Below are 72,089 nucleotides of genomic sequence, written 5' to 3' on the forward strand. Positions count from 1 at the left end.
AAGAATTCATTCTGCTGTGTAAGCTTTCTGCCTGACCCCCACCTCCCCAGGTGCTTAAATTTCTTTGATCATGAAAATAAATGCCAAGCAGGTATTAAGCTTACAGAATTAGAATTGAAGCCTGCAGGTGAGAGAGAGAGAGAGACAGACAGACTAGGTCAGCTGAATATTCCCAGCGGAATGCACCTCAGTTCACAGCTCAAGCTCAAGTTCCTGGAGGACCAGGAACCTCTGTCCTATACTTAGCTCAGAGCCTCCAGAGCTAGTATGACTCAACCAGCAAGCATACCATTTGAACCAGCACTTCACCAGGCTGACAGCGCGTCTGGGAGTCCTGTGTGGTCAGTGACGACAATTCTTGCTGGGCACTCTCAGGATGACCCAGGATTGATACTGATCTGAAACCTAAGTGCCAATAAGACTCCTATTTCCAAGACTCAAGAGTTCCAGCCTTGAAATGATAGGATCCAGGGGTTTCTGTTCCGAGCACAGTGCACCTTTCATCTCCAATATCTATACAGGTTTGTCCAAAACACAATTAAGAAAGAAAAAGAAAAACAAAAAACCCACAACGGTGTTCGTGACCTCTGCTCCCTCCATCCCCACCCCAATGTCCAGGAGATGGGAATTCAGACAAAAACTTAGACAAAAAAGCAACATCCCTAAAATTGTGCTTTACTGGGTTTGTTTGTGGGGTGTTTTTTCCCCCGGTTTTATTTTTCTTTGGGGGGGGGGGATGGGGGAGGAGAGGGGAGGACCTGGGCGCAGAGGAGGAATCCAGGCTCTCAAGCCTCTCCTCCACCCTTCTTTTGCGGGGTGGTCTTCAGCGCACTGAAGGGAACACTTGTTGGGGAGTACCCTTTCTGCTTGGTGCCTCCCACCGCCAGCCAGGCAGCCACAGGCAGAGGGGGAGGCTCTGATCTGGGCTTGGCTGCGAGTCAGGAAGGCAAAGATCGCGGAGCCGGAGCGCTCAGGGCCAGGTGACACAATCGTGGGTGCCCGGCGCTGCTTGACAGCTTCATCCCCGCCCACTGGCAGGAGAGCGCGGCCGGGCAGCACACGCGCGCGCGCAGGGTCCTTAAAAGCCGCGGCCGCGCGGAGACGCCGAGCTCGCCCACCGCGCTCAGGAGGCGACATGCACGTGAACGGCAAAGTGGCGCTGGTGACCGGAGCGGCCCAGGGCATCGGCCGAGCCTTCGCCGAGGCGCTGCTGCTCAAGGGCGCCAAGGTAAGCGAGGCAGGGCGCACGGCGCGAACCTCGCCGGCCCACCCGAGACCCGCCCCCCAGCCGGGGCCCCCGGGGGCTGGGGGCAGCGACCGAGGCTGAGCCCCCGGTGCCCGCCGTGCAGTCTCCAGAGCTGCCCAGGCTGGCGCGCTCGAGCGGGCCTCGAACGCTCCGGGAGGGACCCCGAACTGTATAAACTGCCCCATCTCAGGTCCAAAAGAGGAGCGTCCTGGGGTCTCTTTATTGTTGGTCTATTTCAAGAGCCGCGCAGGATCTCGATTCCTCTCCTCTTGTCTGTAGGTAGCGCTTGTCGATTGGAATCATGAAGCAGGTTTAAAGTGTAAAGCTGCCTTGGATGAGCAGTTTGAACCTCAGAAGACTCTCTTCATCCAGTGCGATGTGGCCGATCAGGAACAGCTAAGAGGTAAGGGCGGGGAATCCATCCATCCACGCGGAGCGCGCCTTGAGTAAGCAGCAACATGAAGGCAACCCCCGGCCAGAGATCCAGCCTGGGGCGGGCGGCCGACTATCTCCTGAAGAGCAGCTACCTCTGAGCTGCAAGTGATAGCTGGGACTGTTACGTTTCCTCTGACGTCCCAGTAGCCCTAAAAGCTAAGGGGGAAGAAAAGCCAAGCATGCTTGAGAAATCCTTTTATTTTAGTGATTTGGCCGCACATAATGTAATCAAGATTCCTTGGTGTATTCCAAGACGGTGCTGCTACAGTAATTATTAAATGATTGAACTTGCAGATGGAACTGGGAAAGACAAAGTAGGCTAGGCGAGTATGGCAAACAACTTCTCCCAGAAAGCTGGAAGACACAGAGTCCAATGACAATCAAATGTGGCAGTGTTTCTCTTTGGAACATACTAGAATGAAAGGTCAAGGGTTGTCATCACAGACGTGCTGGATGCTTTTAACCACATGCTCTCTCTGGTGTTTTCCCTATGAAATGATACTTTAAAAACAATAATAGCTGTACTGTAGTCTTAGAATTGCAGAAGAAAAGCTTCTACCAGACTTTCCTCAATGCTTTCCTGTTTCCGTCTACTCACTTAAAATAGACCAATCTAGTTGTGAAATATCAGGGACCGAATTGGTGTAGACAATTAACAGATTTGGTCATATAGAAACCCAATAGATCTATATGAAAAACATACATATTTTTCTGGGGAAAAATGGGAAAATAAAATATTTGTATTTCACAAAGTTTTTTTGAAAGACTAAGTCAATTATTAGGCACGCCTTTAGTCAAGGGACCAAAAATATCTTCATAAAAGTCACTCTGGTACTTCTGTTCTTAACGTGGATGTGTGTTTTTTCGAAAACGTTGGGCTGTTCTGTGAGAGAGTGAAAATGGAGCTCTATGTTAGAAGGAAAGCAACTGCTGTTCAGGGAAATTGTTTGAAAGGAAATTATATAATTAAAATCTGAAAATGTTATAAAGACCTATAACATGGATTACAAGCATGAGTAGAAGAGACCTGTAAACATAGTGCTAGCTGCTGGAGGATAAAGTTTTGCTGATTGCACAGGATAGTTTTCATCAGGGATAAAGCCATGTCACATCCCAACAGCCGTGCTGATGGAATAGGGAACAGATTCCCTATAGATCATCTGAAAGCTATTTCTGTCTGGATTTATGTAGTTTCACATGTGACATTTAACCTTAATTGTTTTGCTTCCCAGTATTTAAAATTAGTACCTTGACTGTAAACACATTCCTTAAGGATAAGTGGTTGTGAAGGAGGAAACCAGGCACAGGATGAGTGACCAGCAGAAGCCATGTTGGTCGTGAGAAATCCACATGCTGTCTGGACATCAGCGTCTATTTGCAGTTTAGGAAAACATGGCATTGGCTCTTCCAGTGTCAGGATTTAATGCTGCCTACAACTTTTAAAACTGCTTAGACATGTGGCCAGAGAGACTTCATTGAAATCATAAAAATACAGAGGTGAAAAAGTTCTTGGAGATGACTTACAGATGAAAAATGCAACCTGAAGAGTTTAGGCAAATTACAAAGAGTACCACAGCATATAAATGTCAGCAAGAGTTATCAATAGATTGTAAGTTGCTTGAGCCCAAAATTCAGTGGTGTGTTATAAAGAAGAATACACCGCTGTATAATTTCGTGTGTTATACATCGGTAAGGGCAGAGTATAAGGAATACAGTGGACACCAAAAGAGGAAAGAAAAGTAAAGACGCAATTAGACGTCCATATTTGACAACCTAATTTCCTGTAAGGTGGATGTGGATTTCTGAAGAGTAGAATATATTTAAGATGAAATGCAAAAATTAACAATAATAATATTCCTTAGATCTTTTCTACGGGAGGACCTTTTCTGGAATCAATTTGAGACCTTAAGAATCATTTTAAAGATTCTTTGAAAAAGTGAACAGTTTTTATATATTTTGTTGTTTTCCATTCCAGTACAGTAAAAGGTACTGTAAGGGGTACATATTAGAAAGTCTTGGCAACATTTTTGGCAGTTAACTTGCATAGTAATTTATCCATTTCACAAATTAGTCCATGCCGTCTTCAATATGTCTGGTGGTTGTTAATAATTCTTTACTTTTATTTCAATCAATATAAAGTTTGTGCAGCTCTATTTTTTTCAAGGAACTCATATGTTGGACCCAAGACCCAAGAACGCATTTCTATCGTTTGGAAGAATAACCACAATTGTTATCTATAGTTTCAAGTGATAGAACTAGAACCAGTGGTAAAAGGCCCAGGGAAACAATAGAACTATGTAAAAGGCTACTTTGAGAAATAATGTTTCTCAATACCAAGGGGTAAAGCCTAATTTTAACTGGTCAAGGAGGGTTTGCAAGGACTGGAAATGTGGTTGGACAATGTAATGAGGGACCTTCAAACCTCAGAATCTATGCAGACTTGACCTTAGTTGAACATGGCTGTTATACAAACTTGCAATACAAAGCTGTCAAAATAGAAAAAGAAAAGGCAAACATCGAAGTTACAATAATCAAATAAAATCATCTGAATGAAACATAGACTTACTAGGATATCCAAATGCACTGAAATGATCATAACGGATCTGGATACATAACTGTTTTAATATGACACTTTATGAAGAAAATATGGCTTATTTTTAAAGGGATGCTTGTCATAGTCTAAGCCACAGAGCTTCAGTAACTTCCTAGGGACAGAGATGCTGGCTGCCCAGACTGACTTCTAAGAGCTCTTAGCATAGTATGCTCAGTTCTCTAAAGTTTACACCACTGAGTTACTGCTTACAGAACTTTAACGTGCATACAAATCATCTGCGGATCTTATTAAGGTTAAGATTCCGATTCCGTAGGTCTGTGGTGGCCACAGATTCTGCATTTCTAGCAGGTTCCCAGGTAATACTGATTGACGCTGCTGACTCACAAACCACACTTGAGAAGCAAGGCAGGAAGTCACAGTCTAAGGGTATAACTTTCACGAGAAGCGTGGATGAATTAAAACCTCATTTCAGGGCATAGACTGTGATAAATGTGTCTGTGCAAAATAAGAACGTATCTATGATGTCTTTTTTCTTTTTGTTTTATTAGATACTTTTAGGAAAGTTGTAGACCACTTTGGAAAACTGGACATTTTGGTGAATAATGCTGGAGTGAATAATGAGAAAAACTGGGAAAAAACTCTGCAAATTAATTTGGTAAGCTGTCTTAGCCATGTTCATGGTCTACAATTACTTAATAAAATGTTTTAAAAGGAAAAAAGGGTTTTTTTCATGGAAACAATACAGTGACCTACAATGTAGAAAAAGGCAAGTTATAAAAAGCTGGGGAAAAAAGCATTTCCTTTTACAAATAGGAAGACATTTGAGGTTTTCAATTATGAAAATAAATCTGTCTTAAAATATTAAAAGGAAATATGAGAAAAAAACATCTTTTACTGTATAACTTAGGAGTTGGCAAACTGTGGCCCTCAGGCCAAATGAGCCTGCCACCTGTTTTTGTGACCTGCAAGCTAAAAATGGGCTTTACATGTTTTAACAGTTGAAAAAATAAGAAAAAGAAGAAAAAAAAGAAATATATGAATATACAAAATTCAAATTTCAGTGTCTATAAAGTTTCACTGGAACACAGCCAAGGTCGTTTATTTACATGTTGTCTCTGGTTACTTTCATGCTACCGTGGTAGAATCGAATAATTGTGAAGAGGCCCTATGATGTGCAATGCCTGAAATGTTTACCATCTGATTCTTTATAGAAAAAAAAATTCCAACCCCTGGCTTAACTTATGTACTTAAAAAATAAATCTTAATTCCAGGACTATAACAGAAAACAAGGCTAAAGTGACTGTTGGACTCTGTAATTATTAAGATTTTTATCTTGAATGCCGGTGTGTGTGTGCATGCGTGTGTGTGTGCATGCGTGTGTGTAATTCCCATAATGTTCGATGATTATTTAGCTCTTCCTTGAATTGTAAACATGTAGAATAAGGAAATAAAATTTGTTTTATTCGTTGTATCATAAGCTTGCTGATTATCTTATTTTATAAACAGACTTGACATAAGATATTGGGGTTTAGTAACAAACTTTAGCTAAAGCCAAATGTCAGAGCTGGGCGGGGCATGGGGTCACCCAGTTTTTGGTAAGGTCTTTCTTACTAGTCTTGCAAAGCAGGCACATGTAAAGTACAGAGGGGCAGCTGTGTGTGTATAAATGCACAGGGAGTGCTCCCTACTTCACCACATCCAACTCCTTAAAAACAGGAACCATGTGATGTTTTTCTTTGTTCTTCTCTCAGTAATCAACACAATATCTTGAAGATAGTGCTTAGTCAATAAATGTTTGACTTGAAATGACATTCTCATGAGTAATGACTTAACTGTAATAACCTGATAGGAGTAATGAGAATTACCCTCACAAGAAAGCTGAATCTGTGAGTACCACTTTGATAAGGCACAAGCTTGACAGATGCCTAAAATCCTTTGACCCAGAACAAAAGGTACTATTTTAAAGTACAAACACTCTCCTTCCAGTTCTTTCTAAAATTTGTCTGAAGTGTTCCTGGATATCATTATAGTTCAAAATAACTTTAAAACCTATTTGTCAAGTGTCCCTCAAAATCTTCTGGGGTGTGTGTGTGTGTGTGTGTGTGTGTATGTGTGTGTATGTTTAGAGACATGACAACTGCTGTTCCTGAGTTGAGATAATTCTATGATTTTCTTCTACTTTAGGCTAATAATGTAGTGAAATAAAATGAAACATTTTCATACTGTGAACCATGCTTACATCTCTTGGCTAAATCTTACTTTATCATGGTATATCCATATCTAAGACACCATTGAATTTGCTCAGTTAATACCTAATTTAATTTACTATTTGTGTCTCTCTGTTATAAATGATAAGAGCTTATAATTTTCTTTTCTTAAAATATTTCTATTCGGTTTGGCTGTCAGCTATTCCTTTGCTTACTTCTATCTCCTTGATCTGTCTGTTTCTGAATAGCATGTAGTCATATCTCAAATGACAAATGTCAACTTGCCTACCTCTTTCAGTCATTCTGTCAGTGTGAATTCTGCATAAGTGGCTGGTGATTATAATTTACTGATCTTTGATTTTTTAAAGTGGTAGCCCCATTTGCAACCTGTGATTTTTGATTTGTTTTATATTTCCAGAAATAATATTGGTACCCTATGTTTTCTTTTGATTCACATTTACCTAGGCATATCTTTTTCTATTTCTTTATTTTGAAAATGAAAGTAACCTTTTATGTGAATTTTGTCTCTTGCTAACAGTATAATGTGAGATCTTAGTTTTCAAATCACATCTAGAAACAAATGCTTTTTAAATTTGTGAATTTAAGCCACTCATATTTATTTTTACTCTTCTATTAGGACTTATTCCTTCCACTTTAGTTCATACTTTATGTTCACTAAATTTTCTTTCTGTTTATGTTCTTTTTCCATTCTTGTCTTAAATTCCATTGGATCACTTTATTTTCTTCAGCTGGTAAGAAAACCATACATTTTATACACAATCTTTGGTGGTTATCCCTGACTTATTATGAACGATACTTCATTAAATCCTTTGGTTGTCAGATATAAAATATTTTTTTTGGAATATGCAATCAATTGGAAACTGCAGGAATTTTTAAAAACATGTTTTTATAAACTTATGCCCCTCTCCAAAACCACATAACGTGACAAGACTTTTTTTGAATCAAGCTATGCTAATGAAAAAGCACAAATAACACAGCAGCTCTCTCCCTAGAACATCACTACTATTTGTAGTTTCATCAGTAAAACTACAGATATTTTATAGATAGTGGTCCCTAGGCTATAAAGTTCCTATATTCAGTGCATTCATAATGGGCACCTACTGTGCCTTTCTTCTGAGAAATCAGCTGTCAGAAAACATGTTTAATGATTAGAGTTAATATAATGAAACATGAAAATAGTGAAGAGATTGTCTCAGAGGTAATAGGATTCGAAGTATCTATCTTCATCCAGCAGAGAGGGCATGTTTGCTTTAATATAATAAATATACAGGTGAATAAACACCTGCTCCAATGGAAAGTTCCTGCATTACTTGCAAATAGAAAATTCTGCAAGACAGGAATTTTATTTGCCCTGTTTGGTTACAACTCACTCTCCTGGAGCTGGCCTTTATTTTCCTTTGAACTCTGCTGACAAAGGCCACTCCTTAGCTTAACTCCAGGGACTGATGACATTTATTTAATATTACATAAAAAGAACAAGCTATAACCTTTGTTACCCATATATAACTTAAAAACAAGTTACTTCCCCTCCTACTTACAACACCCATTGCAAAAGTAGATAAAAGTCTGACCAATCATTATCCTTATAACTTGATTATCTCAGTATAATGCAAATATTTGTGTGTGGTTTGTATAATAATTTTTTTCAACTCTGCTCTGGATGTAATTTACCTCCTTGTACAATTCCCTGTGTGGTCTTTTGCATCTTTTTCCATGTTCTTGTCCATGTCAGAGAGTAACGGCTTAAAGGACCTTACCATGTATCTTTTCCTCTTCTGAAATTTTATACAACATAATTTATACCATCCTTATAAGGCATGTCAGTTTTTAAATTTTATTAGAACTATTTCTATACATGTATAACTTATGCTAGTCTACTGTAAGTTCTTTGAAGGCAGAAAATTGTTTTGCATACATAGATGTTCAATTAAAGTGTATTAGAAAAATAAACTGCTATTCTATGATATTTTGCATACGTGGATATTCATTTTTGTGTTTCAGTACAATGTTTGGATGGTTTCCTAACACATCAGTGTTGCAAACAGTGTACAACGAACAGTATATATGTCCTTCCACTTTTACTCCTTAGCAAATTTGCCCTTTCTTTATTCTTCTGCCACCAGCTTTCACCGCTCTTCCCACACGAGAGATACAGTAAACCTCTTCCCAGTCTTTTGTTTCCACTAGGCTCCTCTGTGCTTCCTCACTCTGAAACCAGACACAGCTGCCTTATTTATAGCTGCTCAGGCTCACAGGGAATGTTCAGGAAAGAATGGGTCTTTGTATAACTCTCAAAGTTTGGTCTGGCCATTGGGCTGAGGTAGACTTAACTCTGAATATTGATAAGGCCATTTGGTAATGTATTTATTTTACTTTTTGAAGCTTTAATAAACCTAAATAATTCATTCCCACTCAGATGGGACTTACAACCTAATTTGGACATATGACTAACTTATATTGACTCCTTTAGTATATTCAAATAAAAATTAAACAAAATAGATGGCTATTGTTGGGGATTTTAAAAAAGATTTGTTTCAGACCTGAATTTAAAATTCATGAACTTTTATTTCATGTCTCTGATCTTGAATTTCCCAGTTTGTGAAAGGATGAAGGTAATCCTCTTACCTCTAAGGTTGGTTAAGTGTCAATAAACCATAATTTGTATGAAGCATCCAGCACAGTGCTACTACATAGCAATCACTCAGTAAATTGCAGTTCTTGTCCAGAGACTAAAAACCTACAGTTTCTTCATTCGCACTATCTCATTTCTAAACGAGGTGGTCCCTCTGCTCTATACTGTCTCTAATGAAGAGTTGAGGAAATGGATAGAAACCGTGTTGTCAAGTGTACTCCTGTTTTCTCGGCTCCCAAGGGTGTTGATTACACCTTAAATTAGTAACTACTTTCTGTTATTGCTACTCTGCCATATCTAAAGATCCCATTGAAATGTTATAGTTAGGGAAATCTTGCTAAATTTTATAAGTACCTTCTGCAAGGGGGAAGACAATCATATCTACCCCCTAAATAAGCAGAAATTTTAAAAGATTGAACATGGAAGAATAAAAGATGAGAAAAGTTTTCAGGAAAAAAATGATCATCTATATTAGTATCCCTTGAGAACTGGCTGGAGAAAAAACAAGAAACCTGAAAGGCAGAGTTTCATGATTTAGATGACAGAATCTTAAAAAATTGCTTTAATTACAGTGTAGCACTAGAACCATAAATAAACTAAAAGCAACTGCAGACTGGAGGGAAATTAAATAAAGGAAATGACAGATTAGGAAAATTCTGTAGTGAATACATACACACACACACACACACACACACACACACATACACACAAATGTTATAGAAGCATATATACATATATGTGTGTATAATAGGAAGCCATTATGCCTAATAAGAGGAGTTAAACAAGTTCATTTATCCATTTATCTGTATTACTAGAGAATTATTTCCAGGATAGGGGAATTTATGAGAGTGGTTTTAAGTTATAGAATGCTTTAACTTGTTTAAAAAAAAAGTATGTTAACATTTGGAATACTATACAATTTCAGTATTACATATAAAAATTGTCTCTTCATAACTAAAAATGTTGAGTAAGCATGTGTTAATTATATCACTTTGTCAATAATTGAATTTTCATTTATCCTCACTAAGTAAAAGTAGACATTGGATTTTCCTCTTTTTTTGTTTGAGAGTCAAATACAAAATTTTAACTACCTTTACAAAATGGATGAAAATAATACTATAGATTCCAGCTTTTTTTGTATTTGTAGTGAGAACATATCTGTAACTATTGTTTTCTTTTTTTCCCTGGATGCTTGATATTACAATGGCCCAATCTATACAATGTATAAACATTGCCAAAAGGCCACACATATATTTAGGAAACATTTTTATTCTATGTTTTTCTAACAATTCCATTGATTTATGATCTGGGATATGGAAGAGGTTGTCAAGGTAAAGGAAAAGAGGTGAAAATTTCTTATATGTACAGCTAGAACCTTAGGCTTTGTCTTGCAGGTTTATCCTAAGAAACCTTTCATTTGAAAAGTTACTCAGTTCTTAACCTGATAATGGATGGCAAGATGATCCTTTGCCTCCTTCTCCATCAAAAAGCAGGAAATAAATCTGGCTTTAAAAAAAAAATTAAAAACATTCCCAAATTTTCTATCTGGCTGCATCTTGTAGATGTTGAAAACACAAAAGCAGGTGTCAGCAAAGCTGTAAATACCTAAGAATAATAGCGTAGCGCCAGTACACATAAACAGAAATTCTGTTCAGACATGCTGGAGACTTGGGCAGAAACACACAGAATCTAACTGACTTGAGTAATTTCAGCCATCTACATTCTTTTCCTTCTTATATAAACCATTAATGTTTTGTTTTTCCTTTGTAAAGGGAATCATGTGCAGGTTTCACTCATTCTCCCTAAGCCTACTTAATATCAAACTGATGCATGGCTTAAGTGAATAGAATCTTCAGCTTACTTTTTTGTGTGCTAGAACTACTGTTAGGTAGAGAGGCAACTCTGGATCCTTGTCAAAAAAACTCCAAAAGGACTTTTTAAAATAAAAAGAAGGTAACCACCAATATATACCCTCAGGTTCAGACTCGTTACCTCATTATCTGTTGTATCATTTTCTTTGCAGTGCTGTAAAGCATGAGAGACGTAGGAATGAAGATATGGAAAGCAAATTTTCACCTTTCAAAAGTCTGAGTTGGAAGGGAGAGGAGTTCTTAAACCTAAAAGGGAATGTAAGGTTTCAAATATGTTCCATGTCACAAGTTGATTTTGACAGTGGTTAATTCTTTTTTTTTTCTTTTGTGGTACGCGGGCCTCTCACTGTTGTGGCCTCTCCCATCGCGGAGCACAGGCTCCGGACGCGCAGGCTCAGCAGCCATGGCTCACGGGCCCAGCCGCTCCATGGCATGTGGGATCTTCCCGGACCGGGGCACGAACCCGCGTCCCCTGCATCGGCAGGTGGACTCTCAACCACTGTGCCAGCAGGGAAGCCCGACAGTGGTTAATTTTTAAATGTTAGGATAAAACCGAAAAGGTGCCTATACATGGATGTGAGTAGCAAAGCAGAGTAAGCTTTCAAAAGGACAGCTGCAGGCGTGATGAACAAAATTAAGTGATTTCATTACTGAAGACCGTATGTCCAAGGAACAGAAATCCCTTGCTCAGACTGGGTACAACAGCTATGTGATCTCATACGACACAGAGTTCAGGATGGCTTGACGCCACAGCTCCCAGATCTCATTCCCATCTGCCAGCCATCATGGTGGTTTCCTCTTAAAGGTGCTATCAATATAACCTCATTCCAGCCATCGCCCCCGTAGGAAGCAATGAGAAATAACGCAATCATTTCTTCCTGGTTTTCTTAAGAGTGATGACAATTTTCTCCGCAGAGTCCTCTTCCATCACCCTCCCCAACCCAGACCCCACCTCCAGAGGACTGCTTCTCAGGTCTCACCAGAAATGGTCACATTTGGCTCCTAAACCAGTCACGGGCAAGGGGAATGGGATTTCTGTGATTGAAATAGATTAATCACTGTCTGCACTAAAACAGGGGAGATCACCTTCCTCTGTATTACATGCAGAAGAAGGAGATACAAATGCAAAATAGAAGAAGGAAATGAAAACTGTGTAGGAAATCAAGGGTATCCACTATTACATATTCCAAGATCCAAGAGAATGAAACAGAGCAGATGGATGTGGAATAGTTGGGCAAGAGAACCATGTGCTAAGAAGGGTGAATACATTTTGTATCCAGTATTTAGAAAAGAAAAAGAATATATAGAATTCTTGAAGATGCTGAGGATTAGTGAAAGTAACAAGACACTTGGAATATAACCTTTATCATAAAATCTCAGATCAGGCAACTAAGTGAAGTTTTGCAGAGATGTGATGAGCTCTACAAGTTTAGGCAAATAAAAGAGAATCCAGTCAATGCATTTAAAAAACACAGCCACTTCAAAACCTTTCACTGATAACATGTGCAGGAGTCTCCCTCGGTGTCTGGGATAGCAATAAAAACTTTGGTGTGTGACCATATGATAAAGTATGATAAAGTATAATAGCTCTTTATCAGAGCTATACCCTTTAACAGAGTATAATAGCTCTGTTGCTTTTCCCATTTCTGCCCCTGGACTAGGTTTCTGTCATCAGTGGAACCTACCTGGGTTTGGATTACATGAGCAAGCAAAATGGAGGTGAAGGTGGCGTCATTATTAATATGTCCTCTTTAGCAGGTAAGGACAATTATCGTGTTAATAATGATTTCTTACTGGTAATTGGGACCACAAAAGTAACTCTTTAAAGTGTATTTATTATCAACTCAGGTTTGAAATTGAAACTTGGTTTACTTTTTTTTTTTTTTTTACTGGTTCTATGGAATTTTCTGTTGTATAATATCAGAAGTTCAAAGTCTAAGTTTATTCCTATTATCTTAAATTGTGACTTTATATTTCTGCAGTACTATTTTTAAAAAAGTATAGATAGTTTCCCAGAGTTGCTATTTGTCAAAGGTTATTGTGAGATTCCTAAGCAGTAGAACATGTAAAAGCACTTTTTTTTTTTTTTTTTTTTTTGCGGTATGCGGGCCTCTCACTGTTGTGGCCTCCCCCGTTGCGGAGCACAGGCTCCGGACGCGCAGGCTCCGGACGCGCAGGCTCAGCGGCCATGGCTCACGGGCCCAGCCGCTCCGCGGCATATGGGATCCTCCCAGACCGGGGCACGAACCCATATCCCCTGCATCGGCAGGCGGACTCTCAACCACTTGCGCCACCAGGGAGGCCCTAAAAGCACTTTTGATAGACTAAAAAGGACTAAAACAAAGTTAAGGTATCTCTACTCCTGTGTGATTTTAGTAAGCGTGTCTAATTTTAAAATATGGCATATATAGTTAGTTGGGATATACTGTAGGGGAAGCCAGACTTGATCTCTACTTTCTCAGCCTCTCTGGCCCAGACTGAGAATGAAATTGACATAAGATAGATCAACAAGAACAAAGCATGCAGGTTTTCACACATCCTTGAGAGCCCCCAGAGGAAAACGAAGACCCAAAGAAATGGCAAGGCCTTGGTGTTTAAAACTAGGTTGAACAAAGCAAGGAGATTGTGGGAAAGTAACTAAAATCTATGGGGAGACTAAAGAAAGATAAAGTTATTTTAACAACGTCTGTACAGATGTCTCTTGGCCTTGACTCCAATCTCCAGCGATAACGTTTCTTTTCTCCTGGTACGGGGACAGCATCTTTTACGTGTCCTGCTTTCAGGAAGAAAAGAGAGATTAAAGTGCTCCCTTGCACCTGCTGTTTTACAAGTGCCTTTCGCTCAAATTCACCCTTATGCCCATGTGACAGCCTCGCCCCACCCCCATCCTGTCCTCCACCTCCCAGCTGCAGTAGCACTGGGGGAGTCAGGTTTGCAGATACCTGTGACCACACTAGTGTCTGAGGCTCAGCGTTTTTCTCATTCCTCCAGGAATCATTGCCAGATGGTCTTTAAACCACTGTGAACTTAGCACGGGTGGAAACTTAGACATCTCCCTCTTCAGAAGTTCTCAAAAATAAACCCGCATCTCATTTTCTGAGTTGCTTCAAGACAAAAATGCCATCCCTAGAGTTATTATAGCCCTAGGTCTATAAATTGTTCAGGGTAATCTGGTTATTTTTCCTAACATGTCATCTACTTATAAATTATAACATTTCAAGTCCAAGAGTACATTAAAAGGTGAAAGCATGGGCAATACTCAAAAGAGATATTCAGCCCCAGAGAGGGCTGAAGTTTAGATTCTCAGAGGCTGGAACCCAAAAGGCAAATTGTCACGGCTAAATCTACACTATTTTGAAATGAAATCGTAAGAAAAAATATATAAATGATTGGAGAATTAAGAAGAAATATTTAATAGTTTAATACAAATATAAATGTACAAAAGAACCTAAGGTGGTGATTAAGACATAATTCCATGAATTCTCTCTTAAAGTTAAGGGGGCTGGTGACACTTGGAGAACACCATACCAGGAGACTCTTGACCTTGTATCACTGGAGGCACTGATTTCAATCTCAGGAAAGAGAGAAGGCCTCAGAGTTGAATCAATATAGGACTCTCTGGGAGAGCCTCTGTACTGGAAGAGGCTTACTTGCCCCAAAGAGCATGAATAGAGAAATGCAGGGTGGTACTGCCTTTTATCCAATAAAGATATTTAAATATATATAACAATTAACTTTCACTGAGCGCTCATGATGCTCTTTTAAACACTGCTTATGTGTTCTCTCATTTAACACTCTCAACAGCACAGTGAAGTAGATTCTATAATCTTCATCTTGCAGATAAGGGAACCTAGCCTGGGGAGTTTAGGTTTCTTGAACAAGCCTCCATGCAGGGAAGCGGGGGAGCTGCAGTTCTCATGCTAGCAGCCTGATACGAGATCCCCTACTCTTAACCACTTGATTTTCTCTCTCTTCTCTCTATGAGTCTGTCAGTCTCTCTCTCTTTCTGTGTCTATCTTAGCCTAATTATAAAGAAAGAGAAACCTATAACTTGATTAAGCCAGTGCGATTTGTTAGTATCTTCAGGCCTCCTGGGCACTACTTTAATCTCAGGACTATTTATTAAACCTTCAGCGAAAGCTTAAGCTTTTGCCCCATTTGACACACAGAGAGTAAAGCCCTGGAACCATCTGGGGAGCTTACCAACATCACAAGTCCAAACATGCCACAGAGAAGAGTAATTCAGGGATCACAATTAGATGTCCACTTGGCTTTCTTGGCTAAGAGCTTGCTTTGTCACAGCACCCATCCTGGGTGTGAATGTTCTTCTTACCTATCTCAGAGCCAGTATTGGGAACCCTGTGTGGATCCTTCTCTAATCGTGCAGATAAAACAATGAATGGATATAAATTCAACGAGGAGACCACTTTGGCTTTGAATTACCTTTCTGACACTCTTACAGTCTAGTGAATAGCAGAGCAGTCTAAAGTGGAGTAGCACTGACATATACACACTACCAAATGCAAAATGGATGGCTAGTGGGAAGCAGCCGCATAGCACAGGGAGATCAGCTCGGTGCTGAGTGACCACCTAGAGGGGTGGGATAGGGAGGGTGGGAGGGAGACTCAGGAGGAAGGGGATAGGGGGATATAGATATACGAATAGCTGATTCACTTTGTTATACAGCAGAAACTAACACAACATTGTAAAGCAATTATACTCCAATAAAGTTATTTTTAAAAAAACAAACAAAAAAAGCAAAGTGGTTCTCCCTCTGATATTCCTCCCCACAGGCAGGGTAACTCTGTTGATCATGGTTCAATAGTTCATCTCTGTCCATTATACTTGATTGGGTACCTTCATAATGCTCGTCCTCCATACTTGTGGCATCTACACCATTTCCTTGTTGCCTCTGGCCAATCCAGACAGCCCCTGCTACCCCTCCTCTGACCCTGGGCTTTGTCACTGAGGTGTCCTCATCTCAGAAAGAGTATTAAAATGTATTGTCTTGAATTTTATCCACTCACCAAGAGCTCCTGTTCTTCCCCTAATGAGATCAGTTCGATAAAAAATACAGGATTTTGTAATAGTAGCAGAAGATAAACGTAGACGCCTCACATCCTCATACTTTCCTCAGAAATAATATCAACAATTTTGTTCCCTTGAAGTTGGAGCATGTCGGCAGACGCCAGATGACCAAAAAAGTCTTTGAGGGGTTACTCGAGTCAAAGTAATTCTTTTTTTTTTTTTGACTCCTCAGCTTATATGAGGTATAACTGACAAATCTGTAGGAAGAGTAGTTCTAATGCTTGCTTCCTCTGTGTTTTCCAAATATTCCTTCCTCACTTTTCCCTCTTTTCCCCCTACTGCTCACTCTGTTGAAGGAATGGTGGGTAATAGTCAACCCAACCAGAGTCCATCCCATGATCTCTTGCACAGATCCAGTGGAATCATTTAGTGTCATAGTAAAACCTCAAGTTGACACACTGGTTTCGGCAGAGAAGTTAATGAGTAATGACCGCTGACGCAGACCGAGTATCAGATGCAATTAATAAGTTTAACAAACAGAGGAGCAGTTACAGTGGAGAGTCATTCCTCAGTGTATTGAGGGAAGGGTGTGCTTGTCCCTGGAAGCCCTGGAAGTTGTCTCAAGCTGTGTTAACCACATAGATTCTTCGGTACGAGTTTTTGTCTATAAACATAATATATAAAACTGCACTTGGGCCTCCCTGGTGGCGCAAGTGGTTGAGAGTCCGCCTGCCGATGCAGGGGATATGGGTTCGTGCCCCGGTCTGGGAGGATCCCATATGCCGCGGAGCGGCTGGGCCCGTGAGCCATGGCCGCTGAGCCTGCGCGTCCGGAGCCTGCGCGTCCGGAGCCTGTGCTCCGCAACGGGGGAGGCCACAACAGTGAGAGGCCCGCATACCGCAAAAAAAAAAAAAAAAAAAAAAAAACTGCACTCATTTTACCACATCCATCCTTAACTGTCAAACATGAAAAAGTTGAACAAGAGAGAAGAGTGAAGTCTGGTTTAAAGCAGATACACAACTCTGCTCCCATGAGGCATCCCATAGGAGTCGATCATTCTGCTTCCATACTTAGTGGGAAAGGAAGAGTAGTCATCACGGGAAGAGGAGTCTGCCCACCAACCCTGCTCCCACCTGCTCAGCTACTGAGGTCTTGGTGTTTGCTATGCCTCAAAAATAAGTCACTCGGTAGCATTTGGGGAGTGACACCCCGAAGGTTGTGTCTGCTCTGAATTGAAAACATTAGAGTCTCAAGAAAATACTTGAAAATCTCAGAACTTGTTTAGCATGTCTTAAACCCAGCCCAGTGACATACTCACTTGAGCTCTAAGTTGTATCAACAACTATGTAATTAGTTTGTGTTACAGTAGAAGAGCTAAAGTTACCACTTTAAATAACACATTCAAGTTAATCAAACATGTTAAACATGAACAGAAGGGAAACAGGGCTATGAAAGTAACTGGCAAAGTTTCTACCCCAAGAGCTATACGTCAGTGTTTCATCAGCATGTCAGCACCAGTTAGCGTGGCATAGGTGAAGCAGAAGCACGATGAGAGGTACAAGGCTTTACAACTCACGTGGCCTGAAGAGCAGTTGGACTGGAATGTCACAGCAGACCAGAAATTTCAGGTAATCAGGTGGTACAACCCTCTGCAAATATGTTTGCTTTAAAGAGGGAGTAACATATTTAGCAAGTGTCAAGTTCCAGGCACTGTGATAAACTATCGACTCTGTGATATCACATTTAACTTTTACAAATCCCTACAACAGAAGTCTGTTTAATTATCTGCAATTTATAGTGGAACAACTCATCTCAAACAAGCTGCATAACATGGGAAAGGTGGTGAGGATTAGCAGTAGTCATAAAAGCAATTTTATGTTGCTCTGTTTTAGTGTATATCGTACAGTGGCTGAGTCTGCATTATTTGGATCTTAACTGGTCAGATGCCAACGGCTATGAGCACGTGGGCCACCTCCCTCGATTAGTACCAGCGAAAGTCTTCGTGGTGTCCGTTTTGCTGTCTTATGGCTTAAAATTATTAAGAAGACACACACTAAAAGGGATCAGTAGGAAAGGCTAAATATTTATAAATTGGCCTTTTGAGGAATGGATAAAAGATTTAGGGTTTCGTAGCCATAAAGACAATTAAGAAAATGAATAGTCTTCTAGAATTCAACATGAGAGACATTACCTACGGGCTTTGTTTAGAGGCAGATTCTGACTCAGTAAGTCTGGGGTGGATCCCGCAATTCTGATGCTGGTCCTTGACCCACAGTTTGAGGAACCAGCCTCTAGTTTGCACAGGGACATTCTCTGAGTGGCCAAGAAAGCTCATCTTGGTTTCCTCTGATCACAGCGTAGGGGACAACTGAACTTTTAGGAAGGGGGATTGGGATGGGACCTTAGGGACAACTTTCTGAGAATTAACAATCCCTGGAAAGTGCTGCTGGGGTTACCTTTCTGGAAAGATTTCTATCACAGAAGATGTAGTCGTTCTGTGGAAGTTTATGCCACTTTTTATGTCAGGTCATACTTTAAGACATAATTTGTTAATGGCAAGCATGCGACTGGGGAAAAAAAAAGCAGCATCAGATAAGGTGTTCTGTTGTGTGGAAAAGCATCTAATAAGGAAGTCCACCAGTTACTTTGGTCCACTTTCTGCACAAACATAGATAAACGGATTCTCACCAGTTCTCTTTTTTTTCCTTATTAGAGAAGTGCTTGGTTAACCACAGAAAGATGGGTAGACCATTTCTTTTTTGATTATAAAGAAAATGTGAGAAATTTCGATCCCTGCTTTTTAGCACAGCTGCTGAACTCAAGTTTATCATACAAAGATCAGTATCCTTAGATTCTCAATTTCCTTTCCTAAGTTGAATTTCTTTAGCACTTCTGTATAGTCTATCTTACATAGTTTCTATCCATTTAAAAGAAAATATGTTTAAGGATTCAGTACAACTGCCGTCTGAGCAGATTTCAGTTTTTTGCACAAAAACTTTTTGAGTGATTTACCTTCTGTGAAATGTAGATATTAAAGTTATCTTTTGTAAATACAGGTAGAAAGAATATTAAAGATAGAGGAACTAATGTGGAAAGGGAAATGATATTTTACTTTTCCAAATGACTTCTTTATTTGTTCTATAATTATGTGTCATTTTCAAGTATTTAACAATTTTTTCATAATTATCCCATCAGTCGGTGCCATTTGGTGTTATTATCCTGAGTGGCTGTAGAAAATATTTCTCTGTTTCATGGGTAGAATTTCTCCCTCTGTTGATATTACTTTTCTTAATCTACAGTTAGGACAGACATAAACCTGCAACTAATTACACGTGCTGTATTTTGGAGAGAGAGCCATTTCACAATTCTTCAAGTAAACTTGCGCAGTGCTGGGCCCAGAATAATAAGTATTGAAAATCTATTCTTAACTTTTTAAATATAAGGCATCCATGTTTAAGCACAATTAAGGACTCCTCACAACATCAAACAAAATGACATTTTTTTAGAGACTGTTCTCTCATGGTCTCAGTCCTTTGTTGTGTTATTCTTAAATCCTTTAACATGAAGACAAAATAATTTTGCTGTGCATATGGGAATTAATTTGCAAGATTTTAAAAAATCCAAATTCATTCCAGCAACTGGGCCTGTAGTCACTATCCTGGCAGAGCTCCCTGTGAAGTCAGATGGGGTGATCTGGATGGTCAGATATCAAAGTTCTACTGTAGCCCTGTACCAGGGGCTCTCAATAGCGCAGATTTAAAATACTACGTCAATATCCTTTGTGTTTAAAGTAACTAAATACATAGTTCTTAAATGGATGCACTTCTGTAATACTTTTGAATTAGGATCAGCAGGAGTCCACGGTTTGCCAAGGTTCAGAAACCAAACCCAGTTAGGATGCTGTACCAGATTTGTGGCATTTTAGTGCAAAAGATACATTTTCGTAAAAAGGTACGATGTGGATAAACAGGTAAATAAAACAATAAATAAGACTTGAGATGTTTCATCATTAGGAAAAATGATTACATTTATATAAAGATAACAGCAAATAGTAATGCTTATTATGTGTCAGGCACAGTTTTAAGTATTTTATGTAAATTAGCTCATTCAGGACTCACAATAGCTACTATTACTACTCTATTTCACAGAGGAAAATCACCATGGTCCACAGCAGTAACCCCTCCAAAGGTAACAGAGCTCATTGTGGTGGATTCAGGATTTGAGATCAGCCAGTCTGGCACCCAGAATCCAAACTACTGTGCTATAATCTGTCTCGACCAATTCAATTAAAAGGACATTTTTAAATGGTTAAGTAGTATAAGAAATAACATTCTGGTCAAATGGTGATCCTCCCCTTGGTTTTATACATTTCAACTAACTATTTAAAACATGTTTTCTTTATATTTGGCACTTACTTGGTACTAAACACATATTTCTAAAATGAATTCACTCCTAAAACCTTTTGAATTAGCACACACTGTATTTTAAGGGAAGAAAACTAAATTTCCCATCTCAAGACAGAGTAAAAGATCTTGGCTGGACATCTGGAATTTAAATTTGAAAATTATGTGGTGTGTGTGTGTGTGTGTGTGTGTGTGTGTGTGTGTGTGAGAGAGAGAGAGAGAGAGAGAGAGAGAGAGAGAGAGAATGAGAATGAAAGAGACATGGAGAGAATGAATTTCATCCACAGGAGTGGATAAGGTCACCTAAGGAAAGAGTGCGCATAGAAAAGCAGAGGGGACCAGGACCAGCTCTCGGGTCCCCCGGCCTATTTGTGGATCTGGTCGAGGAGGAGGAGATGCTAGTGAGGGTGAGGTGGAAGGACACCAGTGTAAGGAGGGAGGTGTTTCAAGGAGAGCATAATTAACTGTTTTGGTTGCTACTGAGCAAAGTATCAAGCAAGATGAAGACCTAGCCTTAGCAGATGCCCTGTCATTGGCAACCGCCACAAGATCTGTTGGACTGGACTGGTCAGAGGAAAGCCTGGTTAGGGTGAGCTGTGGAGCAGTGGAGAGGTAGCTGGAGAAGGAGGTGAAGCCAAGAGGGCTATTATTTTTAGATGGGTGATTTTGAGACGTTAATATCTCAAAGAAAAGCCATTCTCTTTTGATTCTGCACATGATAAAAGCAACCACTCTAGGCTTCTTAAAATTGTCCCATCTTTAACTTCTGTGACACGATGCTTAGCTTGTTCTCTTCCTACCTCCACTGGTTCATGCTTCTCAGTCTCTTGCTCCATCATCCTCCTCTACCATGGAGGGCTGCCATGTATAGCTGTGCAGGTTGTAAACTGCAGGAACTCTGTGGGGCACAACCTCCACAAACTACCACGTGAGTGGTGTCCCCAGAGTCATATCAGACACACCCTGAACAATTCTCTGAGCTGACCCTTATTACTAACCTCAGAACAGGTTTTTATTTGAGGCACGTGGAAACATTATATGTTGGTGCTGCAGGTCTAAGGTTGGTAACAGAGGTATGGCTAAACAATACGATACTGAAGTTGACCACAACAGCAGTAATGTTATACTTGGAAGGGAGAAATGGATCATGAAACCCAATAGAAAATGTTGGATTTCTGAAACATTTCCACCCCAACTAAAATCACTGTCAAAAAGAAAAGCCTTAAAAAAAGGCTTAAAAAAAAAAACCTTTTCTCTCTCCCTTTAGCCTCCCTTTTCAAAGCAGCAAACTGAGGGAGAGAGAGCAAACTTCTACACTGAAAGTCAGTTGGCAAGTTGGGGACAAAACCCCATACATCTTTACCTTTCTGAAACATAAGGAGCCACAGTTAAAATCTACATGTACTGGGGAGATAAAGAAAAACTCTCTACTTAACTAAATTAACTACAACTTGACTAAATAAAATAATTGAAAAACAGAATTCTCTCTTTTTATAAGACCCCCAAACTGAATATATCTATCAAAAGAGCAATGCATATGCAATTGATGGGTATATCCTTACTGTGTAATACCATTCAGAAAAAAAAGGAAGAAAGAGAAAAAAAAAAGGAAGAAAGAGAAATGAGCTATTGATACACATTACAACATGGATGAGTCCCATAAGAATTATCCTGAGTGAAAGAAGTCAGACAGAAAAGTTTACACTGTATGATTACATTTATATAAACTTCTAGAAAAGGCAAACGAATCTATAGTGACACAAAAGAGATCAGTGGTTGCTTAGGGGGAGGGGAAAGTCAGAAGGACAGGATGACGGGGCACGAGGAAACTTTTAGGGGATGGCTGTGTTCATATCTTGATTGTGGTCATGGTTTTGTGGGTGTAGACCTATGTCAAAACCTATCAAACCACACACTTTAAATATATGCAGTTTATTGTATGCCAGTTATACCAAAAAGCTGGAAAAATATCTTAAAAGGATGCTTGATTTCTGAATGTCTGAAATGGATTTATGCAGCCTTTGATCTAATGCCAGAGAGTGAAAGCAATGCAAGAGGAAACATTCTGCAGGACTGCAGTGAAAATGTCACTGGAACGCCACGAGAGTCACAAAGCCAAGTGCCACTTGAAAAATGCAAACAAATTCTGATTGCATCTGCAATTCTCCCTTTAAAGGAAAGTATGTGTCTTGCAGCTGGCTTCTTAGACAGAACCAACACAACAGTATTTCCTCTCTTCTGCTGCTGTGACACTTTGAACCCGTTTGGGTTCAGAAGTTCGGTGCCTCCACATACATAACAGAAATTCATTCTCATTCATCTTTGACATCCTTGTGTTTTTTGTGGCTGTCCACAGCTCATCTCTGACTCAGGTTCACTCTGCCTTTCCTGCTGTCCGTGAATGCCACCTACAACCACTACCTTGGTCTCATACACATTGAAGGAGCAGGTAGAACAGTGACTAAGTTACAAGAACAAGAAGCAGCAACGCCTGGCTGCACCTGTTTATTCTCTTTATCTCGATTTCCTAATACACCTGTTCACCCTGTGGAGGCATCATGAATGCTTGTGGACGGACACTGACAAACTTAACTAACTTACACATGTTACTGAACCGAAAAAACAAAACAAAACAAAAAGAGAACCACGTTACATATTTTGAGATCATTGTGAGGACGCACTCTGTGTCATCTTCCATTCCCAGGGATTTAAACTGCTCTTGAGCAAATGTACTTCATATATTGAGACCTGGCAGGCACCCAGGGAGTGGTTAAGGTCCACCTTTATGACTGTACTTTGGTACAACACGCTCACCATTGGTGGGGTTCTGGGACTAGTTAGCTGGGTGGAGATAATGACCACGTCTCAGCAGAATCATCTAGTAGTATCATGACATTTGACATTAATAACATTAAAGTAATCAGGGATCGCTCTTCCTTGGAGAAATCACAAATTTTAAAAATGGCAGAACGTGTTAACTCAAGAAATGAGTTAAAAGCCAAGATGTACAAATGGCTCTAGTTAAAAGTTTCACTGTTGATTGAGATAGAGAATTGATCACTATGAGAAATAAGCTTGATAGTGATGATAACTACAGAAAAATCAGTTTTTCTTGTTTTGTTTCTTCTGATAGCGGGGAGGGGGTAACCTCGGGCTGGGAGATAGGGGAGAAAAGATGCCATACCTGCTGCAGTACCACTTTTTCTCCACACCATGGATTTAATCGTATTTTTGAGCAGTTACTATTGTGTGTAAATGGAAAATTAAGCCAATTCTAAAGCTGCTTGAATTCTGTTGCTGAGTACATAATTATGAAAGGAAATAAGATAGGATCAAACATTTTTATTTCTGGTTTTCTTTTCCTAAGTCATGGGATGAGAAGATCTAGGCATCTGCTACAGATCAGAATCAAAAGAAGTTAACTTTTAATTTTCTTAAACACTTAGCAGCATTGTTCAGTGCAATTCGTGACAGGGAAATGCTTACCGACTTATAACGAAGACAAATAATACTCTCCAGATCCCGCATAAGCAGGTTAAACTCCTTCAGCCATTTGGAAGCCTTAAAAAATAAAGAATATACACTTTAAAAATCCAGACATAAAAACTGAAAATTAGATAGTAACTTACAGGATTTCAAGATGATTCTTTTGGTGTTTTAGATAACATTGACTTCTCTTGACTTCATCAGGGAAGCAGAAAAACTTATGTATCCCTCTTGGCTACATCCCCAGGCAGTAGCTTACTGACCATAAATTTTGGACAGTATAGTAGAGGTTATAGGAGGAATAAACTATGCCTGGACTAGTGAGTTTTGCAAAGTTGTCCAGTGATTACCTTAGTGTATTTTCTAGGTTAATCTGAAAATGGAACAGGCACAAATTATTCATTTTCATAACAAGTATTGGGGTTTGTCTGCTTATTTTTTTAATAAAAGTGGTTTTGTTTTTTATTTGTCTCAGGGCTGATGCCTGTTGCACAACAGCCTGTTTATTGTGCTTCCAAACATGGCATAATTGGATTTACACGCTCGGCAGCGGTGAGGATACAATGACCACAGTGTCTCTTTTTCTCTTTTCTGTACATATGTGATGCATGAGTTCTATGAAGTAGAGGGGAACAGAGTCAGAATTCAATACATCTGGATTAAAGATAGAAAACTAAGTTCTACTTCACTATTTATTATTAAAAATAGTCTTCAGATCATGTAAAGGACCAAATATAGAATAGAGAATTTTATTTTATTTTAACATGAAATTAGCCATTTTATTTATTTATTTATTTATTTATTTATTGGCCTCTCTGCACGGCATTTGGGTTCCTAGTTCCCGACCAGGGATCAAACCCGTGCCCACTGCACTGGAAGCACAGAGTCTTAACTGCTGGACTGCCAGGGAAGTCCCTAGAATAGATAATTTTAAAATGAAGGTTACTGAAAAATATCCTTAAGGGTAAAAAATGGGAAGATATTCCTTAATTTTTTGAAATTGACTCCAAATTTAAAAATCATTAACTTAAGACTTCCTTAAACGGAATATGCAGTATGCTCTAGGTGTTACTTGTCCCTGAAGATATGGTAAAAATGAGTGAGAGCGTGGAGAATGGAAGGAGGAGTGCAGCCAGAGTTTACCTGAGAGGGTTGTCAAGGATGCTGTCTCCATGGAGACCTAGGGTGAAAGTGTACAGAGCTTAGAAAACTATTTTAGAACTAATTGACCACATACATTGATAGCATGAAGTGCCTTTTTATAATAACTGAAAAAAAAAGGGGGCAGCTTGAATGGAGCCTGATGAGCAAGGGGAAAGGAGCATGTGGTTGACTTGAGATGTAAGCAGAAGTGAGACGAAAGGCAGCTTATGAGTCAGGGTCATGAGCTTGGATTTTATTCTAAATGCAGCCGTCAGTGGGTTTTTTCTGCACAGGAGTGACAAGATTATATTTCCATTTGAAGAAGACCTGCTCTTTATCTGCTCTTTAGAGAATGTATGGGAATTCCCTGGCAGTCCGGTGGTTAGGACTCTCACTATCAAGGGCCTGGGTTCAATCCCTGGTTGGGGAACTAAGATCCTGCAAGCTGCGTGGCATGGCCAAAAAACCCAAAATAAGACATAAAAAGAGAGATTCAGAAAGAATGTATGAGAGAGGACAAGTGCAGAAAAGGAAAGAGCAGTTGGGAGACCTCTACAGTGGTTAGTCTAGGGGAAATGGAGAGAGGGGCCAGACGAACAGGAAATCATTGATAACAAGAAACGCTAGGGATAGAGAAAGCAGATGGTGAACAGTAAATGTTCAGTCAAAAAGGAAGACTGGCAGCTCTCACACTCTTAATTGAAATTGCTTGGAAATTTTAATTTAATTTGCAGAGACTTAATCTTTAATTCAACTTTTAATGAACACATAACACTACTACAAAGCAAAGTAAATCAAAGTAAAGACCAGAACTGTTGCATTCACAGTTGTAAGACTGGACACCTGTACAGCTGATGCTCATTATTTGTTAGTTATGTTCTATAAATTCACTTGCAAACACTGAATTAGAGGGTACTAAACTGTTGCTCATAGGGGAAATTCAGGGTTAAGTCCCTTTGAATCTCTGGCTACATTTTGAATAAAAAATCAACACATAGCCTAGTTTTATGAATATTTCTGTTTAAAGACACCTTATTTTTTTATGACACCTTATTTAATATGCATTGTATTAGCATGGCCAACATCATTTACACCTCATGCCTGAAGGAAGCTCTTCTAACATGTGTATTTTATCCATAGGCACATTGCAGCCTTCTTGCACTTAGAAATACTACGTCAGCACTATGCCTTGAAGACATTTCAGATAGCAAAATCACCAACACAAGCACAAAGATGAAAAAAACATGGGCAAGTACCACGAAAAGGACACTTGTTCATGGTGTAAGAGCTGAAACAAGAAAGTAGAGCATCATTTTATTTGGCCTTAGTCCACATCGGGCAACTCAAATTTCTTATTACTCTGTGCTTGTCCACAGAAAACCTTGAAAGCACCACAAGTATTGATAAGGAGGGTTATGAATAAATTTTAGCAAGAAAGCAAATGGAATCCACAAATAATTGACTTACATTTTGTTTTATAAATAGTTCAAATAAAAGCCAAAGAAGGTTAGTCTAAAAATAATTAAAATTGTCTTCCAGATAGTGCAAATTACTGAGTGTCTTTAGAATCAATCAAAGTCCTAAAATTTTCCACTAACAGTATTTTTTAAGTAAGTATTCTCTTTAATACAACCCCAATTTCAAAGAAAACTTGGGATATCAATTCTAAGCCTCAGCTTATTACCTTGAGCTGCCTGCAGTGTTCAGTAGATAAGAGCGCTTTAGATAATCAAGTATTTTCAGGAGTTGCCCAGTAATATTGATTTTTTAAAAAAGATAATTAGGTGAGGCTTGCAAGAATTAGTTCAGCACTTTAGTTATGTATTCTTTTAGTTTCTACCACCAGTCAGCCTTACCATTGTCATCATTATATAGCTAGAAGGATAGCTGTCTAGTACTTTTCACATCAGTTTTTTAACTACCTTTAATTATCAGTTTATCCTATGTTATACATTTACAAAACTCCTGAAATCTGCAACCTTCTACTTCCAATTGGCAGATGGCTGCTAATCTCATGAACAGTGGTGTGAGGCTGAATGCCATTTGCCCAGGCTTTGTTAATACACCCATCCTCAAATCCATTGAAAAAGAAGAAAACATGGGACAATATATAGAATACACGGATCATATCAAGGATATGATGAAATACTATGGAATTTTGGAGTAAGTAAAACTATACCTATCTTCCTTTATACAATGGAGCAAAGTGCTATCTAGACATAAGCAATCAAAAGGAAAAAAATTAGCTTTTAAATTTGAGAAACTCATGCAAGCTTCAAAGTTTTGGTTTGACAAAATCTCTGAAAAAAAATACTTTTTCTGGGTTTCTGAATAGAATATGTTGACACATCATGAATTTTGCTTTTAGGTATAAAGAATGCATCATTAATACCTTCAACCATAATCAGATACTTTTTTTAAAAGATGATGTTTAGTTGTCTTTGGAAGCAATGATACCTTATCTGCCTAAATTCCAAGCAATATTCATATATACCCTTTGTGAAATTAAATATGCCCCCCTAACTTCAACCACTTTCCTAAGAAACAACTGATCAACACACATGTTTGGGGAACCATGTCTGAGTTAGAGCAGTTGGCGTTTCACAGGACGGAGTCATCTGGATCTAATCCTGACTCCACCACACCCACCATGAACTTATCCATCAACCTCTACTTACCTTGATTTTCTTGCATGTAAAATGGGGATAATACTAAAACAAACTCAGGGGCTTTGGAAAGTCCACAAATAAGTTGATATATGTAAGGTACTTAAAACAGTAGCAGATAAATAATAGACGTTCAATAAATGTTAGTTACAATTCTTCAAATTTCTACTCTAATAAACATTTCTATCTGATAAGTCTAAATTTTACTGATAGGTTAAAAATGGAAAAATAATCTTTACTCAATGTAAATAATAAATATAAATTTATGAATCCTTCCTATAAAATAACAGAAGGGTGGGTGTGGAAATCTACCACTAAATTTATAATTTAGTTATCTAATTGAATAAAAAATGAAAGTAGCAATAGCTTCATGATATACATTTCCCTATTACATGTTAAAGGTGATAGATACTTCAAAAATAACTCAAGATGATGTGATAATTATGCCTCATTCTTTAATTTTAAAACCCTGATGTTTCCTTTATTTTTAGCCCATCAATGATTGCCAGTGGATTAATAACACTCATTGAAGATGACACTTTGAATGGGGCTATAATGAAGATCACAACTTCTAAGGGAATTCATTTTCAAGATTATGATGCAACCCCATTTCACACGAAAGCTCAGTGAACATCTTATATGTCAGCTTTAACCGAAAATAAGCACAAATGACTTAGACCACATCTTCATTTGAATACAGCTTTTTAAATGAAAAGTTATCGTTTGAAGCTTTCCTTTCATGCATGTGATGTTCATTTTTTTCTAAATGATTAGTTAAGTATATAGATTTTAAAAATGAGGAACTATCAAAAATATGACGTGGACCAAAGCTAGGTTTTGATATTTATAGTCTAAGTAATGATTAAAACAAAGGATATTCCAGGAATATTCTGCCTTGCAGAAAATATATTTAAATTTGTGATTCATAAATGTTAATGTTTTTCAGAACATCATTTTAAAGGAGATACTTGAATTGTTATTTATATCAAACTAGATGTGAAAAACTCATTTTGTTTCTATGTTCGCACTTTAAAAGAAGGAAGCTACCTACAGTGGCAAATATTTAGTAACAAAAACTTTTACTTATATACCATCTTTCAGCCGAATATTTCAGCTCTTTGAGGATGTGGCACCTTTGGGGGCCCATAGGTAAGGAATAAATTACAGTGTGGATATATCCTAAATGAAAAATCTAATGTATGGAAAAGTGACAGAAATTAACTGGCTGAGATGTTAATCCACAGTTCAGCCTCCCATCTGGGGAAAACATTTCTTTCCTCTCTGCTTACTTTGAGAATTTTGACTACAAAAATCTCAGGAATGAAACTTTTAATAGTTATAGCAAAAAGGATAGTTAGGGCTCCTAAAACATTGTTAAGAAAAAAATACAAATGTAATTTTTTTCAGATTACTTGTTTGTTTATATGTACCAATTTCAAAAATGCCTACTTTTCAATAAAACTTTTTTTCCTAATCTTCAGAAGTTACTTAGTGTTCTATGTATAGCTACTGAGAGGAAGAAACCAATTCTGTCAACACCTCAACTGAAGATGCTTTTGTGTTTTCAAAGTGGTAATAGCAAGAGGTAAAAATAGGTGTGATGTTTTGCCATTTTCCCTGTCAGTTATTTTAAGGTAGGATCATTAAATGCACCTGCTTTGGGTAACACTATTTGCAAGCAATAATTAATGCTAATAATAGTGAAAGCACAAGATTTCCAAATCAATCATTTCTTCATAGAAATATTGTAGAAGTAACACATTCTGCCTGCTAACTCCAAAGCTCCCAGGTGGGAGCAAAATCCATCCCTGTGAGATTAATAAGGATACTGGCAGGTTGTCAGATCTTGCTGTTTTAATTCTGCCACAGAGAACTGTTGCCTTCACTTTTAAGGAGTGCATTGAATATGAATGACTGTTGGCTAGATGTCCACGTTACGTCCTTGAAAAACACCAAGTAGTGAACCTCTAAGAGAAGTTGTAAAATTAGGCACAAACTTGTTCATATCTTGTGGCAGTAACTAACCAGTCGATGATATAGGTATGGGGAATATCATTTATCTCAACTCTTTTTTCCACTGTAATGTTCAAAGCTATAGCTTAAACTTTTCATTTGCGGATAAGTCTGCACTGGCGGCCTTTAATATACTTTGTGCTTTGAATTATTGTTTTTAAATCAGTACTATGCAGACATTTAAAACCACATACTGAGTAGAACTGAAAAAACAATATGCATTATATTTTTTAAAGTTATTTTTACATTAAAATGTATCTTATAGAAATAGCTTTAAATAAATCTATAATGTTATAGGTGTGGAGCCCTATATCAAGGGCACAGGACAAAAATCTCTGGAATTAACTGAGCCCCTACAGCGACTGTTGCCATGGGCTTTCCTGACCTAAACCAGACAACCCTCAAGTCCATGTTAGGTAAAATATTCACCATGTAGCAACCACGTAGCATCCTGACCAATCACCTAATGCCATCCCGCCAGCAGGAATTTTCTTTGTCTTGAGGCTACAGAAGTTGGCTACTAGCCCACAAAGGGGCCCCGCTCTCCCTGGTCCATCAGGAAGTCGGCCCCTGGATTTGCAGCGCCCCTCACTAACTCTGCCCTTTCTTTTCAATAAGCTCACTCTCATCTAAAATACTTTGCATCTGGAAACTCTTCTTCCAACCTGCACACGGACCACAATAATACGGTACCTCTATTTACTGACTGAGAAAAAAATAAATATTAAATTTGCAGGGGGGCGAGTCTTAATTTCCTTAATTGAATTTTTCAGTGAAAACCCTAATGTAAATAATTTTTTCAAACCTATTTTTCTTAATAAATGAAGTAGGGCTCCTAGTGCAGCAAAACTAAAAATATGTTGGCACTGAAAAAAGACTAAGAGACTGGATAATTCCATTGAAATATTCAATCCAATTTTATAAACATAATTTTAAATATTTGCAGTACCATTTAAAATACAAATGATTATGTGATGATTTCAGTCTAATTTTGCCCTATCTGTTTATAAATTTGGGATACTGAAGAAGTCTGAAAGTATACATTTCTAATTTAAGTCATCTCACAAATTAAGTATCATTTGTAAATAGCTTTTTACTTATATTAGAATTTCAGAACTCAGTTTACCAGTGCTCAGGAAAAATGACCGGATCCACGATCACAAATGTCATCACCCCTCCATCCCTTCCCTCTTGGTAGCTTCTCTATTAGGCAGCTCTATCCATCTGATGGCTCCTAGGATCCATCCCTGATTCTCACCAGCCTCCAGTCTGGCCAAACAAGAAACTGTTTTTGGTGACAGAGTTCATTGACCTATCTTAGCTTATGTGCCAACTATTGAGACATTCCTTGTGGTCAGAGAGATGGCTTCTCTGCTTGACCAAAACCAGATGACATGCTTCCCCCAGAGCTGGTCAAGTTGGAGAGTCGGGAGGACAGGAGAGGTGGGCAGGAAGTTGACCTGAACCCTATGGACTAAGAAAAGGAGAGGGATAGTTTCCAAGAGGAAAGTGAGTGAACACACACTGAGATAACCAAAACAATAGGTGGCCACTATGGAGGAAGACAAAGAAAGAGTGAGCAAAGGATGAGTTATGCCTTAATCCTTTGGATACATTTTCAAAGATGATCACGGTTCCTGTAATATGCTGAGACCCATGTTTTCAAACTGTGTCATACTGGGTAGGATATGCTGGAAGAAAAGAGAAGAAACTGAATAGAAAATATAGCAAGCATCTCATGCATATATGACTGCACTCATTCTCAATATAAAATATATTTCTTATTGTGAATCAAAGTGGAAAAGGATTGAAAAGGTACTTGCTTTAATAATGGCTGTAATCTTTGCCCCTAGATTTCCTTCTGTTTTGAATTTCTGACTGTATTACCATTTTAATTCTAGGGCTCCATTCAAATTTATTAGCACCATTTCTAATACCTCTTACTAAAATTTCCACCTTAGCATATAGTTATGTAACAGAGAAGAGCAAAGCTGACTCCTTATTAAGTCTTTCCGTTTAGTTCTAACATTTGTGTTCTATTGCCTGTGCTTAGTCAGGCTGGCTCTGCACCTTTTAGAAAAGAATATACAGGATAACCCATCCTCAAGGCTCTGACCTTTGAAGATGTAACACTTTTCCATTCATTTAGAGATAAAAAGTTGCAGAACAGAGAATAACATTTGTCTTGTTGGAGGCTTATAGGAACATCGTGACCTGACCTACGTGGACAGCTGCAAGAACAAAGGATTCCAGCACCAAGAAGTCTGCAACAACCAACCACCCCCCGCCTCCCCTTTTAGTACAAAAGATGCCTGAAATCTAAGTGGGGTAAGATGGTTCTTTGGGACACTAGTCCAGCATCATCACGGTCTGCTGGCTTTCCAAATAAAGTCGCTATTCCTTGCCCCAACAAGTTGTCTCTCGATTTATCGGCCTGTCCTGCTGTGAGCAGTACAAGCTTGGACTTGGTAACAGTTACACAAAATAGAAATAGGGATTTCTAGGTTTAACTTTGAAACATTAAAATATCTCCCCCTCCCCCCAGTTTTCAAGTAACCCTTCCATACATATATTCACTCATTCAACCAATAATCACTGAAAAGTTATTTTGTTGGTAAGTTTATATATGCAAGTTGTGTTATATATTGTGTTCTATGTAGCCATTAGTGCACACATATATTGATTATAGTCCTGTCTGGAGAACAGCATTCAAGTCTGAAGGACTCTGATATGAGGAGCCAGTTACAACGGTACTGGAAGAACTGAGGAGACAAACATGGGGTGATGAAGTAATCCAGCAGCAGCAGGAGGGCACCACCACCTCTAGAACTGGTGGGATGCAGGGTATCAGCAGCACCAGGAACCACCAGGGAGGCTGCCATGCAAAGTTGCGACTACAGAGCAGGGGCTGTCCTGTGGGCGTTAGGGACGCCACCTGCCCTGTCAGGGATGCCACCTTAAATGAAAGTAAGAGGAAATCTTCCATCTGCCTTCCCTTCAGTATTCCTGTCAGTGTCTCCCAGCTGAGAAGGGGGTCAGGAAAATGTAGCTTGCAGGGTCAGCCCCTTGTGATACAGAGCCAAGCAGTGGAGTGGAAAGGAATGGATTTGAGAATAAATAGGCAAATGACAGGCATGACATACATTGGGTATGTTCCCTGCTACAGTCATAGATTTGAGCTTTAGTACCAACTTGCTTGTAAAAGTCATGAGTAAAGATATCACTCTAACTCCATAATAATATAATGGTGCAATATTCTGGGGTCTAATTCCACAACAGCTAGTGGCCTTACAGTCATCTTGCATGTATGTAACAGCCTATGCATTTAGGCGTACAGATGCATGAATTTATTATTAATCCCTATCACTAATCCTTAAGATGATTTGTCTTCTTTGTCTTATACTCAAGCAATACTGTCTCTCCATCACTGTATAGATGCTGTGAAGGATACAATGATATTAAAACACGTTGACTGTCTTATTAAATCCTATCACATTTTTGGGTTCAACCTCCTGAGTTTAAATTGTAAGAGGATAAACTGGTAAATTCCTAGATTTAGGTTGCCCTAAAGCAATTGCATGCTAATCAGACACCATTATCTAAAATCTAAATGTATAAGCTTAAGTAAATTTTTATTTTTTTGCCCTTAAATTTATATGTGTGATATGTAGAGAGAAACATATAGATATAGATATATATTTGCTCCTGGACCCACAAAGTAATTTATAGAACTTTGTGTACTTTGGAATCATTGAGTATGAGTAGCAGAGGATGCAGATAAACCTTGAAATTCATGACTTAACACAATAGAGTTGTTTTTCTTTGCTCACATAGAGTCCAACGCTGGTATTCAGTGAGCATATTTCCACGAGGTGGTTTAGGCTGCTTTGCCTTCTATCTCCACCGTCTAGAGCTTTGCAGTCATTCAATTCCAGCCAGTGGACTGGAGTAGAAAAAACGGAGAACGTATACCTGCTTCTCAAACACTTCGGCCCAAAAATAACATTCATTATTTTACTCATAGCCCACTGGTGAGAACTAGTCTAAAAGTCCTATCTAGATGCTGAGAAATGCAGACACATACATGCCTCCCAGAAACAACTCTACACAATAGAAAGGGCACATGAATTTTCAAGGGACAAACACATCTTTTGTCTTTGCCACATCTACTGTCTCTATAAATCCCGTGTTCCTCACACCGCATACATTCACTCCCACTCAGGGGAAGCATCCTAAAATCCCATGCAGTTACTATACCCAACTCAAATCCAGATCTCCAATAGCAGCACTGCCCTCTCCTTTAGGACACTGTGGCTTCTCATGATCAAGGGACGATTTATCTGGCCTGAGCACACACTCTATAGTCATGAGCAGAGAGAAAATCTACAATCAAATCTCTCATTTAGAAAAGGGAAGAATGGGATCACTGGTCAATAGCCATGGTACAACCCTACAAGTAGGCATTGTGAGGTCTCTGCCCTGAAGTGGGGACTTTCTTGACTTTCCTACAGTCTTCAATTTGGTATTAATGATTTCACCACTGTGCCAGAAAGGGGAGGGGGAGGGTGACTCTGGCTTTGCCCTAAGGGGGAGGGGGACGCTGGCATTTTTGCTGTATTATCCTCTGTGGTTTGTTTGTTTTTTGGGGTTTTGGGGGGTTTTTTTGGTACCAGATCTTCTGGGAAGTGATGTAGTTTTCACACACGCTATCCTGTCAATGCAAGTTTCAAAACCCAAGGTTTACTTTAAGTCTTAAACAGTTAACGGCTTTTTCAGTCTGGCATGTGATTTCTTTAGCTGAGCAATTCAAAAAAACGAGTAGACTTATGATCTATTTGCTTCCAGTTGATTTCATTTGCCTGATAAACACCCAGATATCTTGAATAGTCATAATTACTAGTCATAATCCTCCAGGCTGATATATTTCTTTGAATCTCCTCCCCCCATTCCTTCTCTTCTTTCAACATAAGGGTAGTTACATTGAGGTAAGCCAGCTTGGAGGGAACTCTACACTAGTAGTTTGTGGCAGAACTCTGCTTTAATGGATCTTTAATGCAGAAAACATTTCTGAATCTTACCTTTTCATATTTGGAGCCTAAAACCATTTGAGTTTTCAATCCAAAAGGCTCCAAATTTCTGGATTCTCTCTTCTCCTTTTCTTTCCATTTTTACTGCCAACTAACCTATATCAGCCTGAGCTTAACTCCTAGTTAAATTCCTTGCTAAATGTAACCAGAAGACACCAAAAGATATACCACTAGCATTCTGTCTTCCAACCTCTTCATCTAGAAATCAGCCTGAATAGGCAGGGGAGACAATATATTTGTCAAATGTTTATCTTTGCTTAACAAGTTCCTCCAGTTTTGTAGCCTCACTAAGTACCCACCTACTAAGCCAATGACCTGCTGAGAATTATAACAAAATGGCTATCCAAAATGTGTTGAATATCTTGTGTTTGCCCTCCCAGGTTGCTGATATATAAAGACTAACTACTCCTTTGCCTGTCAGCACCTGATTTGGTTCAGTCAACAGGAGGCTCTCGAAAGAGGTTGGAGGACCAGAGGAAAGTGAGGTCAGGGTATTTTTCCTTGGCTTCATTCCTGAGTTGTTGGTATCAGCATCTGTCTGGGAGTCCTTCCCCTATAGCTACTCACAATACAGCCTGGTAACTATTCTTTTCTCCAGGCCCTTGGGTGGTTAATAATCTCCTGCAGTTACTATCCCAGGGTCCTACACTCCCCCTTGCCATTTCCCTGAACACCACAGATAACCTTATAAATAAACGTTTTAGTCAGCTCTCTTCAAATTGCCCAGTTTGAGAGTGCCATTTCTCTCCTGCCAGAACTATAACTAATAAACTCAAACTTATCAAATGACTATTAGCTAGAGCTGTTACTCTTTCACTCAGTAGCACCCTGTCGATGGAGTTTAAATTAGGTGAAACTGGGGTAAAACACCTCACACTACTGGTAGTAAAAGGAGAATTCATGAATAACAACTTCAGGAATAAAAACAGGTTCTGTAGAAAATGAAAAGATAGTACAAGGATATTATTAACAAATTGCAATAGTAAATACATTAAATGGGAAAATACCTAGAAATATACAACTTACTAAAATGGACACAAGTAGAGAAAGAAAATTGGATTAGTCAGATAACTACTAAAGAGACTGCAAACTAGCCAATTTATTTGATCTATAATTGGATACTTCCCATAAAGTCTTTACCCAGATGGCTTCACTGGTTAATTCTGTCAAATATTTAAGGAGGAAGCAATTCCAATGTTACGCTGACTCTCCCAGAATACAGAAGAAGCCAATTCCCAATTTATAACCTTGATTTCAAATACGGACCTTAAAAATAAAACAGTTATTTTACCGGCAAAAATGGGTTTTTTCGGGAATAGCAGAGGAATAGCAATTCAGGAAAAGCAAGCAAGCTATGTCAAAAGCCATAGGCAAGTCCAACACACAACCAAGAGGAATGTTATTTTATAGAGAGAAAAGGAGCAAGACGGAAGGGGTTATTTTGAAAAAAGTCCATCGGAGAAAAGTGAGAGTTCAGGGTGATGACGGTTTCTCACTGGCTGAGTTGCTGGGGTAGTCAATTTCTTGTAGGAGACACCATGTACATCTTTTCTTGTTGGGACCTGTGATGGATGATTCTTTCCGGTTGATGATTCTTCTGTTGGGGTCTGTAATTGACAATGCTTCCTGTAATTGACATCAGGTGGTACTGCCTGAGAGCTCCCCCTTCTGGCTTCCTGACTCCATCTTAGTGAGGTTTTCCTTTACTAATTTCCACCCAAACCTGCCAAAGACATTATTATTATTATTATTTTTTTTGGTACGCGGGCCTCTCACTGTTGTGGCCTCTCCCGTTGCAGAGCACAGGCTCCGGACCCGCAGGCTCAGCGGCCATGGCTCACGGGCCCAGCCGCTCCGCGGCATGTGGGATCTTCCTGGACCGGGGCACGAATCCATGTCCCCTGCATCGGCAGGTGGACTCTCAACCACTGCGCCACCAGGGAAGCCCCAAAGAATTTTTAAAAAGTGTAGATCAATAACACTTGTGCCACAATAAACATAAATACAAAAATTCTAAACAAGTTAGCAAATAACTCTTCCACATCAAAAAAATAACAGAAATCAACAAGTTGGTTAATATAGTAATTAAATTTGGTCTGGGGGCTTCCCTGGTGGTGCAGTGGTTGAGAGTCCGCCTGCCGATGCAGGGGACACAGGTTCGTGCCCTGGTCCGGGATGATCCCACATGCCGCGGAGCGGCTGGGCCCGTGAGCCATGGCCCCTGAGTTTGTGCATCTGGAGCCTGTGCTCTGCAATGGGAGAGGCCACAACAGTGAGAGGCCCGCGTACCGAAAAAAAGAAAAATTGGTCTAATATTCAAATTGAAGCAGTGAAATGATCATATTAACAAAATAACTTTAAAAATCATATGATAATTTTAATGTATGCAGAAAAATACAAGTATCCACAAAGTACAGCATATTAATATTGAAAAGTTTTTCAAAATCTTTTCTTCCGCAATTGGGAACAAATCAAGGATGTCCACTCTCTCTCCTTTTATTTTAAATTGTACTGAATGGTCAATCCAGTGCAATCAGGCAATGAAGGGAAATGGCATTGTAAAAAATTGGAAAGGAAAAGATAAAGCTATCATTGTTTGCAATGGATGTGACTATCAATGAGCAAAAGTCTAAGAAATTGAAATTATTAGAATTAACGATGACTTTAGCTTTGTAGACTACCAAAAAATGTGCACAATTCCTTGCAGCTTCTCCCAATGAGAGGTGGAGTCTATTTCTCCAACCCTGAATGTGGGTTGGCCTTATGACCTCCTTTGTCACAACAGTGCAGGAGAATCGATATTGTGTGATTTCGGGAGAGGTCTTTGCATGTTTCTGCTCTTGTGCATGGAATCCCGCCACCTCATGAACAAGCCTGAAGCTAACCTGCTGGTGGATGAGACATCACATAGGGAAGAACCAAAACCCTCCTATTAGCCAGTTCCCAGCCATCCCCGCAGCCGGCAGCAGATACATGAGTGAGCCCCACTGAAAGATTAGCCAAGCCTGACTCAAAGCAGCTGAGCCCAGCCCAAATCACCAACCTCCAGAATTGCAAGATAAATAAATTGTTGTTTTAATCCATGAATGTATGAGTTCTTTGTTATGCAACAAATGCTAACTAATGCAGGAAGGCTCTGAAAACAAAGAGAGTATAGAAAAATATGAGAAATTCCTAAAAACAGAAAAAATATATATATAGTATGTTCAACAGCATAAAAATTACCAAGTAGCCTCTGGCTTTGATGGGCTTCAAGAAAGAAAGAAAGAAGGAGAAGAAGAAGAAGGAGAAGAAGAAGAAAAGAGGAGAGGGGGAAATGGAAGGAAGAAAGAAAGAAAACAAAAAAGCTTGATTGAATGTAAAGAAAAAATCGTCTCACTGATGGCATAGGAAAGCTATCCAGGCAATCAGAATTTAAGGGACCAAGATGCTGGAGACAAGATAAACCCACTGAAATGAACATGGTGTTTCTGCTATTTTCTGTTGAGACATCACCAATCTGTAAAAGCACAGAGATGTTTTCACTGAGCAGAGCATCGTTGCTAAACTGCAGAGAAGTAGAACAGAACAGACTTAAAGAGTTACATGGCGCAGAGAAATGGAGCTTAGGACTACCAAACAGCCAGGACTTAAGAGGAAAAGATTGTGGAAAGAAAGGATGTACAGAAAAGAAAGCCCAACGATCTGAGCCAGTTTCCCCCCAAGCCATTCGCAGCTTGGCTTGAGAGACAGGCAAACTTGGTGAAAAGCTAAGCATAGCTCTCATCAGTATCACTACGTGAGGGAGAAAAAAGTAAGAGCCAGTTCCCATTATGGTGGTGAGGTAATAAAAAATAGCCCAGGCTTTCATCTGAGGCCCCCAAGAGGTTATACTTTATAAGTAAGGGCAAACCAGAAATAGAGACCAGGCCTTATGAAGACTAAAACCCAGACTCAAATCAGCTTAATATCATATTAGATTTAACTGATACACTATTATTCTCCTGGTCTGCCACACGCTATTAAAAACCTTCTCTGGAGAAAAATGATCAGCCAAAGCTTCCATAACTTTTCATACACAATTTCTAGCATTCCAATACAAATTAATATACATAAAAACAGATAGTGATAAAATAATATGTATTTTTAAAGACAGTCCCTAAGGGCCAGACATTGCAGTCATCAGAAACGGACTTTAAAATAATTATGATTAGTACATTTAAAAATTAGATGACAAGATTGGGAATTTTGCTAAAGAACTAGAAATAATAAGAGTTCTAGAACTGAAAATACATTAACGGAAATTTAGAAAACAATAGATGAAATTAAAGATTAGACATAGCTGAAGAGAGGATTTGTGAGTCTGATCTGTGAATAAGAAAATAGGTCAGCAGAAAATGTCTAGACTGAAACAAAAAGAGGAAGGAGGATGAGAAATATGGAAAACAGTATAAAGGAAATATAGACCTTAAAACAGTCTAACTTAGGTGCAATTAGAGTCCTAGAAAAGAAGGAAACAGAAATTGAGGTAGGAGCAATGTTTGAAGCCAATGTTCAAGAATTTTCCAAAAGTAATTCAAACTTCTGATTCAAGAATCAATACAAATGACAAGAAGAAAAGTACGCCTTGCCAAATAGATAGTAAAACCCACTGAAAACCAATGACCAGATGAAATCTTAAAACCAGCCAGAGGGAAGCAAAGGAGCAAAAATAAAATTGGCAACTGACTTCTTACCAGTAACTGCCTAAGTCAGAAGACAATGAAATAATGTTTCAAAGTTTCAAAACAAACAAAAACCCTAGAGTTCTACATGCAGAAAAAAAACAAAATCTTTCAAAATTGAAGATGCAATAAAGATATTTCCAGAAAAAAAAAGAAAAATCTGGGAGAACTTATCACAACAGATCCACATTCAAAGAAATACAAGCAAGGAGTTTTTCAGGCAGCAGAAAGGATCCCCAGATGGAGGAAGAGAAATGCAGAGAGATATGAAGGATATTGGAAAAGGAAAGGGAAATAGAAATAAGTATTTATTTTATTAAGCAATGAAACTACTGACTTTCAGGATTTAACATATATGAAAGCACAAAAGTTAAGAGTAAATAAAGTTAAGGTGCTCTAAGGTATCTGTATCTTCTAAAATTTGGTTAAAAACCACTAATTAATATTAGATATTAGATATCAATAAATCAAGCATGCCTATGGTAATATATAAGATAAATCATGTATAACTAGTAAGCTAATTGAGAAGAGATCTTAATAAAATAATTAGCTGATGAGTCCAAAGGAAAGAAGAGAAAACAGTACATATAATGGTGGACCCAATAGAACACAAATAGGTCTTTGAGTGAGCAAATCGTAATTTGTCATCCCACACTTCTCTTTACAACCCCCTTGGTTTCCCCCCGCAGTTAGGACAAAAATTCTCATTTGAGTTATTGTAAGGAAGACAGAATAGACATAGTTTTCTCCAAGGAACAGAACTGTGAATAAGTGGAGGTCCAAGTGATGTGGTATAAGGTACCATCAGAATTAGGATACTCCAAATGAAATACATTTGCCCTGGAAGCAGACAGTGCATTGCTCATTGAGATGATGGAGGCTGATACCAGTTAGCCACCTATTAGGGATATTGTGCACAGCATTTCTGCCTAAGTGGGAAATTGGACCAAAAGAGCTTTAAATCTTTTTTAACTTTTGTTTCTATTCTATGCACTATATAATGGTCTCTGCAGTTTAGTTTATACAAAGTAAATACCAACCATGATAACATTGATACTTTCCTTAGTCACAAAAGGTCATTATGGTATTCCTGCACTATTTTGCTTCCTTTCTAACTTTTTTAATGTCTGGTTTCCCCTATCTATTTAACAGATGAAGTATTTGGTAGGAGACTTTCCAGAACTGTGTACCTACTTCACTGCTTCCCCATCGTACAGCCAGGTGCCTACTTCCAGCCTACAGCAGGGACCTTTTCAAATGAATCACAGCGGCTGCCTAATCTTGGATAAATCCAAAGACTACTTTATCCAGATTGCGTGGCAAAAGGCTCACAAAATGTCAGTTGATTAATGGCCTGATCCTTTCTTCCTGCCTATGGGGATGGGAGGGGGGAGGTTTTCTTGACAAGGAGGATGTCTTGAGCATCATCTTCTTGAGTGAACTTTATCACCCTTATCTGATGGCTGCTCAAGTATTACGGTAAAAATGATTTTTTTGGTCACTTGCTATGTCTTACCAGTGAGGAGATGTTGAAAGTTTACAGGAACAACACAAGTAGACACCTAGGGTTTTATGGGGATGCACATGCTGCCTTATATGAAACGGAGTCAGAAAGTTGGATCTTTCTAGTCTTTGATCTCTTGTTTTCCTCATCCCTCTGACCCACTTCCACTGCCCCAAATCAAGTTCTCATAACATCTTACATGTGCTAAAGTATTTTTACTTTTCTCATTAACTGCTCTTAAGTCCCCAGTGTCTGTCCTAGTCTATTAACCCGAAATACTGACTTGGTGTAACCTAACACACGCTCTAACTGGGTCACTCCCCGGCTCAGAACCTTCTGCCTTCTGTTTCCAGAAGCATGAAGTCCAGACCTCCAGCCGAACATTCCAGACCTTTCCCAACCTGACGACCACTCACCACTCCTGCCTTATCTGAGCTCATCCTTATCAAATTATAGGCTTCCCCAGATCCAGCCCCACCCCACCCCAGCTTTTGCTTATTCTCTTCCCTTTTTATCTTCATCTGTAAATCTTCCCTATGTTGAAAGGAGAAGGAGAATGTGCCCGGGGGTGCTTTGGATAGAATCCCTGCAAGTGGAAGAAAATTAAAATTGGGGGTGGGGGAGAGGATGATGGAAGTTTTAGGGTAAAGAGGCTAGGAAAAAAATTTGGATAAATTTCAGAGAAACATGGTTTTCATATTTAGCCTAGTATAAAAGCATAAGGAATAGATTTCTGAATTATCTGCATACAGATGTTTGTAATCATTGTTGATTCAGATGCAACTGAACAGTGAATAAGCTTTTCTTATTATAATCACAGCACCTAAGACAGAAAAGCAGACCTTTCCATGGTGCCCAGTACCTCGCTGGTTAAGTGCTTATCACATAGTTAAGTGCTTTTTTACTTGCTGGTTCACCTGAACTGTTTAGTGGTGAGGGGTGATCAGTCATAACCCGAATCGGCCCATCCTCCATAGGGCTTTATCCCTGACACTTCTTTCTTTGTGTTCTAAAACATCTAAAACACGTCAGGCACCAGTGTTGCTGGGTTGCTCTGTCTCTCAGCATCATTTCACACACAGGATGACAGAGACCTGCTTAGTCCCTGCTTCCCATTATCTTTTTCATCTAGTTACCAGTTGTGGTGAGTGACTAATGAGGATTGCTGAACTCCGAGCAATCTTACTTTTCTTGTCATTGCTGTAAAATATTCAAAACTTAAAAAAAAATCCAACAAAAAACTAAGCAGAATAACACTATTTGGAGAGCTCTACATACACAGACACGCAAAAGCACAACTTGATTGGGTAGAAAGCCAGAAAGAAGAGAAATGGCAGATTTCCAATACAACTTTCTCATTTTAAAAATAATTCTTATTGGAGTCTAGTTGATTTACAATGTTGTATTCGTTTCTGCTGTACAGCAAAGTGAATTAGTTATACGTATACATATATCCACTCTTTTTTAGGTTCTTTTCCCATATAGGTTATCACAGAGCATCGAGTAGAGTTCCCTGTGCTCTACAGTAGGTCCTTACTAGTTATCTGTTTTATATATAGTCGTGTGTATGTGTCAGTCCCAGCCTCCCATTTTATCCTTCCCTCCCCCTTTCCCCCCTTGGGAACCGTAAGTTTGTTTTCTACACCTGTGACTCTAAGACTTTCTCTTTTAATAGGCTCCTCATTTTTAGAGGTTTCTAAGGCACATGCTAGTCTCTTGTTTCATGCACCTCTTCATGGCTCCTTAAGCATTTTATAGAAAAGAGAAGAGGCTGAGTCAGCCCGAGTAATTCTCAGTCATAAGCTTCCCTGAGTCCATCCCTGCTTGTGTTCTCCCCCTTTACACGGAAACAAAATGTAAATAAAGGGGGAAACTAGCCCTTCTTTAAACTCCCCCTTGTTTAACTTAAATATAGTCAATCAACCCTGCTGTGTTTCAGCTTATTTGTGACAAATCTTACTTTAATGACGTTTCAACCTGCATGTAAAAAACTAAAGCAATAAAGTACTTTTCTATTCTTCCCTGTCCCTCTATCTCAAGAGACAATCTTGCTTGACTTTAATTTAGTGCTCTGGTACAGTCTAAACCAGTCCTTTCTACCCATAGAAGAGAAATTTGTAAGGAAAGTTAAATAATTTTCTTAGAGCTCTGAAATAGGATATTTCCTGAGTGAATTTTTAAATTTAAGTTACATTTAATGTTGTAAATTCCAAGAATATTAATAGATCTACCTTCAGTTCACATACGTTTACTGAATAACCTCCTTGTTTCAAGCACAGCCCTAGAAACCAAGCAGCCAAGGATGAATAAGTTATGTGTCTGCCTTCAAGGAGCTCACAATCATGTTTGGGAAGCAAACAGGTAGAGGAAAAAATTACAATTCCATGCTATAAAGATTGTAACAGATTGCTGTACAAGGCGGATGGGAAAATTGTAATGGAAACTCTGCTTGGGTGCGTCAGGGAAGGAGAGACTTCATAAAAAGGAGACACTTGAGCCCAGCCTTGACAGATTTTTAAGAATTTGGAGGAAGATGTTCCAAGGAAAGGGAAAGTGCATAATTGGTTCAACAAACTAAAATCAGTTCCTTATGATTTCAGCATAAAACTTTGGGTTGAAACCTGGTGTAAAGCATCCTGTGAGTCATTCTAAGAGGTCTGCACATTACTTTGGCAGTTGGGGACCTTTCCTGGACGTTGAGAAGAAGTAATATGGACTTATTTGTGTTTGAGAAGATGAACTTGGGGTGGCTTCAGAATGGAATAGATAAAAGCTGACCTGAAAATCTGGGTAACTAAGTGGGAAAATATCACAAAATTCCATAGGAGAGATGATAGAAGCTTCAGTACATGCAGTAACCATGGAGATGAAGAGGTAAACACAGACAGGGGCACAGTTAGGAATCAGAATCATCAGTGCCACATGAGAAATGAGTAGTGACAAGGAAGACAACTCAAAGTTTAAAAAAACCACAAAGTTTATAAAAGCATCATCAGCATCACTGAAATGCAACAGTAACATCAGCAACCTTGAACAAGAATCATTCTTTTTAGCACATTTTGAAATTGACTATTTCCTCCATAGCCACATGAGGCAGGGCTCAACTATCAAATCTACTTATTTTTAATAAATAGGGAAATGGACAGATCTGGGAAGAAAGGATGGCAGGTCAAGAGTGAAACAGTGTCTCATCATTCCCATCCTGGAGAGGTTTTCTGATTCTCAGAGTTACTATTATTAGAGATGATAGTGTCTCCAGTTTGTGTTTCACAAACTACATTTCTGCAGAAGAGATTATAGGGAAAAACATGAGCTTGGGCTCTTGGTTTCAAGAGAAAAAAATTATAAAGACACCAAGGTGTCTTCCAGAACTCAAGGGCAGGAATGCAGCCCATGGCAGGCAGGAACACCTGGGATCAAGATCTCCAAAATATCAGCACTGCCCATTTCTTCTCATCTATTTGAATCTTCTCTCTGTTTCTCTCTCTGAAGACTCGCTTTTATCAATGTCAGATTTCATTTTCTCTGAGGGCATTAATTTTTTTTCAAAGAAAGGACAAATTATAGCTACTGGGATTCTCTTAAATTGATATTCAATTTACTAAAGTAAAAAATTCTAAAACTTAGTTTCCCTTAAGCCCTTAATCATATATATATGTATATACATCATATACTTGTATTTATAAATTTAGTAGAATTTAACAATAACTTTCAAAGTGGTCTTTGACTGCTCTTTGAGTCACTCAAGTTACAGAACTCACTAAACATGCAGGCTTCTCACAACTTAGTTAATTTAATTGCCTTCAACATTTTAGATGCATCCGTAAGATTAATACATTTGTTGCCTGATCTCACCTGACAAGTGAAGTTTCCCCCAAGTACTTTCTCAAGTATTTACACTACTGTAGTAAACCTAATATATTAAATTCATAAATATGATAAATATGAAGTCCCCTCAATCATCTCAGTAGTCTTTACAATCTTAGAAAAAAAGTCTCTCCTGTTTTGCAACATACATCCCAAGTTCAAATCAGTTCTTTAATTATGATTTTAAATTAGAACTAAAAAACCTCGACTGTCAGATTCTCCAACAAGCTTAGTGTGGTAGCAACCTTTAAGCTGGCCCCCCATGACCCTCCCCTCCTGGTATTCACATTCTTCTGCAATACCCTCCCCTTGGAGGGCTGGCATTTAGTGACTTCTAGTGGATAGAATGCAAGAGAAGTGATGCTATGTTACTTCCAAAATGAGGTTATGAAAAAACTGCCTTCTGTCTTTGGTGACCTCCTACCTCTCTTGATTGCTCACTCTGAGGTAGCCAGCTGCTGTGTTGTGAGCTTCCCTATGGAAGACCCATGTGGCAGGGAACAGAGGGAAGCCTTCAGGCAACAGCCAGTGAGAAGCTGGGACAATCAGATCAACAAACCATGAGGAATTGAATCTCGTGAGCAACCAGGTAAATGAACTTCAAAGCAGAACCGCCCTCTCCCTGACCTCAGTTGAGCCTTCAAATGAGACTGCAGCCCCAGCTGACACCTCGATTGCAGCCTTGAAGAGACTTTGAGGCAGAGGTATTCAGCAGAGCTGCACCTTGATTCCTGATCTACAGAAACTGTGAGATAATAAATATTTGTGCCTTTAAGCCACGAAGTTTTGGAGTCATTTGTTATAAATATGTACTAGTCAGGGTTCTCCAGAAAAGCAGAACCAATAGCTTGTGTGTGCGTGTGTGTGTGTGCAATGTGTACACAGAGAGAAAGAGAGACAGAGAGAACTGGCTAGTCCAAAGGGCAGACTGACCAGATGATAGTTCCAAAAAGAGTTCACGCTGCAGCCTTGAGTCCAAAAGCAGTCTGGCAGGGAGCACATTGAGGGTGGGGTGGTTGGCAGAATTCCACCCTCTTTGGAGGACCTCAGTCTTTTCTCCTAAGGCCTTCAACTGAGGCCCATCCACTCTATGGAGGGTCCTCTGCTTTGCTCAAAGTCTACTGATTTAAATGTTAATCACATCTAAGAAATGCCTCCACAGCAACATCTAGACTGGTGTTTGACCAGACAGCTGGGCACCAGAGCTAAGTCTCAAGCTGACATATGAAATCAACCATCATAGCATCAATAAATAATTTACACATATTAAAACTATAAATATGAGCATATTTTTCCTACCTTAATACCAAAGTGTGTACTTAACCATGTCTATATTTAACTTTAAACCTCTTCAAGGAGATTGTTTTGTTATTCAGAGAAGAACTGGTATTGTCATCTCAGTGTGTCAAGGTTGCTACTAACCTGTGTGATTTGGGGTCAGGATGAAAGGTCTGGGACAGCAGACATACAGACTGATACCGTTCCTGCCTCTGAAAGCAGGCTTCAGACATTCCTTTAGCTTATATTTCCATCTGATTTGGATAAGTGGAATTTTGCCACCTGAGGCTTTAGCTACATTTTTTTCGCCACTTAATCGGATTTTGTATTTTTTGTTTGTTTGTTTCCTTTTAGATTTAGGTATATATGTTGGAGCTTGCATATCCTTCATGATTTTGTTTGACTCAAATACCACAGTAGTAACTGCATCCTGGCTTGTCCTGTCCACAGAGTAGAAAATATGGCCACTAATAGCTCCCATGCTTTATACCTACATGCATGGCATCCTGAAAGATATTAACTTCATTTCTATTTCTAAAACTGTTGTAAGGATTCCAGTTGATCTGGTTCAGGTATGTCCTGTCCAATGAAAAAAGACACACAGCCAGGGACAGATAGGCAAGGGCCAACCATATTACATTCTAAGCTTGGCACGTGATTTAAGTTGCATATGAACAGCATGTTTTACTCTGTAGTCTGTATTAAGAATTCTGAAATGTAACTCGCTGGGATAAGGTCTAAAAGCAAATAAGGAATGATCCTACAGGCAAGAATTCTAAGCACTAGAGGAAGATAAAGAGGTACTTTTAGACGTAGAGACTCTGGTAGCCATAAAGTTGGGGACTGGAGCATGGCTGCTCTAGGCCTACCTGTCAATACCAAGCAGAAAAATACTTATTTGCTGCTTTCTACTACCTGGATTGTCTTAAATATTTGAACATGATAATCTGAAAGTTGAAGACGGGTTTTCTTCTTTTCCCTTCACTGTAATAAAGTAAGAGCTATTGTAAGGATATCAAATTAAAATTTCTAATGATTGATTTTTAGAAGACATAGTAGCAATAGAATCAAGACGAGAAATGAGAATAAAGGAAATCAATTCCTAGGCAACTCTTTAAGCACTGAATGGGTTCTTTCCTCAGAATTACCTTTTTATAAATAGGAGACACATACATGCCCTGCATTCAGTCTCAGGATGGGCACGTAAATCTTACACCAATTATGTGGAATTCATAACTTTGGCTGGCTACCATCTTTTCCTCTCAAATTAATCATATGCGGCATCTCAGAACTTACCCACACAGCTGGGGGCTAGAAGTGTCATTTAACCATGTGCTTCTTGGAATCTCTCACATGATTAAGTATGTGTATCCAGTTCTAAGAAAGAGTAAAGATTTGGTTACTAGAGTAGAATGGAGCTTTCTTCAATCTTGAGAAATAAAAACGAAGCTGGAGGAATCAGGCTCCCTGACTTCAAACTATACTATGAAGCTACAGTAATCAAGATAGTATGGTACTGGCACAAAAATAGAAATATAGATCAATGGAACAGGATAGAAATCCGAGAGATAAACCCATTCACATATGGTCACCTTGTCTTTGATAAAGGAGGCAAGAATATACAATGGAGAAAAGACAGCCTCTTCAATAAGTGCTGCTGGGAAAACTGGACAGCTACATGTAAAAGAATGAAATTAGAACACTCCTTAACACCATACACAAAAATAAACTCAAAATGGATTAAAGACCTAAATGTAAGGCCACACACTATAAAACTCTTAGAGGAAAACATAGGCAAACACTCTGACATAAATCACAGCAAGATCCTTTTTGACCCACCTCCTAGAGAAATGGAAATAAAAACAAAAATAAACAAATGGGACCTAATGAAACTTAAAAGCTTTTGCACAACAAAGGAAACCATAAACAAGACAAAAAGACAACCCTCAGAGTGGGAGAAAATATTTGCAAACGAAACAACTGACAAAAGAAGCAACTCCAAAATATACAAGCAGGTCATGCAGCTCAATATCAAAAAACAAACGACCCAATCCAAAAATGGGCAGAAGAGCTAAATAGACATTTCTCCAAAGAAGATAAACAGATTGCCAACAAACACATGAAAGGTTGCTCAGCATCACTAATCATTAGAGAAATGCAAATCAAAATTACAATGAAATATCACCTCACACCGGTCAGAATGGCCATCATCAAAAAATCTACAAACAATAAATGATGGAGAGGATGTGGGGAAAAGGGAACCCTCTTGCACTGTGGGTGGGAATGTAAATTGATACAGCCACTATGGAGAACAGTATGGAGGTTCCTTGAAAAACTAAAAATAGAACTACCATATGACCCAGCATTCCCACTACTGGGCATATACCCTGAGAAAACCATAATTCAAAAACAGTCATGTACCACAATGTTCATTGGAGCACTATTTACAATAGCCAGGACATGGAAGCAATCTAAGTGTCCATCAACAGATGAATGGATAAAGAAGATGTGGCACAGATATACAATGGAATATTACTCAGCCATAAAAAGAAACAAAATTGAGTTATTTATAGTGAGGTGGATGGACCTAGAGTCTGTCATACAGAGTGAAGTAAGTCAGAAAGAGAAAAACAAATACTGTATGTTAACACATACATATGGAATCTAAAAAAAAAAAAAAAAGGTTCTGAAGAACCTAGGGGCAGGACAGGAATAAAGATGCAGACGTATAGAATGGACTTGACGACACAGGGACAGGGAAGGGTAAGATGGGACGAAGTGAGAGACTAGCACTGACATATATACACTACCAAATGTAAAATAGATAGCTAGTGGGAAGCAGCTGAATAGCACAGGGAGATCAGCTCCATGCTTTGTGACCACCTAGAGGGGTGGGATAGGGAGGGTGGGAGGGAGATGCAAGAGGGAGGGGATATGGGGATATATGTATATGTATAGCTGATTCACTTTGTTATACAGCAGAAACTAACACAACATTGTAAAGCAATTATACTCCAATAAAGATGTTAAAAAAAAAGAAAGGAGCTTTCTTTGCTGAACTAGATATGAGTCACATACAATTATCCTGTTTGACAAGCAAATAACTCTATACCTCTGTTTTCCTGTGCATTTGTCAAAAAGCTGAAAGAATGCACTCCACACAAAGGAACTTGGTGAATAATATTTGGTTACATACTTAGAATTTATTCCACTTTGGCAAATTGCCCTCAGATTCTCTTTGGAAATGTCCCTCCCTCAGTATGCCATACGCCATGAGTTTTGGATGGATTGACTCCATCCCAGCTCCAAGGTATATTATTTTTTCCCCACTTAAAACAAAGGTTGGTTCAATAGAGGCTTTCACCCAAACCTAGATCAATCAGCATTTGGTTTCTTCCTGGCCACAGTGATTTTCCCAATCAGAGTAAATCTCAAGACTTTTATTAAATGGTTATAGGAAGTGACTATCTCTCTCCCCTTGGATGTGAATCAAGTAACATGTTGCCCTGGTTGCTACTGGCAGCCATTCTGAGAATGTGATGGGAACCAGAGTGAGAATGGGATGAAGCCAGCATGCAGAGCAGGGCACAGCCAAGGGAATCACAGAAAACTGGGAGACCGCCTTAATCAAAACACGCCCGGACTTTTCAGACGTGGGAGCCAGTAAATCTGGTTTGTTATTTATGCTAATTTGTGTTGGAGGTCTGTTACTTACAACCAGAAACATCCCAACTAATACATAAATCATCTGGGAAGGTGGACTTATCCAGAGAGTAAATACTAGAATATAGCAAAGGTTAAATTAATCACTACTGTTTATTTTCACTCACTGCAGCCTTTCATGAATTCAAGAATATTAGATGGAAAGAAACTAAGTTTATCAGGACCAAGCATGCCTTTGATAGTATATATACGTGGTCATCAATTCAAGTACTTTTTAATAAATGTTGGAGGCCAACTTTGAAAGTCTTGTTTGAAAATTATGCCCAGAAAGGGGAGTGCACCATTAGGAGGTTGCTTAATCTAATATGTGCTCTCTACTAACCAGCTTCTCTATCCTATAAAACACCCAACATTAGTCATGCTTTCAAAGATAAAGCTTTGAAAGATCTTACTATTCGAAATGATAATCTTAGATGGGCAAAGTAGGGGCGATGATTTATTACGTAACAATTCAGCAGGCATTACCTTCTCAGATTAGGTCCAACAGAGAAATAACCCTCAGGAAATGGAATACAAACGTTATTAGGTGGAGGAATGGGGTGGAAGAGGGTTTTGGATCTCGCGAGCCTACAGGGGAAGGCAGGTCTCAGGGGAGACCAGATCATAGGGTAGGGGTGAGGAAAGAGTAGTAAAGTGACAAAGAGTGTTCAAAAACCTAACCTCACTTTCTGTAATTTTCTCCAGAGCCAGTCTATGTAGAGAACATTGATAAATGATATCTTAATATTTGGACTATGTATGTCTACATTGGAGTATGAACCCTGACACCAACAACTGGCAAAGTCCTAAGAACATGTCCTTGAACTAGAAGAGGGTTCAAGCCAAAAACCTGCTACAAACAAACTGAATCAATGTCACGTTTTAAACCTTAGGCTTTGCCTTCCTACCCCTTTTCCCCACCCCCTCCCTTCACCTGATCCTGCCAGTCAATGATTTTCTTGGCAATCTGTCCTTACAAGATATTTACATGATTTCTCTGCTGCACTTTCCATCCAAACTGGAAAGGAACCAGCTTTGTGAAAAACTTCTACTTGTCTCACTGGACAAAAAGCAATGATTAACTACTAGAATTGCAACCAGACATAGTTAAAAGCTGGTTCAGCTTTCATTTAATAAACTTTGTTTTTCCAAAAGAAATGGGGTCCTTCTTTTTCCTTCCATTCTGTTATCTGTCCACTACATCTTTAACTGCCTTTTTTGTAGCATATCAAATAAAAGGTCATTTGATTTAAGGAAGGTTTCCAAATATTTATGGAGTAGCTTGAAAGAAGAATGTCTATAAAATCAGTTTGGGAAAAACATTTTTTTTCCCTACAGATAAAAGACCTTCAAAAATATGTTTTAATTTCTTTCTAACCAAAAGAGACAGAGAGATTATATTAAGGTATAAAACTACAACCTGACCACTTGGTATTGAATTAATATTTTATATAGAAAAATGATCATAGTAACAAAATTCTCTGGTGTGTAAAATTAGATTAAGAAAAACTAATGCCATGTACAATTTTTGGAAGTGAAAACTCCTGTCCTATATATCTGGTTTATGGTTTGCTTTCAGGAAGAAAGGTATACCATTCAAGCCTCATTTGAACCATGGTACCAATTTACCAGTAGATTAATGTCATATCATCTTATTTTTGAGATTCTGACCTTTTATTTTGTTTAATCAGGAAATATTTAAAATTACACTGTTTAGGCTTCTAGGTTTCACAGCAGCTGGTTTGCCAGCAGGCTGTTCTCCATAGGGGTTCTGGTGGAATACCAAAGTTTATCAAGCCACAGGATCCACAGAGTCTTAATTTTCCCTCATTTCTCCCCAACCCACTCACCCACCCACTCCCACCCTAGAAATTAGTAATGCAATCCAGAAGGGAACCTTGAAGTTACTAAATCAGATAGAGGGTAGCAGAGAATCCTAGACTCAGCAGAAAGATCTATTTAAATTGGTTCATAAATCTCTAAAAAAAATTTCTAAGAATGATGCTGAAAATTAATATTTGTAAAGTTCGTTAGTACACCATTCTCGCGATGGCCCCGGTGGTCAGTTGATAATTATACTTTATTCTTATAACCAAAGAATCTGAATCCAACTTCTAGAAAATACATGAAGTATTTATCAGAAAGAACTCGAAATAATGGTATAAGGCAAACTCAGGAACTTATTTTTTATTCCCCTCTGAAAATGTCTACCTCAAAGATAGAAGCTATGACTGTGTAAATGATAGCCTTAAAATATGACATTTGGTAAAATCTTAGAGAAGTAATTCCTCAGTATGACTTCTAACCTTCAGTATACTGTCATATTTCCAAGAGGAAAAAAAGAAAACAAAATACAACTACAGAAGTCATGAGATTTTATACGGAAAAAATACTGAATATATTTAAATTAAAAAAAATAATTTATTATTCTTACCTTTCTAGCTACCCAAACATAGGTAGACAACTTCTAAACCCTAAAAAACAGATAAATAATAAATGTAGCTCAACGGCAACCTTTAGGTTTTGAATATCTAAATGCTCCTGTATCTTCCTAACGTGCTGTTCTTGGATAACCCAGGTACCTACCTTCTTGTACTTCTCCTCTGGCTTTCTCACACATTTGCAAGGAAATGGACCAAAACATTCATTAAACAGTGGGAAAACTAAGCTCCAGAGGAAATATTTTAGGACTATAGCAATAGGTTTTATTTTCTTATTCTAAAAACAATAATGATAATATCTTGTGTTTAAAATGTCTTTCTTTGAAAGCATTTGAGCATGTTGTTTTTGTTTGTCCTGTTAATAGATTACCCACTGTTCCCATGACATACTTCAAGCTACTTGACTCACTGGTAGAGCTAAGTCTCGAACCTCAGCCTCCCACATGGATGTCTAAAGTTCATTCCACTAGGTTATATATTGGCCAATTCATAAGGTAGCCACCTGAGAGACAGAGTCCAAAGGCCTCTGAGTAACAGCAGAAGGTCACAGCAATTAAGGTTACTTTCCTTCCCTCTGGGTATGAGCTCTGTTCCTTCATGACAGAGCTCATTTTGATTTTTAAAATCAGCTCCTTGCTTTTCCCTGCATAATTATTATCTAAAGAAAGAACTGTCTGAGCTGTTGCCTTGGGGTCTAACTTCAAGTCCATCACTTGCCTAACATGGCCTTGAGTCTGCCAAATACGTTTTAGTACATTTCTTCCTACACAGATAAGCAAGAGGACCTTAGCACAATCCAGGCCAGGAAGCCAGGTCTCGGTAGTAATGAATGGGAGAATTTCCATTTACTATAAGTAACTAATTTCTTTCTACCTTAATTTTTTTTAATATAGAAAATTGGGTTAATCAAATTAATAGTAACTATCTCACAGGATTCCTGTGAATTTGAAAGAGAAATTATATATATGCCATATATCATATATATATATATATATATATATATATAAAACATAGTATATGTAGTATATTACCTATATGTATGTGTAAGTTTCATGAGTGCTCAAGTAATTTTATTTTATTCTTATTTTTTAATTTGTATCATTTATTTTTATCTTTATTAGCATTTATCCCGACAGGTCCAATACTGAGCTCAGAAACACCAGCTGGCCAGGTCAGGGACTGTCAGGGCCCCAGTGCAGCCTGCATAGACCTTTACTCCTACCCTACCCTGCCCCTCCCCAAAAATGATTAGGAAATTTCGGCAAAATGACTGTGGTCATCCTAGCACATTTACTCAAAGCTGAAATTATTTGTGAATAGCCTGGCTGTTCCTGCATCTAAATACATATAAACTGTTGTAAAACTCATTCATGAATTTTTCTATTGAATTCTCAGAATATTCGGAATATTTTCAAAATATGGGTGTTTGAAGATTATGTGAATAGTCATATATTACATGTATATATATGTATATATGTGTGTAATATATATTCAATAAAAATGTGAAAGAAATCTCCATGCATTAAATTGTCAAGAATTAAGAATGTTCAGCAATAATAAAATGAGTATGTTTAAATTACTGCATGCAGAAGATGATTATAAAAGAAAAGAAGCATTTGTTTTAAAGGTTAAATGGATTTCCTTTCAATATTTCAGTGTTAAATATGGCTTCGCATACTATGTATAGTGTATGATACTGAACTTTTTAGTTCTCCATTTAAAATACATATATCTAACATTTTCCATTCCATTTTTTCTCTGGAAACACTAGTTTGTTATTTTTAAATTGTTGATATAGCCAAGATGGAATGGCAAAATCTTTAACTAAGGGCTTTTTCAGTCTTCCTTGTTTAAAGTGGATATTATAAAACAGAAGAGCAAGTCTATGAAATTCATATACATGCTTTTGCATAAAGTCAAGAGGCTTTAAAAATACTAAACTTTATATTGAAAAGGAAAGTTTTAATTTTTAGGAGTTAAAAGTTTGATGCTTATAAATTTATTCCACAGAGTATGTATCTGGATTGATGAATGTCTGCCTTAGGTAAGCCATCAAAGTCTTAACTTGCTTATTCATACTGTTTCTTTTTTCTTTTTTTTTTTTTTAGTTTTAACTTTGAACATAGTTTTATTGAAGTGTATAGCAAAGACTCTAGGACACTAGCTGTTTGCAAATATACTGGATTTGAGATGACCTCAGAGGCTAGAGCTACATATAATTCAGACTGTGCTAAATCATATAAACATTTCAGTCTTTGTTTAAAAAAAGGTCATTTTTATTATATGCCTTTCTTTTTTTCTGGGCAGAGTGCCTTCACCTGCCCTGTTTTCTCCTATCAGTCTTCTTTATTTACATAACAGTTTCCTTCAACTTATAACTTACAAGTTGACCTGACATGAAGCTGTTTCTTTCTGGATCAGAAAAAGAAAATATGTCATGTATTCTTCTTCTTATTTTTTATTAAACCACCTGGACATCTGGAAGCAGAGTCCAAACCTGTCAGCCTCGCATGTTATAAAGCAAATATGCATTATTCTATGGAGGAAATGAAAACAGAGGTGTTCTTTCCTCATCTCCCCACCTCATGGAAAGAAGTTTAATTTCTGGGAATTTCTGTGACAGTCTGTATCAGAGAGGAAGGGCACAGCAATTGCCTAAAGAAAACTAAAAAAACACAGAGTTTCATCAAACACCTCCCAGATCTTCGACAGTTTGCTCAAACTCCATTTAATTTTTGACAGAGAACGGTTTAGATATATAGAAGGGGAAGGACAAGCTTCCAAGCCAAATGTTCTTAATGGATGCCAACTGAGGGAGAAACAATGGCGTGTTGTTTCCTCGGCCATTCGGTCAAGTTTGTACTATAAGACTTAATAAATAAGGTGTGTTTACAGCACACAGTGGCTGTGAGACGTGCCAGGTGGTGTGTTAAATACACTCATACTTAGCTAAGGTGTTCCATTTCCTAATCTACGTGTCTCAAAGTAACAGGGTCACACCCTGGCATAGTGCTCTGAACAATTAAAAGCAACAGACAGACACTGGAGGTAGCAGGAATCAACCTATTTCAGTGTTTTCAGACAGCTGCTATTACACAATTGAAAAAAAAATGCGTTCTTGGGTCCTCTGAGACTTAAAGGGACATAATATACATGAATCGTTTAGCCCACTAAATCCACGGCTCAGTTATCAAGGTATCAAAGAATCAGTCATAGGAGCTGAAATAGCCAATGCCCTTCCTTCTCTATGCTAACATAGAATTATTCTCTATGACAGAACCACATCCAATCTTAAAAATTTTTTTTAATATAAAGGTAATGCCTCCCACTCACCAACAGTACTTTCATAAACAGAGTAGTTTTACTTTGTATGAAGCAACGGGTCTGTAAAGCATTCATGTCCACAACTGTAGCATACACAGACAATGATCTGGTACCTAACAGTCTTCTAAGAATGCCATTCAACCCTATTTATCTGGACAATTCTATGATTCTCAGAGTTGACCTAGGATGATTATTCTAGTCTAACCCCTGTCACTCATACAGAATAATAGTGCATACCAAAACCAAACTTGAAGATGCTTCTCTTGACCTCTGTGGACTGACAGGCTATCTTTTCCCACCTTTCACCTTGGTCAAGAGACTAGTTTCTTCTCCCCACTACTCCCACCGCCATTTCTAAGATCAAAGAAGCATTTGGGATTCTCTGTGACCCATTTTGCAGATTTGTCTGTTTTATGTCACCTTTTACGTGTGACATAGGAGAGCCTAGTCACACACTAGACTCTCTTGCCAATATTTTAAAAATCCCTTCATTGTCTATAGCTTCCCTTGATAGCTGGACCCACGCCTGAGTGGCAGGTTAAGTCTTGTAGATCTCTGAGATTTTAGGCTCCCTCAGGCTAGATTTCTAGAACTTGGAGGCAATTTTGAGAATGCAATTTCAAAAGTTTGCTCTAAGAAAGAACTAACAGAATTTCCCATTATAACTATTCCAACATGCATCTTTAAAGAACAAAAGCCAATGGATTTTCATCAGGCTCAAAGAAAATATTGGTGCTTTTCAAAATCCATCAGAGATCCTGTACAACCCAACTCTTTTCCTAAGCAAAATTCTCTGGCTTATATTCAGAACTTCCATAGACAGATTTTTAAATCACAGGTTGATGTGTTTTCATTTAAGTGATAACTTCCCACATTTGCTATAGAACAAGATTTACCATTATCACTGGATGTCTGCACCTGAAAATAAACTTTATTTTAAGCCACACCTTTCTATGAAGTTTGACAAAAGAAAGCAGCCAGATTTAGAAAGTTATGAATTCTGCCATGGGACTTGATTCATGGCTTCTAATAAAGATATTTTAATGCTCCTGCCAAGTTCAGCAACAAGGCTTGCCAGAACGTAGAATCTCAAGTAAGCCTACCCCTTAATCTTGTGTGAGAAGAGAAAACAAGCCCAACAGCGACAAGGGTTGGATATAAGGGTTCGTCTCTGTTACCTTCCCCAGTAAAGGTCAGCTGTGCCCCCCCCCAAAAAAAAAAACCATATCAACAATACCTGGCAGTGTTCAGAGTCAGCAAGAAGAGAGGGCTCTGATCTGTTGAGTATCTACGTACACAGGAAAGCCCCATATATTAACCCTCTTAATATATGTGTTTTCCCCATTAAACAGAGACAGCTTTTGATTACCCAAGTCAGTTGGGGTGAGAAGCAGGGGGGAGGGAACAAGACCAATCAAAGTGACAGGCAATAAACTCAACTGTGGTTGGCTTTCAATTCTGTTTTTGTGCTTGTGTTGGAATACGGGTGTGTCTGGCATTCTGGGAATTTGCATTTCAGACAAAGTAATAAAAAGACCATAGAAACCTAACTCAGAAAAGCTGGAGAGTCATTTTAGCTCTCCATCTGCTCAACTCTGGTTACCCCATTCCCTGCTGGGCAGACAGTCATCTCCACTTCTCCAGTTATTATCTGACTTAATTAAGTGAAGTGGCATATTTCTTATGTCTCAACCACAAAATGAAAGCACAATTTTCCAGGGAATGATGATGTAAAACTTGAGCAATCAAGATATGACTGTTTCCTAAGAAAATCAGTGGAATAAAATCAATTTGATTCTTGAGAAACTGTAACTTACCACACATTTCAGAGATATGTAGCCTAACGCACTTGATAATTGGATACATTCTGCGAAACAAGATTGCTTCTGTAACTTTTACCTACCTCCTCACACACATCCCCCATCTCTGAGACTGAGACTGGGACAAACATCCAGGTAGTGACACAGAAGAATAAAAATCCAGGAAAAGCCAGTGGGGGATCTGTTGCCTAGCAATGAAACAGGGAGCGACGACTCAAGAACATCTTTCACCTGGAAGGAAAAACCCTCCCCAATGCTGGGTCAATGACATTACAAGATAAAAATACTTTAAAATTTATTTAACCTATACATTTTTCTCTTTTCCAAGAGGTAAACACATATATTTGGCAGGTGGAATAAATCCAATGTTCCCTTGCACAGATACTATCATTTTTGTGGCCTCTTAAAAATTTGTTTTAATGTATGATTTTGATGTTTTACAATCATTTCCCTAACGCCAAGTCCTTTGAATTACTGTTCGGGATGAACTGAACAGAGTGCACAGATTCCTGAAGCCTGGAAAATTGTTCACCAGAAAGCGTTTCATTTTAGTCAGAGTTGTCTCAGGAGGACAGGTATCTCTAAACAACGCGAACTCGGGGACTTGGCTGATATACCGGATATGGAAAATCATGCTCTATTGCCAAGTTTCAGAGATGTTCGCACAATATCTAGATGATTGGATTATATACATGGCAAATCAAAGTGACAAAATCAGCTATACAAATTAATTTCTTAAAGGTATCTAATGATGGTACAGTCTAAGTTAAAAATTAGAAATTCATCCCTTTTCTAAAATGAAAGCAAAAAGTTAACATCATTTCTTGTTTTATCAATCCATGCAAAAGCAAATATAAAATATTGTTGTTAGACCCTACTAATTTTATAATTGATGCTTTCAACTAACATCTTTGCTGTAGAAAGTGACAGTATATGTTAGATAAACACTCACAAGGTTATCAGTAAGATCCAGCTTGACTCAACCTGGCATTTTTACTCAATGAAAAAAATTTGTTCTGAAAAAACAGGTTAAGGAGAACAACAGAAATGGGGAAATATAATTGCATATTCATAAGCCAACACTAGTTAGAAAATAATCAAAGAGAAATGCAAGTGCTCTCTGACATAGATGGCATAAATAATGACTGAAAGTATGAGTCATAAATACAAAGTCAAAATAGATGAAACAGTGTGTATAAAAAAGATGGATATTTCTTCTATGATGCATCTAGAACTTACTGTGACAGACATTAGAAAAACACATTATATAACAAAAAGGAAAAGATGGTCATTATTTTTCAAAGGGTTTGAATTTAGTCAGCCAAAGGGTTATGCACAAACTACAGATTGTATACTATTTTTTTTAGAAAATACCAGTTTAGATGATTCTTTCTTATATCCTTCAGTATCATTACATTGGAATAGCTGCACTTAAAGTACAAATTTACACGGTAATAGGGCAATCAAAGCCGTATGTAATTTCAAATGACTTACTCGGGACTTTGGAATGTATTATAGGGCTTGCAGCAGATTCACAATCCCCATTATACTTTGTATTTACAAAAAGAAGGTTGTGGGCAGAAGAAGTCAGAGATAACAAGCAGGAGAAAGATTCCAATGCTCCCTTTCTGGCTTGAAGATGGGCGGGTGGTGTGTCAAGGAATGCAAGCAGTTTGTAGATGCACAGAGCAATCCTTGACTGGCAGCCAGCAAGTAATCAGGGACCTCAGTCCTACAATCATGGGAACTGAACTCTGCCAACAATAAGAATGAAATTAAGAGGTGGATTTTTTTCCCCCAGAAAAATCCAGATGACAACTCAACTCAGTCTGCACCTTGATTTCAGCCTTGTGATACTCTGAACAGAGAACCCAGCCATGCCACACTGGATGTTGATTTACAGAACGGTGCTAGCTGTGGTCCTTTTGTTCCATTACTGCCCAGAGAGCCAAACTGTTCATTTAAGCATCTTGCCAATTCTCAACCCTGGGAAACAGAGAGTCCTCATCATGTCAATGTTAGAGGAAGCAAACAAGAGATTAGGGTCTGCCTCTGAGGCTATACAATTTTTTATCTATTTGAATAATGAAATACTGACACATTTTCATTAAGTTTGTGAGCTGATTTGGTGCTTTAAGTATAAAATTGAAGTTGATGGGGAAGAAATAAAATGGAATAGGAGTTGCATAAGAGAACCAAGGAGAAAAAAACACACAGAAAACAATAGAAACGAAAGACAGGGATTAGGCTTTGAGTAAGTGTGACTGAAAGGCTCTGAAGATGAACCATGTTTTTATTGTCTTAAGAAACTACTGGTGCTACTTCCTTTGAAAGTCAGTCGTGCTATTATTGTACTATTATTGGAAGTTTAATATTTAAAATAGTTTGTGGCATAAGCAAACTGTAATTCTTTACTCACTAACAACAAGACTCTACGTCTAATTCTAATATTTTCAAAGTTAGAGAAAAGAAATTTGAAATAGTAGCTTGAACCATTGAAACTTTGAATACATAACAAGTTATGACCTACAAAAATGACAGTCTCATATAGTTCAATCTAATAGACTGTTAGGAGAATATTAAAAACATGACATGACTATAGCCACATAATCTTGGTGAAGAGAAGCCTGAATAGTGATTGAACAACTGGTAGGTCTCTTCATTGAGGACATTAAAGGAAAAATTGGGCTTAGCCTTTAAAGAAAGGACATTTACAATAAAGAATATTGGAGAGAGGGATGCTATTTACTGTAATTGGCTACCTTTCTTGAAGCTTTTGAGCAAGATCGAATATTTCTGTATGGCAACAGAATATTTTAAAGTAAAGAATATTAATTCTTAGCTAAAGAAATAAGATTATACGGTTTGTGCATACATTAAATGACAGCATAACAAGATAAACCAGAACATTTTACCCCATAGAAAGAAGGTACTAAATCTCAGAGAACTCCCTCTAAGCTCTTCCTATGTCCTGTTGACCAAAAAAATAATGCAGGAGGCTGTAAATAAGAAAACAGTTTATTTGGGGTGTAAATAATTGCAATTCAGAAGGCACAGATTCAGGTAACCCTGAAAGAGTGTTCCAGGGAAGAGAAATAATCAGGGGCTTATAAAGACAAAATGCCACAAGGTTGTTAAAAGTTGCCTGGTGAGAACTGTGTTTGTCTCCAAAGTGAGTCAGGAAATATTTGTCCTTAAGGATCACAAGTTATTTTAGAGTAGGGGTCTGATAAGTATGTAGGCTGTTCCAAGGTATTTTAGAGTAAGGGTCCAATAAGTATCTTGAGTTTCTGGCAGATGTTTTGGATGACATCATCAGGACAGTAATTGGTCAAAAGGTCCATCCAGGCTGAGACATACATAAGTTACACATTATTAAAGGCCTCCTGGCTCCATTTTAGAGATTCTTTTAGCAACACCAACTCCATTTTTATTTTCCTTCCACAGTCCTTTTGTATCTCTGCCCCATTTTTTATTGTCCCAGCCTAGCCTTCATGGTAAGTCGTTTCAGAGATGTTCAAAAATCAACGTAGAATCCTTTGTTCCCCTGGCATTTTGTTATACCAGCAATGATAATCCCCTGTCTTGGGTTAATCCTATGGTTTCCATCATTCTCATACCCATGACGGTTGATTGTACTCATTTAAAATCATGCTAACTAAATTCAACCAAGCTTAAATTAGTTAGCAATCTTTTCTTCATTATTTTCCCTAGAGTCTACTTTAAATAATTTTCACATTCCTCAAATTCCTAGTATGTCTTCTACACCCAAACCCAGAGGCTATTTCACTGAAAAGGTTTAAGTCATTAATAAGCTTGATTGACTTCCTCTCTTTTCTAATCTGAAAAGTTTACCTTATTTCCTCCTATACACTTCTTCAGTTTTGTCACAAAGAAAGAAATACCCTGCTCCCATTTTCAAAACTAATGCCTTCACCTGTCCTAACAACCCCCATTTTCACCGGCCTCTTCTCCCTCCTTATATATAAGGTATCTCTTGAATCTCAAGTAAATTCTTCCCTAGTGGCTTGATTCCAAGCTACTTCACTGTCCTAGTTTTACTCTGTCTGAATGGTATTCCTAGGTCTCCCTCACAGGCTTTACTCAATCATTTTGATTCTTCAATGAGAGATTTCTTAGGAGATTTCTTTTGTGTTATCATCTCTCCAAATTCCCCACCTTGGTGTCTTCACGTCTAGACACTCTATTTTATGTACTTCTGCCTAAACTGCCATGGCCTTTACATTGAGCTTTGTTAAGGAAAGCAACTCTGCTACTGTCACCAAACCAGCCTGAACTAGGAGAAATGGAGAACCTAAAGTACCATCAACATGAGGTAGCTTCAAATCTCTCAAACTGTAGGCTGGCCCCACTTTCTACATAGCTTCAGAAAGCCTCATTTCAGACCAATACTTTTACAACCAGAGCAACATACTTGATACAAATCCTCAAATTCTTACTGGTTTATGGTTAACCACAGGGAAAGTCCCATCATGCAGTTAGTTGGAAAAATATTTTACAATAATTATCTAGAGAAGTTCGTTTGAAATGATAATGGCCTAGATTAGACAATCTTGGAGTATTTTATTGAAAATTCTTGTGGCTAAGATGGTCCTTTAGCTATTCTTGCTTGAAGTTTGTTCCCTGGTGAAAATGCCTTGGGTCACTTCCCAAGAGACCTTGATTGTACACTTGAGCTGACCAACAATGAGAAGACATCTCATTCTAAAGCTAGATCCTCAGGAGTCTTCTCTGTGGAACAAGCCAGGTTTCTTCCCCAGTCACCCCTGAGGTCCACTCAACTTCTCATCTTCCAGGAAGCCATTCAGAACCAAGAAAGGTTTTCTTCCTCTTTGGAGAAAATTTCTTAAAAATGAAAGAGTGTGAAATAAAGGAATAGGGCTCCAAAAGTCAAGTGAAAGAATCACAGGACTCTCTTAGGGAATAAGGAATGAATATCCATAAAAACACTAAATTATATTACAAAAGAAGTGCCATGGCTCTAAGGAAAGAATAGAACTGCTTTCTACCTCTTACCTTCAGCAAGCCTGTTATGTGCCTTTAAGTTTTTCTTCCTTGTAATATTGTAGATGCAGTTAAACAACATGGTTTCTTGGATTTCCTCTAGAGCTAATATAATACATAAATTTACTCTGTAGTAAAATATTCTAATATTATAATGCAATATATTTTTAAAAATCTATCTATCTATTTATTTATTTATTTATTATTTTTGGCTGCATTGGGTCTTCATTGCTCTGCACAGGCTTTCTCTAGTTGCAGCAAGTGGGGCCTACTCTTTGTTGCAGTGCGTGGGCTTCTCATTGTGGTGGCTTCTCTTGTTGCAGAGCATGGGCTCTAGGTGAGTGGGCTTCAGTAGTTCTGACAGGTGGACCCAGTATTTGTGGCTCATGGGCTCTAGAGCACAGTCTCAGTAGTTGTGGTGCACGGGCTTAGCTGATCCACGGCATGTGGGATCTTCCCAGATCAGGGCTTGAACCCATGTCCCCTGCATTGGCAGGCGGATTCTTAACCACTGAGCTACCAGGGAAGTCCTATAATGCAATATTAAAAGGAAAAGTTCTTAAGTGTATTCTGCATATATGGACATGTTCAACATGAAAGTATACTAACATAAACAGGGTGGAATATTTCTCAGTAGCATTATTAAGCACAAGAGCATTATAGAAGATTGTCTGCTCTTCTAAGAGTTTAGGTAAGACTGGGAGCTATAGAGCTACCTGCCATTCTTCTCACATTTCTAGGGAAATAAAAAGTCTGATGGTAAGAAAAACAGTGGCCAAAGCAAAAAATATGACAATAATTCAGTTTTATTTTTTAAGTCTTTCCACTTTACATTTCTAAATTTGACAGGTCTATTTCTGTAATTCCCAGAGTATGACTGGAATTGCAAAATTAGTGTAACCCTGAAATTAATGAAGAAAAAGAAGGGGGTGGCAGTAATAATAGTAGAAGTAGGAGTAGGAGAGAGGGAAGGGAAAAAAAGAGAATGGGGAGCAGAAGAAAGAGTGGGGGAGGAGGAAGAGATTAAGAAGTAAATGGGAAAGTAAAGGTTCTTTTGTTTGTTCTTCTGGCACACTTCCAGAGGTAGGTTCAGATGACAAATAAGAGAGTGACAGCCAGCCCTCTGCTCTAGCTAACCATTATGTAGATTCAGAATTGTTTTCCAGGTGCTACCAATTGGCTTCCAGCTCTAGTTAACAAGCTTGTGTATGCTGGGAACAAAACTTGAGCATTCTGAAGGTGTCAGAACCGCTTCTCTATAATCACTTGTTTCGGAGGTTAGAAATATTATTATGGGCAAACACTCTTGATGGAATTCTGCACCAAGCATTGTTAGAATTATACAAATATGGCAAGTACAGAGTCCATTCTATGAGATTGTGATCTACTACCAAAGGTGAGAAAAGCATGAACACAAATCCATGTCATAAATACATTATGTTGACAGCTACATATATCCAATAGAAATGGTACAATAGGAAAAAAATAATTAACCGCTGGACAAAAGTAGAAATTATAAAGGTAGGAAGCAGAAAAGACCAAAATTAAAAATCAGGGTAATGGGCAAAACTACAACTAGCAGACAGTTATCTGAAAATAAACCGAAAAACTTCTTGGAAGAAATGTGGCTCAAGCAGAAATTTGAGAAGGTAGAATATGATGTGGAGTAGGCATTCCAATGAGGATACATTACATTTATAAGGAATTAGGAAAAAAGGGAAAAGGAAAATAGGAAACAGTAAATTCTATCACTATTTCTAGTAACAGAGATAAGCAAATTGGACAATGAGTCAGTATGCCCCCGAGATATATGACGCCCTGTCACTCTTGTTCTGAGACTTGTTAGCACCTATTACTCTAAAAATAAGTTTATTGTCCAATCGGTAATTAAGATAGATATGTGTTTTTGATTCAAAGTTTCTCAGAATTCAAATATTTTTCATAACAAATATTCATGGTGAATATCTTAAAGGAAACTATGGTATATTAAGAATACTTAACCAGGATGTTGGATCTAGCTATTAGCTTATAAAAGCCATCTGTTAACATAGAAAACAAATTTATGGTAACCAAAGAGGAAGGAGGGGAGGATAAATTAGGAGTTTGGGATTAACAGATACACACTACTATATATAAAATAGATAATCAACAAGGACCTACTGTGTAGCACACGGAACTAAATTCAGTATCTTGTAATAACCTATAATGGAAAAGAATCTGAAAAAGAATATATATATGTATGTATGTGTGTTTATATATATATTATATATATACCTGAATCACTTTACTATACACCTGCAACTAACAACACGGTAAATCAACCATACTTCAATTTTTTTAAAAAAAGCCTACTGTTGAAGTTTCATGAATTTGAAGGTCAGTTGTTACACACAACCAATATAAAAATTAAAGCATATAAAATTACAAGTAAATAAATTATATTAAAAACTAAGGTAATGAATACTCAAAATTCATCACTTTCTAATTATCTTATGAAGGGTGGGAGAATATGCACCTCAAAATACGCCTCTTTGGTGTGTTGATTATTTTGAGCTGTAGGCTCTAGAAAAACAGCAAATGCAGGGAGAGGCTTTCTCTGAACTCCCCTTATTTGCCAAAAGACAGGGCCTCCAAAAGGGACTCAGTTGTCACAGACCACCCTCCCCGGGAGCTTCATCAACTAGGAAGGAGGGACTCTTCTCACAGGAGAGAACAGAGGTCAACACCACACCACGTCAAACTTTGTCACAAACTCTCATACCTCCCACCCATTCTTCTAAGGGCCTGTTCATCTTTCCTAACAATCATTTCCTCTCCCCTAAGAGGCCTACATCCCCTCTCCCCTTTCCCTTCTGAGATGGCATTTAAACCTAAATGCTAAGCCATTTCGGGGAGTGACTCATTTTTCCCTGAGTATCTCCCATGTATTCCTGAGGTATTCATGTTAATAAACTTCTGTGTGTTTTCCTCTTGTTAATCTGTGTGGTAAAGCTCATAAGGTAGAGGGAAATGCATTTTTCCTCCCATTCAGTTCTGATCTTGAAGTTATTGATGTCTGTTATCTATATGGTAGAAATACTATACAACGGGATGCTACACTGTGTCTCTTCCCAACAAATGCTATGAATCAGACTTTTAATTTTTCCAAGAAAGCCACCTGTTAACCACTTACCAGTTCACTACTGCCCATGGAAAAACGATCTTCTCTGAACAACAGGCAGGACCAGCATCCTCAGAACACACTTTCAGAAATGCTGACCTACAGAAAAAGGTCCATTCCAGTTCTCTCTCCTAACAGTTCCTATATTTATCCTTTGCCACAGCACTAGCCAACTTACCTGTTTTCCACAACTCCTACTGATTTCTATAAGTCTCAGCTCAGACACTGTCCTTTTTGTGGAACATTCTCTGATCTCTCTCTGCAGAAGAAAATAGACCCTAACTGTCTTCACTAAAGCTTGAATGTGCCACATTGTCCTAGCTATGATTCAGTAATTAATTCAACAAATATGTGTTCTCCCCCTATTATGTGTCAGGCATCGTGCTGGGTGGTGGGAATAAGATTGAACTGACAGCCATCGTCCATTCCCCAGTGAGGGAGATAAAACTGAACACTAAATCAATTACTTATCATTTTGACAAGTGCTCAGAAGTATAATTGTCTAATGTCTATTTAATCCACAAATCTGTGATTCCTTGCAATGTTAAAGGCTCATTTCTGTCATCTCTCTCCTTTTACTATCAAGTGCCTCACAGAACATAAATGTTGGATAAATTTACTGTGATACAGAAAAAAATAAGGCTTACTTCCAGGTTGTTTGTATTTACTGATAAATATTAAAGGAATGTGAAATAGGTAGGTAGGTAGATAGATAGATAGGTGGGTAACAGATCAAGAATTCATGAGGAAGAGAATTCTTACTGCTCAGTGTAACTGAACTCACAGGAGGAAAGATTATGGGAAAAAATGGTAAGGCATTTAGAGAAGTAAGAGTAGTAGAGATGAAATGGAGTTAAGACTAGATTGTGATTGTGGAAGGAAAAAGAAGAATCTAGAAAATATCTGCATGAAGAATGAGTTGGACACGATGATGGAGGAGAAGGTAAGAACAGTGATATGAGATGGAGCTGCCGCTAATAGACCAGAATATCATGACCTTAGAGCAATGGTTTCAGCCTTTGCAGTAATGCAGTCATAGTCACTGCTGTTGTCACCTACAAAGAGAGTTTTGAGGGCATTTGCACTGCAATGTGCATGTAAGACATCTTGGGGCTGAAAGAAAAATTAACTTGGGAATCATTCAACCTGTCCCTGACCACCAACCAGCTAGACCACCATTCAATTCCTTGCATCCTCCAAATAACAAGTTGTTATATTTTCCCATGTGCATAATGATAAGAATTCCCTAGCTTTCCAAAAACAGACAAGTTCCAAGTGTCCTGTTGGCAAATTCCCACTGAGAATAATATAAGCATTCAGAAACTTTAAGGAAACTCCCTGATTTGCTGCCAGAATATTTTTTTTCCCAAAAAAGTGATAAAGAGCTTCTGAAATGATTTTATGATTTCAACATGATGCACTTAATTGAGTTTGCAACCGAAAACACAAGCTTTACATATTGGGATCCCAAGCAAATTTGTCTTCTCAGGAACATTTTTTTTAAAAAGCATTAGCATATTGTGAGAAGTGAGAGCACCCACATGTCTGCAAAACAAATGATTCAACCATTCCTCAGGAGTTCTCACAAAGGACATGTAGGCTTATCACATGAAATAAGAACAAATGAAGAGACTTAAATGTATTAGAATTCCAGACACATTCAGATATAATGATATCATGGGCTGCCCTCTCATATTTATTCACAGATTGGCTTTGAGGCTATTTGTTTTGAAATCCTATAACTATTAGTGCTTGGAAATTACACTGGGAAAAGGCTTTTCTTAATACATGTGACATTTAATCCTAGAATACTAGGATTATATACATAGGTATTCAACTCAGTTAGGGCCTTGGAAATTATGTATTCTAATTTTGTTAATTTATTTGTTGTCAGTCATTTTTGATCACAGACTTCTTTGGAAATCTGATATTATCTCTCAACTCTCTGCTTAGAAAGCTGCACGTATTCCACATGTTTTTCATACAGCAGTCTAGATTTGTCAACTCCCTGAAAGCTCTTCATAAATGATGCAACTGCTAGGGTGGGAAGGGAGGGATCCATGGACCTCAGGTGAGCCATCTCTGATTTGGCCCAAGCAACTTACCTGCAAAGGAAGAAATGAAACCTAAAGAGGCTGAAACAGAGGTCACCCAGCAAAAGGGCAGCAGAGACACCATGGAAATGGAACTTCCTCACTAACTCATGACCCCACACATTCTTACTACCTACTGGGAATTTATTTATTTATTTATTTATTTGGTGGGTGGAGTAGCAAAGAATAGCTTTGTTTCTTCACCAGGAAAAGGGGGACACAGCAGGCTCAGGACCCTCAAAACTGTGTGTCTCAACCTAGAGGAATTTGGTGAGAAGTTTTATAGCAATGGTTCAAGGATGGGGTGTTGATAAGGATCAGCGTGTGTGCAGGGCCTGCACTCCTTTAATCTCACCTCATGCGGTCTGATGAGTTTCTGTGCTTCCTTTAATCTGGTTGAAGAATGCTAACATCTTCCATTTGTTGGGGGTTTAGTTTAGCTCTTTTAGTAAAGAGCTCAAGGATATTGTTACATATATCCCTCGAGGCAGAACCAGGACCCTGTCCCAAGGCTGCGCTATTGTTTCTTGGCTGCTCCTCCCTTGTCTCTGCATCCCTTCCATTCCCTGATTAACAACTGTCCGAATCTGCCCTGTGGGCCTACTGGGAATTTAAATAACCACAAACAAGGAGGTGAAAGACTTGTACACAGAAAACTATAAAACATTGATGAAAGAAATCAAAGATGACATAAACAGTTGGAGAAATGTACCATGTTCTTGGATTGGAAGAATCAATATTGTGAAAATGACTATACCACCCAAAACAATTTACAGATTCAATGCAATCCCTATCAAACTACCAATGGCATTCTTAACAGAATTAGAACAAAAAATTTTACAATTTGTATGGAAACACAAAAGACCCTGAATAGCCAAAGCAATCTTGAGAAAGAAAAACAGAGTTGGATGAATCAGGCTTCCCGACTTCAAACTATACCACAAAGCTACAGTAATCATGACAGTATGGAACTGGCACAAAAACAGAAATATAGATCAATGGTACAGGATAGAATGCCCAGCGATAAACCCATACACATATGGGCACCTAATTTATGAGAGAGGAGGCAAGACTATACAATGGAGAAAAGACAGCCTCTTCAATAAGTGCTGCTGGGAAAACTGAACAACTACATGTAAAAGAATGAAATTAGAACACTCCCTAATACCATACACAAAAATAAACTCTAAATGGATTAAAGACCTAAATGTAAGGCCACACACTATAAAACTCTTAGAGGAAAACATAGGCAGAACACTCTATGACATAAATCACAGCAAGATCCTTTTTGACCCACCTCCTAGAGAAATGGAAATAAAAACAAAAATAAACAAATGGGACTTAATGAAACTTAAAAGCTTTTGCACGGCAAAGGAAACCATAAACAAGACGAAAAGACAGCCCTCAGAATGGGAGAAAATATTTGCTAATGAAACAACAGAAAAAGGATTAATCTCCAAAATATACAATCAACTCATGGAGCTCAATATCAAAAAAACAAACAATCCAGTTAAAAAATGGGTGGAAGACCTAAATAGACATTTCACATAGGAAGACACAGATGGCCAAGAGGCACATGACAAGATGTTCAACATCACTAATTATTAGAGAAACGCAAATCAAAACTACAGTGAGGTATCACCTCACACCAGTCAGAATGGCCATCAGCAAAAAAATCTACGAACAATAAATACTGGAGAGGGTGTGGTGAAAAGGGAACCCTCTTGCACTGTTGGTGGGAATGTAAATTGATACAACCACTATGGAAAACAGTATGGAGGTTCCTTAAAAAACCAAAAATAAAACTACCATATGACTCAGCAATCCCACTACTGGGCATATACCCTGAGAAAACCATAATTCAAAAAGAGACATGTACCACAATGTTCATTGCAGCACTATTTACAATAGCCAGGACATGGAAGCAACCTAAGTGTCCATCGACAGATGAATGGATAAAGAAGATGTGGCACATATATACAATGGAATATTACTCAGCCATAAAAAGATACGAAACTGAGTTATTTGTAGTGAGGTGGATGGACCTAGAGTCTGTCATACAGAGTGAAGTAAGTCAGAAAGAGAAAAACAAATACCATATGCTAAGGCATATATATGGAATCTAAAAAAAAAAAAAATGGTACTGATGAACCTAGTGGCAGGGCAGGAATAAAGAGGCAGACATAGAGAATGGACTTGAGGACATGGGGTTGGAGGTCAAAGGTGGGGCAAAGTGAGAGTAGCATCGACATATATACAGTACAGAATGTAAAAAATAGTTGGCTGGTGGGAAGCAGCAGCATAGCACAAGGAGATCGGCTCAATGCTTCGCAATGACCTAGAAGGGTGCAATAGGGAGGGTGGGAGGGAGACACAAGAGGGAGCGGATATGGGGACATGCGTATACATATGGCTGATTCACTTTGTTGTGCAACAGAAACTAACACAGTAATGTGAAGCAATTATACTCCAATAAAGATCTATTAAAAATTTTTTTTAATAATAAATAAATAAAATCACAGAATTAAAAAATATCTATGGCATATAATCGAAAGCATATAACTTCAGGGGGAAATGTCCTCAGAAAACAACAATAATAACTTGTGTTTTGCAGAGCCTTACAACCTAGTGTTTCAACTGTGAAGTAACAAGTTTGGTACAAATAAGTTCGCCCTTATTCTCATGTTCACTGGAAATGTGAATAAGACACTACACTTACTTAAAGTCTCAAGCTGTGCCCTGATGTTCTCCTATGAAAGCCATCCATCTCTGCTGCTGGACCCTCCCCTCCTCCTTTGGCTCCAGACTCTCATGGGCAGGCATCTGAAACTGAGATGCCTTATCCCTGCTGCTGCTTCTTCTGCTTCCTGCTCATACCATCTCCCCACCAAAGTGGTCATCAACGTCCCATGCTGGGGTGTGACTGGCACCATTTTTACTGAGACCCCAAAAGATGACCCAGTGTCACATTACCCCACTCTAGATTCACCCCATTGAAGGACACACCACACCCCCTTTTATTCATCACAAAGCAAGGCTACTTGGCATTCCTAATGTCCCAGAGATTTTTCTATTTCTGGTAGCTGGTGCATACTTGGTGCCAAATAAATGCTGACGGAAATGCATTATGAAGAGCACTGACGTTGCAATATGATTATTGTTTCAATGTGGGAGTATAATCCCTGGACAATGTTGCCGGTAAACACATTGAGTCTGGATCATACTGGTGAAATAAATACAAAAATATCTAAAATAGATTTATCTAAAATGATAATTGAATGTGTCAGCTTATAAAAATATTTTTCATCTCTTAAATTGCAATTTCTGAGAAAGTTCTTTGAGAAACTCTGTTGAACACATATAATTATTTAAATTGTGAACTTGGCTTCATGCTAGTAATACAGTAATAGATATTTTTGCTCTGATTGGGGATCTTTTGGACCAAAAGATATTAAACTGGAAAAACGGGATATTTCACAATGAAAATCAGTGTATGAGCTTAAGAAAGACATGGGGAAAGTCAGTTGCAAACGGATTTAGAGACGATATTCACAGTTAGGGTTTCCTTTCCTTACAAGTTTCATAATTGAGGTAATCACACTTAATCCAGAGAAAGAACTGGAAGTTTTTACTATTCCAGTTTATTTCTCCAAGGTCTTAATATTTTACTCATTTATGGAACAAATATAAACAAAAGTATGTGTTAGACGCTGCTGTTCACAGAGAATACAGTGCTGGAGAGGTAAAAATGCAAACCACACTTCCGGGCAACCTGCGGTCATGTGAGAAATACAAATAGAAAATTACCTGGTGACAAATGTTAAGACTGGGGCCTTATTCTTCCAGAAGGAAGTGCCAACTAAGAATGAAAAATAATAGACTTTAGGCAAAGGAAGAAGATGCTTAAAGTAGATAGTGTAGTGTGTGTACAAAGACCCAGAATTGAGAATGAAGATTTGAAGAAGTAAAATCTCTTCTATTTCAGGAGAAGCCCCCATGAGTAAAATAGTGAAAAAAGGTGGTACCCAACCTCCCACTACAGAATCCAAAGGGAGAAGACACTTCACACACTGATGATTGGGACCCAGGCACAAGGGTCCCAATCAGTGGACTGTCTTACCTACTAGTTTTAATTTGGACCAAATGAGACAATGAGTAAGGGATGATTAGGATTAATGATGCAAAAATTAGACCCAATGGCACCAGCCACAACCAAGCAGTGGCCACTGTCCCAGCAGCTCTGGTCTGTAATTCCAAAACAGACTCACCTGCAGCTTTGATTCCATCTGTCAGGCTCTCTTCAATTCTCTGAACCCCTTGCATTATTCCAGAAAGTCCCATTTTTGCCATAACACGGAGATTTGATTTCTCTTATAAGCA

General features: G+C 38.4%; 1 protein-coding gene across 3 annotated transcripts; it reads left to right on the forward strand.

Moving 5' to 3' along the window:
* The first annotated feature begins 1,135 nt into the window (after nucleotides 1-1,135).
* HPGD (15-hydroxyprostaglandin dehydrogenase) lies at nucleotides 1,136-28,322 on the forward strand. Of its 3 annotated transcripts, XM_060101475.1 has the most exons (7): nucleotides 1,136-1,228; nucleotides 1,526-1,649; nucleotides 4,784-4,890; nucleotides 12,628-12,724; nucleotides 24,359-24,435; nucleotides 27,026-27,189; nucleotides 28,184-28,322. In XM_060101475.1, the coding sequence occupies exons 1-7, from the start codon at nucleotides 1,136-1,138 to the stop codon at nucleotides 28,320-28,322; spliced, it is 801 nt and encodes a 266-aa protein (XP_059957458.1). The 3 variants fall into 3 exon arrangements, with proteins under 3 accessions (XP_059957458.1, XP_059957460.1, XP_059957459.1); XM_060101477.1 differs by lacking the exon at nucleotides 27,026-27,189 and having other exon boundaries at nucleotides 28,184-28,222; XM_060101476.1 differs by lacking the exons at nucleotides 4,784-4,890; nucleotides 12,628-12,724.
* The last annotated feature ends 43,767 nt before the right edge of the window (nucleotides 28,323-72,089 follow it).

The sequence above is a fragment of the Mesoplodon densirostris genome, chromosome 6, assembly GCF_025265405.1.
Source record: "Mesoplodon densirostris isolate mMesDen1 chromosome 6, mMesDen1 primary haplotype, whole genome shotgun sequence".
Taxonomy (NCBI): Eukaryota; Metazoa; Chordata; class Mammalia; order Artiodactyla; family Ziphiidae; genus Mesoplodon; species Mesoplodon densirostris.

Excerpts from the sequence above, each read along its gene's own strand:
- HPGD (XM_060101475.1), top strand. The coding sequence starts at position 1,136 with ATGCACGTGAACGGCAAAGTGGCGCTGGTGACCGGAGCGGCCCAGGGC. Across the intron at positions 1,650-4,783 it reads CGATCAGGAACAGCTAAGAG|ATACTTTTAGGAAAGTTGTA; the intron begins GTAAGGGCGGGG and ends TTGTTTTATTAG. Across the intron at positions 12,725-24,358 it reads TAATATGTCCTCTTTAGCAG|GGCTGATGCCTGTTGCACAA; the intron begins GTAAGGACAATT and ends TATTTGTCTCAG.